The 71,457-nt window shown below is 40.6% G+C and overlaps 5 protein-coding genes across 10 annotated transcripts; 3 read left to right on the plus strand and 2 right to left on the minus strand.

The window, feature by feature from the left end:
- Positions 1-1,821: 1,821 nt before the first annotated feature.
- zgc:91944 (uncharacterized protein LOC436941 homolog) lies at positions 1,822-13,715 on the minus strand. 5 transcript variants are annotated; one of them, XM_054606101.1, is made up of 10 exons: positions 13,405-13,715; positions 11,275-11,701; positions 10,884-10,969; positions 9,518-9,628; positions 8,163-8,375; positions 7,348-7,504; positions 4,367-4,449; positions 3,699-3,794; positions 3,426-3,520; positions 1,822-2,483 (listed from the first exon to the last, which is right to left on the minus strand). In XM_054606101.1, the coding sequence occupies exons 1-10, from the start codon at positions 13,484-13,486 to the stop codon at positions 2,340-2,342; spliced, it is 1,494 nt and encodes a 497-aa protein (XP_054462076.1). In that variant the 5' UTR covers positions 13,487-13,715; the 3' UTR covers positions 1,822-2,339. The 5 variants fall into 5 exon arrangements, with proteins under 5 accessions (XP_054462076.1, XP_054462075.1, XP_054462080.1 ...); XM_054606100.1 differs by having other exon boundaries at positions 3,402-3,520; XM_054606103.1 differs by having other exon boundaries at positions 2,381-2,483; positions 3,461-3,520.
- Positions 13,716-19,043: 5,328 nt separating this feature from the next.
- LOC129097319 (gap junction beta-4 protein-like) lies at positions 19,044-19,957 on the plus strand. Its single transcript, XM_054606138.1, has 2 exons — positions 19,044-19,579; positions 19,663-19,957. Exons 1-2 carry the CDS (start codon positions 19,044-19,046, stop codon positions 19,955-19,957), a joined length of 831 nt encoding a protein of 276 aa, XP_054462113.1.
- A 3,104-nt stretch (positions 19,958-23,061) lies between these two features.
- LOC129097777 (gap junction beta-3 protein-like) lies at positions 23,062-31,964 on the plus strand. The gene is made up of 2 exons (XM_054606690.1): positions 23,062-23,697; positions 31,110-31,964. The coding sequence occupies exons 1-2, from the start codon at positions 23,062-23,064 to the stop codon at positions 31,197-31,199; spliced, it is 726 nt and encodes a 241-aa protein (XP_054462665.1). The 3' UTR covers positions 31,200-31,964.
- On the plus strand, positions 24,941-33,668 carry LOC129097776 (uncharacterized). The gene is made up of 6 exons (XM_054606689.1): positions 24,941-25,017; positions 26,490-26,686; positions 27,366-27,425; positions 29,614-29,805; positions 31,872-32,018; positions 32,148-33,668. Exons 1-6 carry the CDS (start codon positions 25,005-25,007, stop codon positions 32,646-32,648), a joined length of 1,110 nt encoding a protein of 369 aa, XP_054462664.1. The 5' UTR covers positions 24,941-25,004; the 3' UTR covers positions 32,649-33,668.
- A 150-nt stretch (positions 33,669-33,818) lies between these two features.
- On the minus strand, positions 33,819-48,501 carry hpca (hippocalcin). Of its 2 annotated transcripts, none has more exons than XM_054606691.1 (5): positions 48,414-48,501; positions 44,098-44,266; positions 41,619-41,900; positions 38,356-38,461; positions 33,819-36,930 (listed from the first exon to the last, which is right to left on the minus strand). In XM_054606691.1, exons 2-5 carry the CDS (start codon positions 44,191-44,193, stop codon positions 36,833-36,835), a joined length of 582 nt encoding a protein of 193 aa, XP_054462666.1. In that variant the 5' UTR covers positions 44,194-44,266; positions 48,414-48,501; the 3' UTR covers positions 33,819-36,832. The 2 variants fall into 2 exon arrangements, with proteins under 2 accessions (XP_054462666.1, XP_054462667.1); XM_054606692.1 differs by lacking the exon at positions 48,414-48,501 and adding an exon at positions 48,212-48,263.
- Positions 48,502-71,457: the final 22,956 nt, after the last annotated feature.

Raw genomic sequence — 71,457 nt, forward strand, 5'->3', positions numbered from 1 at the left:
CATTTTTATAACTGAATTATTTTTTCTTTCATTTCTCAATTTTGAGACTTTTTTTCTCCAAGGAACTGTAACAGGATGTAACAATAGCTGAATGCTTTGTCAGCTCCAATTTATATCCAGGAATTTAGTCAACATGTATTAAAAAAAAAAGGACATTTTGGTGGCATGTATGAGCTGAAACTCTCCCACACCTTGAAGGTTTTTTTTTGTTTGCTTTTGCTCACCTGTGTTATCAAGCATCATCTTCAGTGACCCCAAGCGTCTGGTCTTTCAGATACGTTTTACACAACGCTGGAACTTTTTTCTGAGAGGAAAACTGATTGCATTAAAAAAATATATATATTAAAGTAATTTCCTCGAGCAGTAATGCGACTCGACTTGTTTCAGGAAGTGCTTAAATCCAGTTTCATCACCTCGACAACACCTGAATGTTCCAATAGCAACCCTTCAAAAAAAATAAAAAATCACGACACATCACAGTCATTGTTTACAATTTTATTGTCGTTAACGTTTTTTTTGTTTTTTTTTCTGGTTGTCAGATAAAAGCAGAGAGAGAGAGAGAGAGAGAGAAGCATAATAATCAGCTTTGGGGGGGGGTTCCCCGTCCAAAGCCGGAGCAGAGAACTGTCTGAGGTTGAGTTTACATCATAAATGCTACATAACACTGTCCATATCTTTAAAACAGTCACAACGGTGGCTGCCGTCAGCCTGGAACACATTCGTGACACGGAGATATTCTGAGGTAAGCTAGAGTTGGCTAGTGTTGTACTGAGCAAATAAACATCTATGTAGTGTGTGTGTGTGTGTGTGTGTGTGTGTGTGTGTGTATGACTGTGTCACTTCCTGTCTGCTCGTCTCTACCTTGGCATAGCTTTGGCATTAGGAGGTAACATGTTCGACAACAAGCGTCTTAGAGTCCATTTCATGAACGTTGAGGGAGCAGCTCCCCGAGGCCTTGGGCCAGTAAATACAGGGCGACTAAGGTCTGCAGAGTTAAAGTCAGCTATTCAAGTTTGACAGATAACAGCTTCTATATAACGTCGTTTTAAAAGGAAAGCACCCTTATGGTTATGTACATGTCTAGGCCCGGTCAGTCAACGCCTCCCTCTTTCCGTTATAGTGAGATCCACTTCCAAGTGCAGCTTTGCAGCGCTACAAACGTACAGGAGCTTAAGCTTTAGCTTATTCCGATAGAGGAGAAGGTGCTTGTAGCGTGTAGGCTGACGCGATTCATTTTTGATCACATTTGTTTTAGCGCTTTCTTTCAAAACGTAAAATAAGAGAGAGAAATAAAAAAAATAAAAACTCTGAGTAGACTTGTGTTTCTAGTCTAGCTTCACTGGCTGAGTTGAGGTTTGAGACATGAACTTTGAAATGAGGAGATACTACAAAAAATGACAAAAACAGCAGCATTGAGTATAACAAAGAAGACGAGATACTGCGATATACATATATATATATATATATTGCCCTAGGCTTGTTTTTGCTAATATCAAAAGGTATAAATAACACGTCCTGTTTTGGTTAAACACCGTCGAGATGGAAGAAAAGGAAGATGAAGAAAGTAAAGCACGTGTTGAGACAATCCATCGCCGTCCTTATCCACCGTTTTTTGGGGTTTACCTGAGATTCCAGTTGTCCCTCAGGGCGTTTTTTTTTTTTTTTTTTTTTTTTTTTTTTTTTTTTTAACCGATTCCATAGCAACAGCACTTGTTGATTGATTGATCGACCGATTGAATCAATCGACTGATTGAGGTTAAGAGTCTTACGGAGCCGATGGGGGGGTCGAAGACGTCCGAGCAGGTAGAGGTCGTTCACGACTCTACATCCTCGAAACACCACCAGTTCACACCCCCCCCCACACCCACTCCCACACCCAAACACACCTGACCTGCAGGCTCAGCACGCTCACGTCACCACAGTCCATCAAACAAACGCTCTCTAAAAAAAGGCAAACAGAAGGCATGTAGAGAAGAAACAAAGAAAAGGCTTAGCTTAAAACGGGCGAGGTATCCGTTACATAATCCTCCCTCTAAGGAATTTAGGCTTCTTAATACCATCTTGGAATGCACTATATATTGATATATATATATATATATACTGTATATTGCCGTTAATATAAGCAGGATTACTGTTGATAAATACAGTGGCCTCCTTACTATCAGAGGCACCTCAGCGAGCTTCAGCACCCTTCTCCCTTTTGAATTTCTGGGTACGATTTGCCCCAAAAAGGCTCTACATGGGTGGAGGAGGAGGTGGAGGAGGAGGAGACACTTTTTTTTTTTTCCCTATTTCATCTCGTTAAAATTCAAACATGATCCAAACTCCACCAGCTTTGGTCACTCTTCATCCACAGTCTCCCTTTTTGAATCCTCCTCCTTGCGATCCAGGACCTGAGGGGGGCTCGGCAGGGCCGCGGCCTCCGTGGACGCCAACGAGGACGGGTCTTGTTGGTCAACAATCCTGTGGGAAGAGGTCTCTTCCTGTGGAGGAGGAGGGAGGCGTGTGTGAGGAAAACATCTGGATTCACACTCTGCATTACCTGATTAGATGAAAACAACTGTGTGCACGCAGAAAGACCGGAATGTGCGTACGCGTTGCTTTTCGTCAGATTTATAAAAGCTGCACACATTGCCTCATTGCCACTCCCACAGTTTGCCATGAATGGATGTAGAAAACATCCTTAAATATCAGTTTGCGTATCGATAACCTGTGCACGCTCCACCGCTCATTAGACCTGACGATGAGAAATACGGCGACATGTCGGGGCGAAGTTCTCCAGAGCAGCTGTCATTACAGCTGTCATTACCACACACTGGATATAAGAAGTGGCTGTAGGCACTATGATGTCACCCGTTGGTATGTTAGATGGCTTTTTGAAGCCACGAGTTCAGCAATTTAGCCGTTGCCTTCTTGTTTTGTTTTTTTTGCAACCCGAAGTACTACAAGAGGGTGCAGCTGAATAAAGAATTGTTAGGTGACCAAAATGTCTCTTTTAACTTCCATGGAGTGAAAACGCACGGTGAAAGGGTTAAAGTTCTAAGACAATAACGCAGTAGCAACCTGTCAATCAATGTGTAGCCCCACCCCTAAAGCATACCCTGCTTTATGGTCTGTTTGACTCTAAATGGAGCATCATTTACTAAATGAACATCATGCTGTATTGAAGAAGACTTGAAACTAGAGATTGAGACCATAAACTCATGTTTACAATGTTTACTGAGGGAATAAATCAAGAGAGAAGTAGAGTCATTTTCTCATAGACTTCTATACAACCAGAGGAGTCGCCCCCTGGTGGACAGTAGAGAGAATGCAGCTTTAAGGCTGGCAGACACTTTTCAGCTCCAACTATCACATCCAACCAGTCCTCCTACTAGTTTAGTGGCACCAAGTGGACACACCTGCTCTGAGAATCGATGATTCACCTGGTCGGCGAACTCGTGCATCTCTCCCTCCTCACCGTTTGAGTGGCAGCTTGGACTTGGCACCTCGATTCCATGGCTTTCCAAAATGGCAGCTTCTGGTTGTGTTAAGACAGGGAGGCGGAGGTAAGAGATGGAAACACGGGAGATGTAAATGTGCGTGTACGTTATCCAGAGACAAACACGGCTTCTACAGTTATTCTTCAGATCACAAAGTGAAGGATGATTTAAGAGCACATGGGGGGTTCACATGTCATGAGGTTCTGAGGTCCTCACCGATATTCGCTCTTCTCTTCATCTCCTTCCGACGGTTGGCAAACCAGTTGTAGACCTTCAGCGCCGTCACACGCTCAAACTCAGACAGCTTACAGCCTGGGTGATAAAAAACACAACATCACACCTTTAAAATAACCTTTTGTATATAACCTTTTGTAAACGTTTAATTTGAAACTGATTTTTTGATACTGTTTTGTGTTCCCCAATTTACTTCTTTTCATCAAGATTTTTTTCCTTTGATTCTCCGTTCTCAACTAATGCTGAGGGCATATGGTTGGACAAAAATCTTAATGACGTGTACCTGACGTGCAATTGGCTGCGTTCCTGTACTGGTTTTTATCTGGTTCAATAAAAAGGTCAAATTTAAAATAATAAAAAATTAAAAAATAAAAAAAAGATGGTATAAATACTTCTGTTGTGACATTTCCAGTAAATAAAAAAAATTAAATAAATAAATTTAAAACACATTTTTTCTGTGTGACTATTTAAACAAACAAAACATTTTTTGTAATGAAATAACGTTATAAAAAATAACATGCAATGAATTATTCTTATTATCAATCACTAATCACCTACGCAGAATGTTTCTTACAGACTTTATCTGTCCTCAGGCACTTCATCAGCTGCCTGAGGACCTTTCTGACATGAACAGGCCTCATTACACTTACCAGGTTTCTGAATGACGGAGTTACAGGCGTTGGCAATCTCCTCTCGCTTGGCCTCGTCCGGGTACTGGTTCTCCATGAAGAAACTGAGAGAGACAAACATCCACAGTATTGGAAACAGTTAAATCTCACTGCAGAACGGCAACGCTCCAGTTTAAGGACGTCTCGTCGTGCACGGCCAAAAAAAAATAAAATTAATAAATAAATAAATAGGATCAAGAAGGATGAAACCGAATTTTGGGAGAGTAATAATAAATAAAACAAATTGTACATGTATTATTAATAATAACCAAAATCACTTTTGAGGTATTATTTATGTTAAAAGGTCATTTTAAAAGATTTAAACTAATAATTTGAGACGGTCGACGTTCATTTCAGGACGGTTTAAGTTGTATATTTCGGAAAAGTTCCGGGGGGGGGGGGTGAAAAAGTTAGTTGAGATGCTACACATTTATTGTGAGAGGGCACAACAGTGTTAGGTACAGCCTCATTTACACCTCATTTCCTTTCAGTCTTTGTATTGAGCAACAGGAAAGAAAGAACAATATTTATACACTGTAAAGGAATAATGGATGCATTAAGTGGATTCATTTCTGCTATTCAAGCTTTACATCCTTAAATCTCTTCCTAGGCCTCGAGATTCTCTGATAAAAAACTGAAATTTATACAGTACCAGTCAAAAGTTTGGACACACCTTCTCATTCAATGGTTTTTCTTTATTTTTATTTTTTTCTACATTGTAGATTAATATTGAAGACATCCAAACTATGAAGGAACACATATGGAATTATGTGGTAAACAAACAAATGCTCAACAAACCAGAATATGTTTTATATTTTACATTCTTCAAAGTAGCTGAATGAGAAGGTGTGTCCAAACGTTTGACTGCTACTGTACGTCCAGGTAAAGATCAAAGCAACCTTCTTCCCTCTCTCACGTCTAGTTTCTTTATATCCTGAAGGATGAAAAAGAATCATTAGCTCGCATTACAAAACACACAGGGATCAATTTCCTTCCAGCCCTCTCTCTCTCTTCCTCTCATCATCTGAGGTGCCCTATCCTGTCCACTCTGTCTCACACACACACACACAGACACACACACACACACACAGACAGACACGCACACACACCACATCATCTTCACCTCTACTGTATCGTCCTTGGGTGTAAACCAGCTCATGGGGATCAGCACTGCAGTAGGATTGCGTAATCCGGGGGCAGTGCTGGTGAGTGCTGTCTGAGGGCCGGTGTGGTCTTATTACTGAGAGTGCCCAGACTGCACCCTATACTTACAGCAAGCATGTAATAGAGAAATCAATTGAACGCAGCGGGTTGGACTGCCTCCCCCTCCTCCTCTTTCCCTGCATCCTCCTGACTCACTTACTTACTGAGAGGAGTCTGGGACAAATATAATACAGAGAAGAGGAGACAGAATACATCTAATTAAAAAAAACAAAAACTAAAACACTTTCCACCCTGAGAAGGTTACTAATGTTACCTCAAGCAATGCTGCATTCCTATCATATGTGAGAAACAATCCATGGCGTGGTGGTTGACGACGTGTTCAAACTCATCTGAATCAGGGTTTCTTTTGCAGACCTCAGATGCTTTTGATCAGCTTTTTTTTTTTTTTTTTTTTGAATAGTTCAATGCAAAACACAAACTCAGTGTAAGTGAGACACTGAAATGTAAACAAAGAATCAGTTCATCTACAGCAGTGGTTCTCAACCTTTTTTCAGTGATGTACCCCCTGTGAAATACTTTTTTAGCCAAGTACCCCCTAACCAGCGCAAAGCATTTTAGGTTGAAAAAAAGATGTAATACTAAGCGCTCTGCCATCAGTGTCTGATTTATTAAACTGTCAACACTGACGATTGCATTGTTGCATTGAATTCAGTTTATGAACTTACACTTATATTTTATTGAATATTTATTAAATAACTATTTTTAAAGGATTTTTGAATGGATGTTAATTTTAAATATATTTTTTTAAATCTCACGTACCCCCTGGAGTGCCTACACGTACCCCCAGGGGTACACGTACCCCCATTTGAGAACCACTGATCTAAAGACCTGAAATGATAAGTTGATCCACGGAAAAAATGAATCTATTTTGATTACTTGAAAAGAAAAAAAGAACTTAAACTCATGTTTGAAAATGTTCCGCCTTTTTGACAACAACATAAAAAACAATTTGTGTATTTTTTATTTCGCACTGGCTTTTAGGAAATTGTGACACTGAAGATTTGTGATTTTTTATTACATTATATACTAAAAGATTACATGATAAATTGAGTCAGAAGAATCCATAATGAAAATAATCATTATTTGCAGCCCTAGTTCAGTTTATATAAAGTCAAATCTGCTTTACTTGACTTAACGCTAGAATGAAGGTCAGTTTAATTAGGGTGCAAGTCGATTGTTCTTCTCTTTACAGTTGATGAAATACTAAAGATTAATGACATAAATGTAACACATACACATAATAATTCTAATAGAGAGCTGAAGTCATCACTTCACATCAGGACTAGCCTCTGTAACTTAATTAAATCTCTGAGTCAGTATTTATTTCATCGGTCTTTGTGAAAACAATTAAGCATGTTCCTATCTAGTATGACGGAAAAAAGATTAAGTATGTCCCAATAAACAGCATCTCATTTCAGTATGCCAAAAATACCAGGATGTCCTACTGCATCCGGTTGCATTTTGCAGGATTCAAGCCAGAATGCGTTTGAGCTATTCTGACCCACAATCCTCTGCACAGCGGGAAACACATCACATCGACTGAGCCGCCGAGACAGATGATATCGACAGATATTTGACAGATATCACATATATCTGACATGTGAACAAGAGGGTCAAAGTTCAGGGCGCAATATTATAAAGAAGTATGTTCTGATTGTATGCACACCACATGCAACAGTACGACATTCTAAGGGCAGCTCCAATATGTACTAAAAGTAAAAAGTGGAAGCCTTGCTCACCTCTCCATGATTGATTGGCACTCCTTCCTCCAGGTGAACCTGCTTCCTCTGCGCAGCCTCAGGGGACCGCCCACCAGCGCTGCTCTGTCGCCGGCCATGATCCCCGTCCTCCAATCAGGCTCCTCCTTCACCAGAGACCGCATCGACAAGGTGGCCCCTGAAGGAAGAGAGCGCATGCAACAATGTTAGCCGTTGAGAGTTCATGTGAACAGAGAGAAGTGAGCGTGTTCAGGCTGCAGCTTCCTGTTGCTCCAGCTGAACAAAAGGAAACGTGAACTGCTACACTGCGACTAGTTAAGTTTCCATTAAAAACTCACCACATTGTTCAGTTCAATTCAAAACACTATCGCAGTCAGTGACGTTTTACGTTAAATACGCAGTTACAATTTAACATGAATGCAAGCGAGAGAAAAATATATTCTTTTTAATTCCTGAAGCCTGTTTTTTGAGGAAACTAAATTCCCTGCTTGTTAATACCTGTAGATGCACTGTTGTTTATACTTGTCAGGTTTCCTACACTATGTTCAAACTAATTGACATTTTCAACTTACACACAGCCGGTGCGACAGCCTGCTGCTATGGCAAAGTAAAGAGGATTTCAATAGCATGGAGACGCTACATTTTTTAGCCTCCATAGCTCAATCCTCTGAGTTCATCTCCGACATTTGAGTCTGTTTAAAAGCATCCCCGAGCTGACGTAGACGCTACAGGGCGAATGCCATGCAGGCGTATTGTTGTGGCGAGCTGCTCGTGGGCCAGGGGTGGGGTAGGATGGGGTGGGAGGGGCAGGGAGGGTGGGCGGGGGGGGGGTTTACCTGGCTGGGCCTGGGCGGCGGCGGCGGCGGCAGTGTACCACGGCAGCAAGTGCATCAGCAGCTCTCTCTGCCTGCTCCACACGGGGTTGGGGTTGAGGTTGGTGTTGGGGTTGGGGAGGCAGCCGCTCGCCCCCGCCACCGTCCCGTCTCTGTCCCCGCCCCTGGCCCTGGGCACGGGACTCACGCTGTGCTGGCTTTCACTCCACCTCAGCCCTTCAGTCGGGACAAAACCAACGGTCAGGCGGGCCACGGATTAGATCACGGACACCAGTTTAAGCTAGCGTGATTGGAAATTGAGGGTTATTTGGGTCACGTGACAACAAATGCCTGCTTCAAAATGTATTCCATTGTATCCACCAATTAGTAGTTAATTTGATTTTCGATGGGCAGGTTAATAGGAGTGTATATGTCGGATTCAAAGCATTTTGGCCAATGAGGAAATTAGTTCTTGTTAGTATCGCTGTTAATAACCAGTTTGTTAGCCATGTAGGAATGAAAACCAGCACCAGAGTACCTCCAGCATCGGGGCTGAGAACTACAGAGGAGCTACAGCAAAGCTTGGGAGGGTTTGGGGGGGGAATAAAACATATAAAGGTTTAAGGTGAGGGGGAGACAGCAGGGTCGGCAGATGGTCCATCGGCGGCTTTGTTTGTTTGTTCCACAGAACTCGTAATGTTAAAGAAAAGAAAATATCTGATTTACTGTGAAAGCACGCTGCCTGACGCAAACCAATAAAAGCTCGGAGCGTCTTTAGCAGCTGTTTAAACCCGTACCAGTGCTTTAGGTGTCCGAGGACATGGAGAGGTCAACACCTAGCCAAGCTGTTACTCTAGACACAACCGCATTCAACCCGCTACGGTTTCATTTACAAAACCAGAAGCCTTAATATTATCGATCAGCGTCTCCTGTGACAGAACTACCTTTATCATTTGTCTTTCCTCTGGAATTATAGATTTGTCTGGTGTGTCCGTCCTTGACCTCGCAGCACCCGGTGGATGGAGTGTTAGCGTGAGGCGTTGTTAGAGGTGTGTGGGTTTAACCATGCAGGAGGACAGATGGGGGGGGGAGGATAGCAAGCAGTGGTCCACATTCACATAAGATCCCTTTTTCTTCAAGCCTTCCTCCCTTCATTATCTGATCCATCATCATTAACCTGACATTTGACCTTGAGGCGCTGCTCTGCACTTTCTCATCATCACTCTTCCTGTACCGGACATCCATCATCGTCGTAATGATCTAGAATCCCACTCCGCTGCTCCGTAACAGTCAAACTCTGAAACATGTTCCTGTCCGACCTCCTCCGACCCCCCCGTCCGACCCCCATCCGGCCTCCTCCACCTGCCCGGGCGGCTCACCTGGGTTATTCCTCTCCAGCAGGTACCAGCGGTAGAAGGCGCGGCGTTTGGAGTCGCTCATCTCCAGGCCCTGCTGCAGCAACCACTGCGAGATGTAGCTCTGGCTGATGCCTGCGTGCGTGCGTGCGGGGGTGGGGAAAGAGTTGAGACATGTCATCTTCACACATTCAAAAAAATAAAAAAAGACATTGATTGATTTCAGGGGGCACCAGTAGCATCTGTACTGTAGAGATGGGCGGTGAGCCAGCTCCTGTTGCTGCTAATGAAGCCTTCCCAATATCAATACCTTGATTAAGGACACGTGATTTGGTGCAGTACTTTGTGGACATGCTGCTTCTTGTAGTTCAGAATTTATTGCTCAGAGGCGGAGCCTTGGCCGTGGACGCCACAAGCCCTTTTTCTAACGACCTATTAGAAGCTATTGCATTGTTCTTCATCTGTTAATATATTCAATAACCTATTTAAAAAAAAGAGCATTAACAGGCTCTGCCATGTATAGTTTTATCTCTGCTAAAGAAAACATGAATTAAAAGGGTTGTTGACTTAAGCTGATTCCTATTATTATTGTTTTACCTGTCAGTTATATTGTGATGAATTGATTAATCTTAAGACATTCAATTTCAGATAAACAAATAAAAAACTAAATGCATATCACAGTTTCACAGAACCCAATATGACTTTTTGTCATTTAAAAAGGATATAAAAACAGAGAAAGGCATCAAATTGAGAAACTGGAACCAGCAAATGTTTGGATGGGGATGATTTTTGTTTAAAGGTGGACTTAAACTATATATCATTTATCAAAATGGTTTACCAATAATCTTCTGTTTCTGGGTTTCTGTGGTACAAGCCCAGCAGCAGAGTGCATTACCCATTATTTAATATTAGTGAGAAAACAAATGACTGATTTTTCGCCCCCTAAATCCAAAAACACATAGATCAACTTCTAGAATCTAGTGTTGTTGGTCAGTAAATGACACTTTCATTATTTTCAGATGTGCAGAAGACAACAGAACAAAATATTCAAATGAAGCTGTGTCTTCCCACACACTTTTTTATGTTTTTCTTTTGTGTTTTATATTGTGTCGGATTGTGACCTTAATCGTAACCAGTTAGTTTAGCAGCAAGTTAAGTTTCATATTGCAATTTAGTGGATTAAAAACACAGTGAACTGGAGTAAAAACCTGGAAAAAGTTCCTGTTTTCTGCTAATTGAAATAAGACAATCAGAACACATTAAAATGAATCATGAGATTGTCAGAGATTCCCACTACACCGTTTCAGCACGATTATTTTTCTGCCCACTAGTGATATGTTACATGCGTCCTTGCAGCCGTTTGTCAAGCTTTACAGACGAAGCTCAGTACCTGTTACTTGGCCTACGATTGCCTGAGAGATCCTGCGGTTGTTGAGGAACGTTTTGATCTCCTCCTTCACCAGGTTGCTGTCTCTCCTGCAACAGAAACAACAAGCCGTCGTGGCATCAGAACTGCTACGCGGTGGTTAAAGCAGCAGCCTTTGCTCCGACTAACCTTATTCACTGATGCTTCTCTTTTTCCAGCGTTCCCTAAACACCTGACCTGAATTAACTCCACAAAAATTCTGGAGAATAAGCCTTCACCCCGGGGGACGCTAGCTGTCATTATCTGATGTTATAATAGTCTCTCTCTCTCTCTCTGTCTGTCGCTACCTTCTTTTTCCACGCTCTCTGATAACAGTAAGCTCCACCAACGTCCTCCTTCTTTCCCCCCTGCTCACCTCATGTACTCCTCCACCTTCTCCTCCAGGTCCCACTCCTCGTCTCCCATCATGTCGTAGCTGAACGTCCGCTGAACCGCCACACTGGGAGGGTAGAGGGGCGGAGGGGAGGCCTCGTAGCTGTTGCTGGGGGAGAGCGCGGCGCCGTCCAGGCCGGAGGTCTGCGTGGTGGCAGAGGCTAGGGAGAGCGAGGAGGAGGAGGACGAAGAGGAGGACGGGGCAGGAGCGGCCGCGCTGGGGGTGGCGTTGGACGGGGCGGGTTGAGAGTCACAGTGGGGAGGGCGGTGGTCCGGGTCCAGCCTCTCCAGGGACTCCAAGGCGTGGATGATCTGAGGTTTGGTCATGCCGGAGAGACGCAGGCGCTGCAGGAGGTCGATCTGCTCGATGGTGTAGCGCGGCTCCACCTCGCAGCACTCCATCCTGGCATCTGCAGGCATTTTTAAATGAAACAAAAGACCAACTTTGTAAGAGAATATGAACCAACTGTAGCCCTATTAATACCCCCAAAGAACTGCACGCTTCGGTGGATTCATCACCAGATAAACAGCACCCAACCACGTCACAAAGTGTTACCAAGACATATGCAAACGCTATATTTAGCTCTACCTCTGATAGATCTTAAATTTAGATAATATGTCGCAAACTTTTTTTTTTTTTTTTTTTTTTTTAACGGAACCTGCAGACAAACTGATAAAAAAGATGAAAGGATTATTAATAGATGAAAACACCAAAATAAAAAAACCCCAAGACGTTTAAAAGTCGAATTCAAACACGACACTTCCTTTTGTTGAGGCGCGTGGGTGTGGGGGGGGGGTTATTTATCTTGAGTACAACACTTTAAATGCAAATTAGATTCAATGATTTCAGTTACGCCGATATCCAAAGAACTTTGAGTAAATACAAGACCGGTTTGTAAAACTAAAAAAATTAAGGAGGAGGGAGACAAAAAAAGAAAAAGAAAAGAAGAATAAAACTGCATTCTCCTCTGAAGAACCCTTGGGTCATTCAAAATGTTGGCACCCTTTCAAACACTTGGCACAGACACTTGGGGCTAACCTTGCTCCATTTGTCCGGGGTGGAATTAAAGTAAGATCACTGTGGCATACATAACCTAACATCAGGTCCAGTCACATCAATCCACCCACCTCTCCATGTCCTACACCTGCCTGTCACGTGCAGGGTCAGAGGTCATGCTTTATCCATCAATGACACAGACTACACAGTGTGAAGAGATCAGATTAAACATATTTTAAAAAAAAAAAGAAAAAAAAGAATAGAAATTTGACATGACCTTGCATACTTGAAAAGGTAAGATATTTGGGATTGCATAACTTTATGTTTTACCCATCTGGTGGACCCACTATGAACTCAGAGTAGGTGTGATTTTGTGACCCCAAAAACAAGGTGTTAAGTTTCAAAAAAGAAGAGGAAAGTTGATTTTGTTAAAATGCATGTAAGCCAAATCCACCAGAAAGACCTGCACATGTCAAAGATGTGTCAAGTCCAATATTGTCACATATGTACATACTGTACATTTTTATTCCTGTTCTATTTTTTATTTTGTTGTATAGTATGTGTATTTGTTGTCTGTGTCTGTGTAGTTGAGCTGCTGCAACACTTAAGGAATATAATAAATTAATTACAAGCAGGAAAAAAGTTAAACTACCACACATAGAGAGTAGGTTTGGAACTGTGAGTGTTTACATCACAGACTTCTTCTGTTATTCTTTCTTTAAGTGCAAAAAAAAAAAAGAATAGAAATTTGACATGACCTTGCATGCAAAAGGTAAGATATTTGGGATTGCATAACTTTATGCTTTACCCATCTGGTGGACCCACTATGAACTCAGAGTAGGTGACCCCAAAAAACAAGGTGTTAAGTTTAAAAAAATAAGATTGTTAAAATGCATGTTAGCCGAATCAAGTCCAATATTGTCACATATGTACATTTAATTACAAGCAAGAAAAAGTTAAACTACCACACATAGAGAGTAGGTTTGGAACTGTGAGTGTTTACATCACAGACTTCTTCTGTTATTGTTTCTTTAAGTGCAGCAAAAAAAAACAAAAAAAAACTATGCATGCTTTTTTTTTTTTGCTTCAAAAGTTAGGTCCCCCTTTCTCTCCTACCTGGCGGAGGGGGCGACACAGACAGGCGCCCCGGGAGTGGTTCGGTTCGAGGGGTCGCAGCGGGGACGCACCACTGTCGCATGGCTCCGCGGAGTTCAGCTCGGCCGGACCTCTTGCCGAGTCGGAGGAGAGGAGAGGAGAGGAGAGGGGACTTGCTGCAAGTGTGTGTGTGTGGGTTATGAGGCCCCTGGTTGCATGCTGCAGCGGAGGACTCTCTGGCCGGGTTAGGGTGGCTAAGCTAAGGCAGGCAACTCCGGCTGGCTCCCCTGAGCACCAGCCTGCTCGATGCCCGGGTGTGTGTGAAGCCTGCAAGTGCATGAAAGCGGAAGTAAGGCAGTGTGACCGTCAGAATAAAAGCATTGGTGGCAGGCTTTGTACTGGGGGTTTTGATTGTTTTATAATAATAATAATAATAGTAATAATAATAATAATAACAGAAATAATAATAATAACAGTAATAATAATAATAAATAATAATAATAATAGTAATAATAATAATAACAGAAATAATAATAACAATAATAATAACAGTAATAATAACAGTAATAATAATAATAATAACAGTAATAATAATAATAACAGTAATAATAATTTTTGCATTCAGTTCTGATGAATGAAACCTAAATTAAAAGCATGCAGAAGCATTTACCTGCAGTATCATTTAGATTAAAAATAAACTTTTTGCATTGTTTAATAAAAATGCAGAAATTTAATAACAACACTTTTTAATGTTTAATAATAATAATAATAATAATAATAATAATAATAATAAATAAGCCCTTTTTGCATTCAGTTCTGATGAATGAAACCTAAATTAAAAGCATGCATAAGCATTTTTTTGGCTGTTTAATAATAATAATAATAATAACAGTAATAATAATAAGCCATTTTTGCAGGTTATATTCAGTTCTGATGAATGGAACCTAAATTAAAAGCATGCAGAAGCATTTACCTGCAGTATAATTTAGATTAAAATAAACTTTTTTGGCAATGTTTGACTGTTTAATAATAATAATAATAATAATAACAGTAATAATAATAAGCCCTTTTTGCAACAGGTTATATATAAGAAAATTTAAAATTGAAAAGCATGCATAAGCATTTACCTGCAGTATAATTCAGATTAAAAATAAATTATAATAATATAATAATAAGGTTAATAACAGTAATAATAATAATAACAGTAAATAATAATAAGCCCTTTTTGCATTCAGTTCTAAGTTAAAATAAGCCAGTATAATTTAGATTTAAACTTTTTTTGTTTAATAATAATAATAACAATAATAATAACAGTTCTGATGAATGATACCTAAATTAAAAGCATGCAGAAGCATTTACCTGCAGTATCATTTAGCTTAAAAATAAACCTGTAGATACTTTGCCCATTATGGCACATTAAAAAGCACCTAACTTAAACCAAAAATAAATAATTGTATTACAATAAGTTAAAGCCACCACCTACAGTTACTTACATAGATGGTAGGGGTAGATTTGGCTGAAAGTTATGCTCTACTATATACTTTACATTATAAACAATGAATCAACTCACTGTTTCAGTCCTAACGCAAAGCTTTGCAAGAGTTATATGTGAAATATTTGGAGAGACAAAACACTAAGGTTTCTCTAATATTAATAATAATAACAACAATAATAATAATGACCCCCTTTTTGCCACAGGTTATATATAACAGTTCTGATGAATGAAACCTAAATTAAAAGCATGCAGAAGCATTTACCTGCAGTATCATTTAGATTAAAAATAAACCTTTTTGGCCAATGAGGTTTGACTGTTTAATAATAATAATAATAACAATAATCATAACAGTAATAATAATAAGCCATTTTTGCAACAGGTTATATATAACAGTTCTGATGAACGAAACCTAAATTAAAAGCATGCAGAAGCATTTACCTGCAGTATCATTACACCTTAAACTCTGTCTGCACTGCCAAAACAAATGTTTACACTGCACTGTTTGCACACATTTTTCATTTTAAATACTCCCCTGCTGTACGTAGTAAAGTTTTCATTCCTTTTGTGTATTTTTATCTGTATATTGTTGTTATAGTGTTTGTTGTTCGCTGCTGCTGGCTGGCTGAGGGCTACCAAACGGAATTTCGTTCTATCACTACAATGACAATAAAAACCTCTTTATCATTATCTTTATCTTAAAAATAAACCTTTTTGGCCAATGAGGTTTGACTGTTTAATAACAATTATAACAATCATACAATAATAATAATAATAATAATAAGCCCTTTTTGCAACAGGTTATATATGAAAGTTCTGATGAATGAAACCTAAAAGCATTTACCTGCAGTATCATTTAGCTAAAAATAAACCATTATGGCAAATTAAAAAGCACCTAACTTAAACCATAAATAAATAATTGTATTAACAATAAGTGAGCGAGCAGTTAAAGTCACAACCACACAGTTACTTACATAGATGATAGTGGTAAATTTGGCTGAAAGTTATGCTCTACCATATACTTTATATACATAATAATGACCCCCTATTTGCAACATATTACATATAACAGTTCTGATGACCGAAACCTCACTTAAAATCCTGCATGAGTATTTACTTTACGTTTATCTGATGAATAAACCTGTAGAAATTGTGTACTTCATGGCACATTAAGAAGAACCCTGATTTAAAACCATAAAAATATGTTAATTTATAATGAATAAGATAGCGGATAAAGCCACAAACACACAGTAACTTACTTAGATTATAGTCTTAAATTTGGCTGAAAGTCACATTATAAACAATTAATTAACTTTCAGTTCTAATGCAAAGCTTTGCAAGAGTTATATATGTGAAATATTTGGAGACAAAACACTAATGTTTCTCTAATATTAGTAATAATAATAATGACCCCCTATTTGCAACATATTATATATAACAGTTCTGATGACCGAAACCTCACTTAAAATCCTGCACGAGTATTTACAAGAGTTATATGCAAGAGTTATATGTTATATGTGAAATATTTTTGAGAGACACAACTATTTAAATGCAACTATATAACAAGATGCAACAAACTATATAAGCTTTCACTTCTGTAGCTTTTGTTTTTATGCAAAACCAGTGCACAGTTGAGCTTTTATTTTGAAGGACCCATGAAACATATGATACTGAGTCTGGTTAAATTGACACTTTAGCACTTATTAGCTCCACAGCTAAGCTGAGTTATCTGCTGTCCCACCTCTGTCTTACCTCCCTGTGGCTGTGGAGAGGCAGCAGCTGCAGCCGGCCGGAGAGAGAGGATGCACCAGCCCAGACAGCACCGGAGCAAGGGACCGTTCAGGGTGACCTGTGCAGGGTCATGCTGTCTCTGCAGAGGGGAACCAGTGCATGCAAATGTGTCTCAATTTATGACCCGGTGCCACTGTCAAGTTAGAGAGAATTATAAATAAGATTTCCGGTTGTACTGTACATGCAAAAACATACAGTAGCTCAATTTAAACACAGCAATCTGCCAAAATAAAAGCAAAATAAAATATGATAAAATGACATCTCTATTTTTTTTTTATGTACTCAATCACTTCTATGTATATACAATTTTTAAATGTAATATGTTTTTCTGTTTTATTGATATGCTGACATTTCCTCTGTACAAACTTGTTATTCTGTTTTTATTTATTTATCTTATCTATTTTTATCTTTTACTTTTACTTTTTTTCAAATGTACAGCACTTTGAGCTCGGTCCCTCCATCTTTAAACACTCAACCACTCATTATGTTATAAAGTCACTTTTGTTGGTTTTACTGCGAGAGGAAAGAAAAGAGATGTTTTGAAGTGTGACCATCTTTGCAAACCCCTGTAATTCATTAGACAACATCGATTAGCTTTTTGACTTACTCACAATGTAAAGTTGTCTGAGGGAAAACACTTTACTGTTAGCAAACTGTTGTGGAAGTCAGTTTTGTAACTTTTTCTTGCTCTCATCAGATTGTCAGAACGTCTGTATGACATGTGCTATATAAATAAAGATTATTATTATTATTATTATTATTATTATTACTTAATGATATCACTGATATTTTTTTTTCTATAACTATAATTGTTTACATATTTATTCAAGCAGCCTTGCACTTTTATCTACAGTTCATTGTGTTTTTTTGTGTTTTTATGTTTGTATTATACACTCTTGCATTTTATATTTCTGTGTACAAAATAGTTAACGTTTGTCCTTTTTTATTTGTTGTTTATTTGTCTGTTTCTCTGTACCAGTGAGCGTGAGTGACCAGAGTCAAATTCAATGAAGCTGGTTCTGATTTTGATAACCTGATCCATTTGCATGTATGATCTCCTGATTTTGTATGCTTATTATTTCATTTTTTTGTCATATTTTGTATTGTTTAATTATTGTTATTTTAGATTTTTTGTTAAATGTTTTGTCTAATTGTGCTTGATGACCCCCTTGAAAACAAAATGGCACATCTCAAGGGTTATTCCTTAAGATAATTAGTCCCACAGCGTGGACATTTGGAGGATTACAGCAACAGAGTGGATAGTGCAAACAAACAAACAAGAGACATAAGTAGAAAAACAAGATCAAAGCAACTATGATAAATAAGTAACGGTAAAATAAAAAGGTAAAAAACTTAAAAAATACAACAAAAACTACATATAATTGTACCCTTCCCATTCGTACCTCTAAAGTGCATCTGTGTGCCCCCAAATGACAAACGTGTGCCTTTATGATGCCAACAGCAGCCTAATTGTGCTTTCATACACCACTGACCGAGCTACACAGACCTTATTGCCATGTGGAGGACCCTGAATAATACGACACTTATTCAACAATGTAAAAAAATATATATTATGGATCATCTGAAAAATCTAATATGTGCTATGTGGGGGTCCAGCTGTGGCGATGACTTCATCAAGGTAGTTGTTTTTCGGTGTTTATGTTAAGAAAATGATATATATATATATATATATATATATATATATATACGTAATTATTATACAGTGCATTACTATATAACAGTTGTAATGTAATGTTAATTTTGTGTTAATATTCATATTATTGTGATTTTTTTCTTTTTTTATTATGATGCTTTGGCATTGTTGTGGGTTTTTTTAAACGTTCATTCCAATAAAGCCACATTAAATTGAAAAGAAAATTGAATTGAATTATCTGGCAAAAAAAAGTTAATCTGCCCACAGGTGAGAGGCAGATTTATTTAGGTATCAATCTTTTCATCAAACTCTTAACAAAAAAGTCTAATGAGGGTTTTTTTCAAAATGTCAAACTATCTATTAAATTGTCTTATATTTAACTTACAGGAACTTGCAGCACCCTGAACAGCAGTGGTGCCCGTGAGTTAATTATAGAAATCTCCCTGCCTCTCTCTTTCTCCCTCCTGTTAATCAAGGTGTTTGCTATCAACCAGCTCCACCAGTGACTCCAGCTGAAGAATGAGTCTATGTTTGCTCTCTTCGATATTCCTCCCTCCCCCTTCAACCCGTGCCAAGAAGGCAGCAGTAATAAGTGCCATATTAAAGAGCCTTTGTGGGAGGCTGAGTTCAGTTTGTGTCCAAGCCCTCTGTGCTTGCACAACGCATTTTAGTGCTTATTTTATTCTTCAAGGTGGTGCAAAAAGAAACATCTGAAACACCACCATGAACTGGGCCTTCCTGGAGGGCCTCCTCAGTGGGGTGAACAAATACTCCACGGCGTTCGGCCGCGTCTGGCTCGCCATCGTCTTCATCTTCAGGCTCTTGGTCTTCCTGGTGGCCTGCGAGAAGGTGTGGGGAGACGAGCAGAAAGACTTTGACTGCAACACCCGGCAGCCCGGTTGCCACAACGTCTGCTACGACCACTACTTCCCCATCTCCTACACCCGCCTCTGGGCCCTGCAGCTGATCTTCGTCACCTGCCCGTCCCTTCTGGTGACGCTCCACGTGTCCTACCGGGACGAGCGGGAGCGCAAACACCGACTGAAGTACGGGGAGGACTGCACCCCTCTGTACGACGACACGGGGAAGAAGCGTGGAGGTCTCTGGTGGACCTACTTCTTCAGCCTGATGTTTAAGATACTGGTGGACGGGGTGTTTGTCTTCCTGCTGTTCTACATCTACGAGGCCACGTTCTTCCCGCCGTTGGTGAAATGCAACGAGGAGCCGTGTCCCAATGTGGTGGACTGCTACATCGCCAGGTAAGTTTAACTCCAAGGTTCATAATAGTTAAAAATCCTGGAATCTTAATAGCTGAAGTGGAAATATTGATCTTGTTCCTCAGGCCCACGGAGAAGAAGATATTCACCATCTTCATGGTGGTGACCAGCTTCGTGTGCATCCTCCTCACGTTCATCGAGGTCCTCTACCTGTGCGGGAAGAGGTTCTGGGAGTGCTGCAGAGAAGGACGTCGCTCGGGGAGGGAGAACTCCTTCAAGATGGTCAGGACTCCTCTGACGGGGAAGGAGAACTCGGCGTTCAAGGAGCCGCTCCCGGAGAAGGCAAAGATGGCGGACAACGGCGGCGGAGAAGCCGACAGAAAGAATTCAGCTCTAGCGTACAGCATAGCGGTCTCCTGAGAGAGACATGTTTATGAGTTTGACTTGAGAAGATATAACTATGTTAGGTAGCTTTTGTACTGTTGGCGACATTTATCTGAAAAAATGACAGTGGTTTTAAAGGAAATGTTGTTTTACAAAGGTCATGTCCAATTTTGTTAAATTGGACATGACCTTCTTACAGTTAAAAATGCTTTTAACTGTGAGATTTAGGAGAGTGGATTGAGGTTGCATAGCTGTCAAAGAACTGGTTTAATAGAAAAAGAGAAAGACTATGTTATGTATGCAGTTTATTTGGAACAGATTAAAGACTATTTAGCTAAATTAATGTTGATTTTATGGTTTTGTTTTTGTATTTTAAAGTGACTGTTCACCCCACATTCAAAAATACCCATTTTCCGTTTTACCTGTAGTGCAATTTATTAATCTAGATTGTTTTGTGATTTGCCCAGTTTGGGAGATATTGACTGTAGACTCGGCTTCTGGTGCTCAAAGTTCCAGAAAAATACATTTGAAAAACTCGTCAGCAATGTACTCAAGATAATCCACAGACCTTGATGTGAGCAGATTCATGTATAGGACCTCTTTTCTTTCATCCATAGTTGATGAAACTTGAAACGGTTTACAAAAATGTCTGTGGATTATCTTGAGTAACCTCGTCATTATTTCAGATTCTTCAGTTTTTCAAATTTAGTTTTTGGGATCTTTGAGCACCTCAAGCTTAGTGGAGAGAAGACAGACTTATCTACGGCCAATATCTGTCCTTTTTGATAATGTTTTTTGTCCCCATAATATTGTTGGCTTTTTAAAGGCTTCTGATCTCAAATGACTGATTTACATTAAAGGTGATTAACTGTACTTTGACTCTTTATAAGAATATTTGTAACATGAGATTATTTTGTTGTCTGTAAAACTGCTTTACTTATTCTGAGATGTGACAGCTGCAGTGTGTGGACTTTTACTGAAAAACTGACTCACTTGAACCACAAAAATGAAGATGATGTTTTTTTTAAATAAACAACTATTCTATAAAATCTTGCATTGAAACATGTTCCTTTTTTTATCCCTGCACGGAAATCTTACGTTTTATTCTGATTACATGTGTATTGTTGAGGTCATTTTTCTGAATAAGAGCTTCGTCAAAGGTGTGTTCGTCTCTTTAAAGAACCTACAACATGCAGGGCAGAAACAAATGGGTGCAGCAGTGTGGAGTAAATTGAACCAATAGAGATCTAGATGGTGGATTACAACATGTTCAAAAATAATCAGAGAAAAAGCACACAACGTGACGTTTCCAAATGGGTACAAAACCATCAACGCACGGTTACAGATGGGAGGAACATTATTGACAAAAGTCGATAAAATCACCACTCCTACAAGTCCCACCTCCATGACCATCCTCCACATTCTGCATTCCTTCAGAACAGCAGACGGAGAGTAGATTAAGACTGAGTGTACTAATTGTACCCGAGAAAAATGAACAAGCAAACTCTTGTTTGTTGTATCTGATTTATGCGATAGTGGCGCTCCGTATCTCAGGTGTATTTAGGTGCTAATGGTTCCAGAGTATTTGCACAAAGAAATGTTAGGTGGAGGCCCTGTTTAATCCTGATTTATCAAATAATACAAAGGAGCATATCTCTGCATCACGGCTGCCTAATGGAGCCGATACCGAGTCACCTGTTAAGAAACATGGGGATCGGAGTAGACAACCACGCCTTAATGTGTCCCCAGTAAAGTCCACTTATTCGTTATCGCCTTTATCCATTTACACAAAGTATCACTGCAACCAAACTGAGATAAAACCATATCATATTAAAAGTAAAGGTCACAAAACACTTGACACAGTAAAAGTGACTAAGATAAATGAATGCTGACAGGTAGCAGTTGGAGATTTAAATGTGCATTTTGGGTGGATACCAAAAGGTGGCCACACCTCCTGATTATGTCCAAGAGTGGTTTCTTGTGGACAGTTAATATCTGAAACCCACTTCAGGAGAGAGGTCGAGCGTATTCCCATAGACTGAACACGATGGACTGAGGGGTTTTCTGAAGGTAAGCTGAGAAATTGAAGTATTCAAGAGTCATATTCAGTTTAAACAAAGACTCCCTGCAAAGTTAAGAACATTGAATTAAAGGGCAGAAGTGGACGAGTCGATTCGGAGGCAGAAAGAGAGTCAACATTTGACAAACTCTTCATCTTCATCTTAAACTTTCCTTAAAGTGTACGAAGCTGAAGCCAAGTGTTGAAGGATTTATATGTTCAACACGTGTTTTAATCAATTATCAAAGGCATCTTCCTTAAAAGTGCCAAACTTTTTTAAACAAGTGAAAATTATTTTAACTCTGAGATTTAGGAGAGTGGATTTAGATTACATAGCTGTCAAAGAACGGGTTTAATAGGAAAAGAGGAAGACTATGTTAGGTTTACAGTGAATTAACTGAATTATTTGGAACAGATTACAGAATATTTAACTAAATCAATGCTGAGTTTATATATTTTTGGGGTATTTTAAAGGGACCGTTCACCCCACATTCAAACATACATATTCCCCCTCTTACCTGTAGCGCTGTCTACAATCTAGATTGTTTTGTGATTTGCCCAGTTTGGGAGACATTGGCTGTAGACTCAGCTTCTGGTGCTCGAAATGCCAAAGTAATGTCTCTTTCCAGAAATCATGAAAAATAATCCACAGACCTTGTGAGAAGTATTATGTATAAGAAATGTTTTCTTTCAGCCATAGTTGATGAAACTTGAAACTGCTCACAAAAAGGTCTGTGGATTATCTTGAGTATCCTCGTCATAATTTCATTTTTGTCAGTTTTTCAAATATAGTTTTTGGGATATTTGAGCACCACAAGCCGAATGCCATGTAGTTCCATTATATTGGAGACAAGGCAGACTTATCTACGGCCGATACCTCCAACACTTGGCGATATGTATTTTTGATTTTGTGGTAAATTTCCCCTTTTTAAACCTTGTATTTCTCTGACTAACTGCCTAACTCTGTCTTTGTCTCTTTCTTGTGTTCTAGCTCTCCACTCTTTTTTAAATCTACTTCCTGCGTTTGAAGACAGACCTCTAAAGAGTCACAGCTCTAAAGGAGCCGACCGAAGCTGAACTCATGGATTGGAAATTCCTCCAGGGTCTTCTCAGCGGAGTCAACAAGTACTCCACGGCCTTCGGACGCATCTGGCTGTCGGTGGTCTTCGTCTTCCGGGTTCTGGTCTTCGTTGTGGCCGCCGAGCGGGTCTGGAGCGACGACCAGGGTCAGTTCGACTGCAACACCCGCCAGCCGGGGTGCACCAATCTCTGCTACGACCACTTCTTCCCCATCTCCCACATCCGCCTCTGGGCTCTGCAGCTCATCTTCGTCACCTGCCCGTCCTTCATGGTGGTGCTGCACGTGGCCTACCGGGACGAGCGGGAGCGCAAGTACCGGGCCAAGCACGGCGCCGACACCCAGCTGTACGAAAACACGGGCCAGAAGCACGGCGGCCTGTGGTGGACTTACCTGATGAGCCTCTTCATCAAGACCTTCTGTGAGATCACGTTCCTCTACCTGCTGCACTACGTCTACGACAGTTTCAAGCTGCCCCGGAAGGTGCAGTGTGACGTCAGTCCCTGCCCCAACCTGGTGGATTGCTACATAGCCCGGCCCACCGAGAAGACCGTGTTCACCTACTTCATGGTGGGCGCGTCCGTCCTGTGCGTGGTGCTCAACATCTCTGAGATCTTCTACCTGGTCACTCTCCGGCTGGTGACCCTCAAACAGAGAGGCACCGTCCACACCTTGTCTAGGAAGGTCCACCCGGACATGGACTGCGATGGCTGCAAGCCGTCTGTCATATCTTAATAGGCAATCATTTGTTCTCTACTTGCCTCTAATTGACTTACAATTGAGGGTATTTTCATTTAAAAAGTAATTTTATGTATAACTTTTATATAAATATATTGGGTTTTTTTTGTAAGAAACAATCCTATGCTCTGTAATGATATTAGAAGTGTATTAAATATTTCAGCACCAAAAGAAAACTGAATGATTTGAACTAATTGATTTAACGATTGCTCATATTTGTGATCATGACAACAACCAAAAAACTGACATTATTTGTTTCTTGTATTCTGAAAATATGTTTTGAACTATTTAATAAAAACCACGGCATGGATAAGATCTGCCTTCTCCTCCTTTAATGGCGCCGTTTCTCCACCTGGTGGCAGTACAGCCTCACTACACTGTCATGTGGAGGATGTGAAAGTCTGCAGAAAACTTGGCAGTGATCCCTCCCAGAGTTCAGCTGTTGTGTGATTGTGCATCATGTGTGCACTGCTTAGGCAATTCTGCATACCTGAAACATTACTAACCTATATCTTCCTTCTTTTTTATCTGGTTATAAAAAAGTAGCACTGCTGTCTGTAATGGTTTTTTTTTCCAGGTTTTGATTCAGGTGTTGACACTGGAACTAGTAAAACAGGTTGATTCCCTAAAGTAAAAACATAACAATTATGAATAGAGGCAGATCACTGTATTTGTTGTGCAACACAAAAGAGTTTACCTGTGTGAAGGTTGCCAAATTGCAACAGACAATGCGTTTTCAAAATAAAAGCATTTAATATTTAAAAATTGAACTGACCGAATAGAGCATTATGGGGAATGAAATACAAAATTTGAAGTATTAATTTATCGCAGATAATTAGTCAAACATAATCTGAATAAAGTATTTATTTTTTTCCGTAAACGTTGAAACAATGCACTGTTTGCTTATTCTGGTCCATATAGCCTTCTGCACTTTATATCTCGAGGTAATCTAGTTACTGATATTTTAAAACTCTTAATTAAAAGGTACAGAACAGTGGTTATCACATTTATGCTGTGCAAGTTTACACTGATACACTCTTAGATATGAAGGGATTTTATTTTGAAAAATGCAAGATGTTGTCACCTTGTGTCTGTCCTGGTTGAGTGACTGAGAGCAGTGAGGCGCTCATCATTTATGAGAGAAGAGAGAGGACAGACTCCACGCACCAGACTGGCTGTCCATTGAACTGGATGGTGACCTAACAGAGATGGCCGGTGCAGGTAAAAGGATGCATGTGTATGGAAACTTTATTTAAAAATATTTAAAACTGCAGACATTTGTGTGTTTCAAACTTTTGAATTGTTTGCTCGGATGTGGCACACCTGTATGGAGATGGACTAAGACATGAGCTTTAATTGCATTAGTAATTTAATACTTATTTTTTGTTGCCATTGTGGTTACATCCCTTCATCAAACGTTCAACTTGTTTCATAGAAAGAACCAAAAACAGGGCCCTGATCAAAGTCCTGATATTCCACGTTAATTAGAATAAATGAAAGTACTTCTGATCTACTTTCTTTTGATCCACATGGTGAAAGTATCTGAGGCTGATCAGTAGTGTGAATGCTGATGTTAAAAGCAAAATGTCCTGCATGTGTTTTTGTCTCTGTGAATGCAGGAATGTGTGAGTGAGAGATATTCAGCTGTGAGGATGGAAGCAGTGATCATGTTACATAAACAAACACATTCACAATTACAGAGTTGAAGGTTTATATTAATCGTCATACATCACCAGATGTAGCATCTCATTTTATTAGGGGTTGGATTATAAATTAAGCCGAGACACATGTTTGTCCTAAATGTATCTTTTTAAATTTGATACTTCTCAGAATACATTTGGTTTCTGTGTTATGTGAAAGGTTCAAGGTTTCATTTGAGACGTTCAATGTCATGGTAGAAGACAGTATTGAGCTGGGCGATAATTCAATATGATCATTTATTGTCTTTCATATGGAATCATATGGTGATGAAATCAGATATTGTGACACATAATTATGTCGTTTAAATTGATAATGACAACCTCACACTAACTCAAACTTTCTCACAAAAAATATTTCTGCTTGTGGTATTACTTCTAAATCAAACTTTTGTCTTAATCGAATTACTCTGTATTTGTGTGCATGCATGTAGACATAGAAGTATGCATACTTTTTTTCTCCGTAGTTTAATTCATTTTGCACTATAGTTCTTAATTTAATGAGAAAATACTCAGTACTTTTTATGTGTCAAGTATTGGATTCACACAGGAGTAAAGAAAAATAGGTTTTGCCATGTGGTTATTTCATATAGAATATTTATTTATTTATTGAATGACCAGAAAACATGCTCTATCATGAAGTGTATCTTTATTGAGATATGCAATATCGCCTAGCACAACCAGAAGGTTTCACCATTCTACATAATGATCTGTTTAATTCATAGCATGCAGAAAATGTTAATTTATTATAATATCATTTAAATTTAATGACAAATGCAGAAAAAAAAGATACTTGTTCAGGACGGTTCCAGTCTGAACTGCCTGTACTGTATTATGTGTTTAGCAGCTAATCATTAATACAGGTGACATCTCCTCCGTGCGTTTGACCTCGCCCATGTGACTCTGATCAATACAACATGGATGATGTCACATCACCAGAATTCACTCCTCTCTATTGTGATCATGTGTGTGTTTTTTTCTCTCCCCGTCCTTCAGGTTTGTGTTGTGCCAGCCTGGAGGAGCCCAAAAACCTGATGAAGATGGGTCTGAGCATGCTCCTCATCGGCCACGTTAACTTCCTGTTAGGGGCGCTGGTGCACGGCGTGGTGCTCCGACACATCAACCTCCACAAGCAGGCCCGGGCCATGGAGTACGCCATCTCCAACGTGGTCGCCCTCACCTCCGGCCTCGTAGTGAGTGCACAGACGCATGAGGGTCACTAAGTGATACTAGTGGATACGAGAACTCATCCTACACATTATTATTAACTAGATTTAGAAAGTAACGGAGAGATAAAAAAAAAAAATCTATTTTCTCTGCTCAGACTTTATGATGGCGATGGCAAATTGTGGGGTTTTCCATCAGAGCTGAGGCTTCACCCTGCAGACCACAAATGCATCGCAAAATGTACTTTGATCATAAAAGTACTGCAGAAAACTTTCTTCATACAAAAATCAATAGTGCAGGATTATTTGGGCTTCTTGTGAAACCACTTTTCCTGAACAAAGAGCCCTTGAAGAAACCTCTTTTTTTATGTTCATAGGAAATACATTTTATTCAGATTTATACAATTGCCCTTTTAAAAAATGCAGAAAATGATTGTTTGAACCAGTCAAAGATTTAGCTGATAATCTCAAATTGATCATTTTCAATCGCTAATGTGAATGAGATGTAAATTTAAAGTGTTTTGTTTTTCTTTTGGCTTTGCAAAAACAACATTCAAAGCACTCAGACATACTTAAAGACATATTTGAAATGCTGTGTTGGACTAAACTATAAGAGAAGGATGTTAATTTAATTCTCTGCTAATTCTATGGTTGAAAATGGAGCAACATGAATATTCTTTAAATCTCATCTATCTCGTCTCTGCAGGGAATTGTTGTCGGCATTCTGGCAATCGTCCTGTCTAAAAACAAGAAGAGTAGAAGCCTGGTTAGTATGACTTCATGTTTTTTTTTTCTTCCTATAAACATAGCTGCTGTCAGTCATTTCCCCTGCTGTTTTCACTTCCTCTCTTTGATCCGTCTATCTGCACCGCACCAACACTTGCTTTGTCTTTTGATATTTTCAGGCTTTATTCTCAGCTTCTGCCTCTAGTCTATCTAGTCAAGGGGAGTGGACAACAACAAAAAAAAAAAATCTCCTTTGAGCTCCAGCGTGTCGCCTCAGGTTGTCTGATTCCGCCTCCTGCAGAGCTGGAATACGTTTCTGTTCTTTCTCTCTTCTGCCTCTGGTCGTGCAGAACGGCCTCTCCTCTCTGTTTACTCAGTCAGCTGTTGGGTTGCCCAGACGGGACTGACGAGGTAGCGAGCTGAATGAGTAATACCCGGGCGGGCAAAGCCTGCCGGGATAAACCACTCCCCGTTCTCTTTGTCAGCGACAGCCAACGTAAACTGGGCAAACTCCTCATCAGCCTTGTTATCTTATGCAGTCATCCAGCATGGATAACAAGTAATCCCAACACTCCCTTTTTCATATTAACACACATCCTTTATTTGGCTAATGCAACTTCTAATCTCTCCAATTGCATCCTTTCTTTTTTTTCTTATCCAGTTTCGACTCAACGACTCACAAAGTGACTTTAAAATGCTCTCTGTGCCTGAATGTCTCACCCTCTGTAAACTTATTAAAGGATAGGTTCACTTTATCATTTATTATTGCTCATAGCTGATAGCTTTAGTCTCTAATGCTGCAGCTTCTTATTGGGAGTTTGGATCAACGAGTCCCATTAAAGGAACAAACCACCTCTCAATGCTTCTACACATCCCTATATGGTATTCTTGTGGTGTTTTAGTAATCAAACCCAGGTGGTTATCTGTGTACTGGTTTCCTCGACATAAATCCAATGGGATTATTGAATTGGATTTTGGATATTGCAGAAAATAAACTCTGTGAAAAACACATGTTTATGATAAACTTGCAGGTTTTTGTTCAGCAAGATAATCTCCACAAATAAACACCACTTTTATGATTTTTGAAGCATAAATGCATCACCAGAGGTAACAAGCTAATGTTATAAAAGCTATAAAGGAACTACCACCTTCACATGAAGGCGGTCTTGTTGGTGTGATGATGTTTTGTAGTCCCATTAAGCCACTTGTTATCCGCTATCTTTTTTAAGAAACTTAAAAGCTTCAAAATTCACGAGAGGAATATTTACTGACGTATTTTGTATTGTAGAATAAAACATTTAAATATCTTAAACCTTTTTTTCAGGCTTCTAACTAAAAAGCTCTTTGAGACGAGGGAACCGAAGCACAAAAATGCTGACTCATCTCCGTGGTTTAGGACTCATTACTGCAGCACTCTGTTCTGTCTGTGGACTGTTTGTTCCGACTGAAGATGTAAATTGAATTAGAATACAGAATACTGACTCAGAATAATCCACAGTGTCACCCAGTGCAACAATGTGGCTCATCAAAGTGTTTTTCGACAATAATGGAATACGTTTTTTGGATACTCACGCAATACATGTTAGTAAGAAACCTTTGTTTCATTATCAATTAAGCTGCTGCTTAACTTTTTTTTTCAATTTATTGATTAATTGTTTTGTCTTTGAAATGTCAAACAGTGAGAAAATACCCATCACAACTTTGCAGATTTAAAGGTGATGCCTCCAAACATCTCAATCAGTCGGTTTTCATAAAAAGTTGCTGATTATTTTCTTATCAATCAACAAATTGGCAAAAGGATAAATTAATTGTTGGTTTTGTTTTTCTCGTGGGATTTGGTGACCATGAGAAACCTAGCTACCTTTCTGGCCATTAAAAAAAGTCTATTTAGAAATGAGAAGCTCAAAGTAAATTACATTGTTTTAATGTTTTACCAAAAGTGGTCTCGAAGCATACCTTTTTTTTTTTTGCTATAATTTTGCATTAATTCATGCATTAAGTTGGGGAGCTATCTTAGCAAATGAAAAAACCTTTTACTTCCATATCTACTTTTGCAATGCTGATTAAAATCTACCGTATTTGCTCCGTCTGTACTAATACTGCTTATTCTCTGCTGTCCTTTCATCTATTTACTTTTGCCTCAGTTTCCCAACAAGCAGCGTTGAAGCCATCAACTTTTTTCATCCCTGATTGTGTTCCTTCTCTCTCCCTCTCTCTTCCTCCCGCAGACGTGGTCACTTTTCACGGTCGGCCTTGCTGCAGCGCTCATGGCGGCGGCCTCGGCCATCGGCCTCTCCGTTTCCGTGGTGATGGCTGTCGTTCACGGTGGGCGGAGCCTCTTGACTCACTGCCGCTTCCCTGATGCCATCGGCTACTCCAGCATCACCAACGAGTGCCCTTTTGACCCCACGCGCATCTACGTGAGTGCTTTCGTGGTTGGAGACAGACGCTGAGATCAAGGCGTGAACTGTGTGACCCTTTTGCCGCAGCAGACATGACGGAGTGGTTTGGCTGCACATCATGGAGGCTGAGTGTGTGTGTGTGTGTGTGTGGGGTCCGAGGCTGGGTGTCTTTTCTGTCACTCAGTCCGTCACGTTGTGCAGACTGTGGACCGGGTGGCAGGAATGCTGACCTGACCCCGTCTGTCCACTTCAGGCTCTGTCCTGTTCCAGTGTGCATCAGACGGACTGTCAGGCCCGCTCAGCCTCACAGCTGCAGCCGCACATCAGCACGACTTTGGCATTTTAGCACTGCTAGTAGTCGACAATTTGTCACTTAGGTTTGTCTTAAGCTGGATTTATAGTCGAGGTAGGCGTTAATGCCAGTCCGGCTGTAAATACATGCAGCCTAGCCTTCGGGTTAAAGTTAAGTATCGGATTGCAGCCATTAATAGCTCAAACACAGCATTAGATGGATGTACAACCCCGGACAGCAGTTGTTTTATTCACTTAGTGACGCAGAGAGAGTGTGGGGGAGTTTGACTTTATCATTATTTAATAGCAGGCTGCTGTCATGCCGAGGTTTCAGCACATTCTGTCACCCCAAGAACCTTAAAGTAACAAAGAAATGCATTAAAGTGCACATAGCAAAGGTGAGGTGTGCTGCAGTTCACAGCCATTGACCTGACAATCATTTAACTAACCAAATAGTCCTGAAGCTAATTGAGAAAAGCAGTTATGCGTCAGCCTTGTGCAGCTACGATGAGCTGTCCCGACATTAAAGTCTCAGTGAAAGGTAACTGAGAGCGTCTTTAGCTTTTGTATAAAATGACGTTTTCCTAGTGAAACAGAATATTTGACGTGTAGTTACAAGACAGATTTAAATAGAATCCATTGCATTTGATTGGACAGTTAAAAAGTAGGCGGGCTTAGAATGTAGCGCGATTCGCTAAAAGTTGCAGATTGATGGATGTTATGATATTATTGGTTGAAAACTGTTAGTACTAGCTGACATAAGCCAATATCATATTTTGTTTTACATTTTTTTTTTTTACATACATTGGTTTACATTATTGATAAAAAAAATACGAAGACATTTTCTTTTTATTTATTTCTAAGTTTTTGTTTAATAGGTGCACAATTGAAAAGGCATTTTCATTTCATCTTGAACTTGGGCTTTGTTTTGTGGTTTTGGCAACCATTCCTATCAATACTATCAACACCTTACTCACTGCCACTGAGTTAATAACTGAGATCACAACTACACAATAAAAAGAGGTGAAAAGTGTCACAAAAGGTCAAAAGAGGAAGTGAGAAGATCAGACCCCCACCACACTTATCTGGAAGATAAATTAAGATCTGTTCAGTTTTCATGAAATGAAGGATTATTTGTATCATTTTGAGTGTGCTCATTTTTGGTTTTACTTCAGATTTTATTTTTTTAAATGAATAATAATAATAATAAACCAAACTTCTCTTTTTAGTCTGAAACTCTGAGTCCATACAGACGTAACTAACTTAGTTGTAGTCTACTGAGACTGCAGACCATGCTGTTCTCCCAGACTTGGCCTATTAGCAAGGGACCTTCCAATATGGCTGCCAGAGGGCCCATTATGCTACCTGAAAGTGTGTTTTGGGCTTCTGGTTCTGATCTGCTGCCTAGAGGCACTAATGATGGTTATGTAAGGTTTTGTTTTTTTTGTGCTACCTGAATATTTCATCATGAATTCCAAAGAAAAGCTCCAAACTTCCAACTATTAACGTTCATTCTCTTTGTAGTCTGTGAGTCAGCATGCCCAATAAACAGCACTTCTCCTCTGAATTCCCCTCTGTGCGTTTCTACTTTGATATATTCTTCTCTGCATATTTTATTCACATTGCTAGCTCTCCTGTGCAAACGGAATGTCCTAGAACTGCTGCTGTGTCTTTGCTCCATCTGAGAAAAACAAGGTTCTGTGATCACATCATTACCCTCACTGTTACCTTGCTGTTCTTTCTGATCCAGCTGGTGGTTTGCAGCTAACTCATCTCCTCCATCCCTCCCCCAGAGCACCACTCTGATCCTTTGGGTGCCTCTGATCGTGACCTGTGTCGTCCAGATGGTGTTTTCTTCCAGGTGCTCCGCTGTCTGCGTTTCATTCCTCGGTCTACCTTGCTGCCCCCGCAGGAAGAGAACCAGGGACTTTGGCAGATCGGTAAGATTTCCACTCAAACACTGTGCTGCTTTTAGAAATTTTCACTTTTGGATGGTGCATAAGACAGCTTTTCAATTGAGACATATTTTAAAAACTGGACTGAACTGTTAATAATTTATGTTTGTGTAGATCAATGCGGTGAGGCCGATGGTGGAAGCTGCTCCCTCTCACTACACTGAACCTCTAACACGCTACACTGAACCCCCAAGAAGCTACTCTGAACCCCCAAGAAGCTACTCTGAACCTCCACGAAGCCAACCCGACCCTCCAAAACGCTACTCTGAACCTCCAAGAAGCCAACCCGACCCTCCAACACGCTACTCTGAACCTCCAAGAAGCTCCACTGAACCTCCAACACGCTACTCTGAACCTCCAAGAAGCCACCGAGAACCTCCGAGACGGAATACTGAACCTCCAAGACAGCAGCGCAGACCTCCTCCCCTTCCACAGCATCTCCCCCCTCAGCACCGGAGTCTCCCTCCCTCGGAGAGGCGGCCCCTTCGCCAGCCGTACAGAGAAAGGTCAGACAGAGAACGGCAAGAAACTCGTGTTGGCAGCCAGCAAAGGGCAGCGGAGCAGCACCAACTGCTGGAGAGGGATACACTGGAAAGGTCCAGCTTCTGGATTTAGACACATTTGACATGCGAGAGCTTCTTGAAGACCAAAGTTCTGTGAGAGAGTGTGCTGTAGTGCAAGCTACCATACTTGGATTGCAACATTATACTCACAACCCCATTGTCCTGACAGAACTTCTACACTATGAACTCATAGCTGGAGATGTTTTATTTAGCAGCGGTTTAGGCTGTTTGCACAGTGTGCAAGTTATGCCGGTTATGCAAGAGTGTGTGTTCTTGTATTTCTGCACTAATGAGGGTCATATTATTCCTATTGGGATAGACGGACGAGGCAAATCCTTCAATCCGATTCAATTGGAGTTAAAAGAATAGTTTTGGGAAATGTAACTTGTTGCTTTTCTTGCAGAGAGTTAGATTAGGAGATTGATTGCACTCTCACAATGTCTGTGGTTATGTACTTAGCTGGAGTTAGGACCTGTTTAATTTAGCTTAGCATAAAGACTGGAAGCAGGGTTGAAAAAGCTGTTCTCCGGGTCTATTTGTTTAATATATCATGAGCTAATGTGAGAACGTGTCAAAGGGAAGCTTGAAGTTGAACAAAGGGCCCGAGGAAAAGTAGTCCCTGACAACATAAAAAGTTTACTTTGGGAACTCTGGGAACATAGAACCTTTGGAAAGTAGGACTCAGAACATGTGACCTTGGAAACATCAGACCCTGTTAACATGGGATTCCTTTTTTTTTTTAGCACACAGACATTTCGATCTTCTTGTTTAACCATCGGTAAGAGAGTGAAAATGTGTATTTCCCACAATGTGGAACTATTCTTTCAATGTTTGAGTTTACACACATAATGGAGGCAGGTACTGTATAAATAAGGAAATTTAGTGAAGAGATGCAGTGTGTGTGCCTGCAAGATTTTTATCTGTTTTTATTGAGGATGGAGCCTCTGGTCTGCCTGTTTGAGTAAATGAGAATCAATCAATTTGTTCCTGCTTTTAAGGTCAAGAGAAACTAGTGCTGCAAGTTTTTGTATTTATTTCGACGAAAGTCAAGTCGACACGTAAATAAAGTTTTTATTCAAAGTTTTGCATCTATCCTGTGTGAATTGTAGGTGAACTCTGTAACTGAAAACATTTTTTAAGTTTAATGTTGTAATGGCAGCACAGAGTGACCTGACAGGAATGACTGGTTCTGACATGTAGACACCCAGTTGGTGCAAACACATTCCCCCACGTCAGGGAGTCTTGACAGGGTGCGACACTCAAATGCATGACAGCAATATTCAGCCGTTAGACCAGACATTAGTCTTATCCGAGGTGAAATGCTCTCCACCTTAATGCATTCCTTATATATCTCATATAACCAGAAATTAGAAAAACAGTCCACACGTGCAGCTTTGAAACACATAGGTATATTTCAATTTTCAGGTCCAACGGAACAAACATGACATCCTCACGTGAGGTTTTCATGCAACAGAAAAGTAGGAAGCAAGGAAAGGGAAGTTAGGAAGGAAGAAATAAAGAAGGTGGTGTATGTATCCAACACAAGGTACCAGTTCATCAGAGGCAGTGAGAATAGAAAAGGGTTAAATGGTAGTGGATCAGGGGTCAGGGGTCAGAAGGGGGCGTTCCTTATCCTGCCAGCAGAAAAAGCAGTGACACTATAGGATCCCTTAAAGCAGAGGTAAGGCTGATTAGGAAGCTCCTGTGCAAATGTTTGGTACAGGTTAATCCTAGGTCAGGCCTGATGTCATGTGGATGCAGCTGCACCAGCACAGCTCTCATTGGTCACTTTGCCACCGCTGCACACGCAGTAATTCAGTTTGTGAGGTAGTGAAATGTTGGGCGACACACATGATTGGGCTGATAGAAATCATGTTTGTCCGTTAAATCTGGTATAACGGGGGCTTTTTTGCTAACTAGCTAAATAGATGTAACTCACTGAGGTATTTTTAGCTCACATGGCAGACAGAGAAATCATCTGGTGACAGGGTTTTATTCCCCACTGTGTAAAATGTGTAAAAGTGAAGCCTGTCTAAACTCCTGAAATAACTGCATCAGTCTGGTTTTCAATGAAGCCATGTCAAAAGGAATTTTTAAACATAATAATTAAACTATGCAATAAACACTGAACCTTAAAGTTGGAGCTAATTCAAACAGTTTTATATACTTTGGAGCAGTTTAATCTAATCTATAACAATGCGATATGTTTTATGAACCGATATGTTTGAGTGTAACATTTTAATCTTAAAAGTAACTAGTAACTATAGTTGTCAGGTTAATGTAGTGCAGTTAAATAACCCTAACCCTAACCCAATAACACAAATATGAAATAGCGTAAAATAATATTACTCCAGCAAATTCAAGCAAATGCATTTAATTACATTCCACCACTTATAAACACCATAACACTTATACATTATACCAGCCTATAAAAGTGAAGAACCTGAAGGCCCCTTCCTGAAAGAATGATGTATGAGTATATAAGTATCTGAAATATGCAGATTAACTTCTTTTTCCCCAGTCTGCCCAATGCTTAGCTTCGTCACAAACAGAATTAGTTTTGTGTTTAACCTAAAAAAAAACAAAAAACTCAAGATGGCAATAGTGACCTGACAATGAGGGCGTTCCATTATGGGAGTTGTGCTGGTATTCCTGCAACCAGTGGGTGTGTTTACATGTGCACGGTGTGTTGTTCTGAGGCTGCGATTTAAAGTCGTGCATTTCCTTTTCATTTGATTGACATGTTCCACTTCCTTGTTGCTCCAAATATTCATGAAATGAAATCTACGTAGTCTAACGTGCTTATGTAAACACAGCCACTGATCTTGCTATGTACGGACACCCTGAAAAACTCGAATCAGAACAAGTATCTCCTATCTCCTAAAAACAAGTCCCTTCATCTAACTGCTCCGCAAGCAGACTAATCCAGGAGGTTATAAAAGCAATCAGCTAGAGAGTGATGAACGAGCCCTTAGTGAGTTCTCTGTCTGTCAGAGGAAGAGGGGGAGAGGTTGGGGGGAGAGGAGGGAGGGATGTCCCAAAAGCAAGACAAATACTCCATCATTTCTGCCCGGTACAATGCTGAGGAGGCTGCAGAGCTACAAAAAGATGCCGATGTGCGTTCAACCGTTTCTGTGGCTGTTGTCAGTTGGTGGGATCATGCAGTATAGTGACAGGTTACGACTATCTTATACGTTTACTGCTCGCTGTTAGAGAACTTCAAAATACTTACAAATTAAGAAAAACAACACAACATTATAATAATACTGTAAAAGTTAGCCTCGAGCACACGGTGCATATTCACATGCACAGCCGTACTTTATGAACACATGGCGGCTCAAACGGATATGTGCTACTGGTGTCAATCGATCAAAAAGCATTATGGGATGTCCTTATGTCACAATAGAGTCTCGTAATCTTTCACTTTCACAAATCCACAACCGCCAAAGAGATCAGTCTCCTCTCACATTTTCCTCTCTCTCTCTGTCACTGTAAACTGGAATACGGTCAACCTTAACAACATATCAAAATAAAAGCACAATAATAAGAATAAAAATGAATAAATTAAAGAGCATGAGGGAGGAAAACAATATGTACAAATTAAAGAAAAAAAACAAACGTTTAAAATTCTTAAAAATCAACAACATGCCAGAAGATATCAATAAAAAGCTAATGGGATATTAGGCCTTCTTTTTCTCAGCGAAAGATCATACAGCAGTAAAATCCCAATAATCCCACCAGGAAGCTGCGCTACATAATACTGCCTTTTCAATGCCAGAGAGTGTGCACCATACATGAAGACAAACTTCATCTTGTGATATACATAGACATACAGTATATACATGATGTACAATGTGTGTTGGAGGACAAACTGAGCGATTCCCAAACTCTGCAAATAAAATCCACACTTTGTCACAAGCTCCCTGGAAATCCGTCGTTCCAGAGAGAGAGAGAGAGAGAGAGAGATTCGGGAACATTCACGCCTGATCGTTAAATGTACGCATGTCCCTTCAGTTTTTCCAAGTATATGTTTAAAAAAAAATGAAAGTAAAATGATAGTGATGGCTTTTCTTATCCTCCTTTAAAATCCCTCCTCCATTCTTGCACACAACAACGAACAAAAAAGAGATGATATGAAGAGAGACCAGAACCATCATGCATTGATTTTTTGAGTGACTGTTTCAATAGCAACAGAGAGGGTGAGGGGGGGAGAGGGTTCGTAGCAGGGCGAGGGGTTCAGAACTGGGAGGCCGAGCTGGGGTCGCACTGGAGTAGCCGGACGATGGAGGGGTCGCTTTTGGCACCTTTGATGAACTCCTCCAGGGACAATTTGCCTGCATGGTGGAAGGAGAAAGAGAGATCGAGGGGAAAAAGTTATTATTTTGGACAAATACGACCCTTGTTACATGCAGCAAACAAAAATGCCTACTTAAATTAAGCCAATATGGTGTCAAAACACTTTGAGGAAATCTTCTACTATCCATAGCACTTTGCAGTTTAATGTTGTATAACATAAGCTGAACATTGATTTGTATAAATATCTTGGCCTCTATACTGATGAATACATGAATCTTATATGTTAATGCTTCTGCCTAATCAGACGCAAGAAGTTTAGGAGTTATCATTATTACTCTTAATACTGTTACTTACTACTGAGTATTATGAATTTTTGTTATGTTTTAAAGTGTACTTGTTAACATCTCAATGATATAAGATGAGTCCCATTTTAATTTTTCTAATGTCTTTTTTACTGGGAACTACCCAATATATATTTTTTATATAAAAAAAGTAATTGATTTTTGTGTTTGCATGATGCAGATATACTTAGATGACCGTTCATCTAAGTATATCATACTTAGATGACATGTTTTCCACATAAATATCTTGTATGAAAGTATATATGGATATATATATATATATATATATATATATATATGGATATATATATATAACAATGTTATATAACAATGTTGTAACTGGGGAACTTTTTTCACAGTTGCTATTGGAGGTTTTATATTGTATCATATAAAAAAATACAAAAATCTTGTTTCCACTCTCAGAAATGAGGGTTCCAAACGGGTTTTTCCTGAAGGTCTGAGGTTCTACTCCAAACCATTTGCTTCTGAGGAACCCTTTTTCGATGAAAGGGTTATTCAAGGGTTCTTTGTGAGACCAAGGCTTCCATTAAGAACCCTTTTCATCCACATAACCTTTTTTTGGAAGAAAGAGACCCCATCCCCCAAAAACTGTAATTGGGAACTGTGATTGTTGTGTGTTTCGTGCCCTTGGAATATAAAAAAGGGTTCTCTGTAGAACCTCCTTGTTGATTTCTAGATAAAATCAATGAAATACAAAAGGGTTGTCTGTACAAGAGACGGTTTCTAGGTAAAACCATAGTAATATACAATGGTTCTCGGTAGAACACCCGGCTGGTTTCTTGTTAGCACCCTTAAAGGTGGAAAGGTTCTGGTTTGAACCTCCACAGACTTTCACTTTTCACTTATGGTTCTAGGTATTACTCTTTATGTTGGGTTTTTGGGAGAACCCCTTTGAATGTGTTTCAGCTAGAAACCTTTATAAAATGTTCTACCAGGAACCAAAAGGGTTTTACTATGAAGACAAGCGGAAAAACAGGCAGTAAAATGAGCACATTTCAAAGATTATCGTCAATAAACTGTCACCTCCTTCACCCATCACTCCCTCCCCTCTACCTCCCCTCAGCAGATCCACCCCTCCTTGTTTCCATTTCCTCCTCTCACCATCGTTATTGAGGTCCATTTGTCTGAAGATCTTATCCGTCCTCTTCTCCGGCGTGGACTCATCCTCTGGCATCTTCATCACAGATGACACCATCTTGTAGATGGCCTGATAGACGAAGCGACAGAAAAGAGGAGGGAGATAGAGGGTTCAGAGAACAGAAAGATATGTGAATTCAAACCAGCAGGGATCCATTAAAGAGACTCAGCAGGAGAGAACTAAACACAAAACGAAACTTAAAAAATAAAGCGACCACAGCTTTCTAGACGCTGATAAACACGCTCTCTAAAGTCCACATGATTCACTGCCATTTGTTACTCCTGATGCCAAGAGCTGCTCCCAGACCAGCCTGTCCACAAATACCCACGCAGGGTCTGTATGGCTATAAAACCACGCCATCATACCACAGTGACATGCCAGCAGTGTGTGTGTGTGTGTGTGTGTGTGTGTGTGTGTGTGTGTGTGGGGGGGTGCTTAATAGCGGAGCTTCCAGTATTGATCTTATACATCTTTATCTGTTGACCGTTACGAGCGCCTCGCCTCCCCTGACAGCATTAAATTAACCTCTGCAAGTGAGCAGAGAGAAGCACCGAGTAGCTGGCCTCAGACGCAGATCTACAATCAGCTTACGTGCCCATTAAATCAAATCGTCTCCACTGGGAGCAGAGGGAGTAAAACTGACTCTAGATCGGTGTCACAGCTGCATCGTAAGAAGAGAAGGCTTGCACAAAATAAGCCCTCTGTGCTTTTTGGTACCAGCTGTAAAACTTTATCTCTTGGGCTATGAAACAAGTTCTTATCTTCCTCTGGAGAAAAAAAATGAATAGCGGTGTGTGTATCGAATAATAAGAGACATTTTATACTAAAGGACAATGAGGCTGCCTATCACGATTATTAGCCATATATTCTTTTTTGTTGTTGTTTGATTTGGATGAACAATGAAATTGACTTGTATCAAAATATTATTCATATCTAACAGGGCAATAAAGACAGCAATTCATAAAATATTTCACAACTGCAACATCAATCTACTCTACTCTCTCTACTCTACTAAAATGTTGAGGTGTTTGTTTGAAACTCCATTTGCAAACTCCATTTGGTGAAGAAGCCCGATAGATGCAATTAAAAGCATTGTAATAAGCTAGTAAGTGGGCCTTATGTAACAGATTTAAATTACGTGTTGACTGCAGACGACTCTGAACATGGCAATGGCTGAGCCGGCAGCTTGCAGCTAACAGTGCTAAAAGAGCTAACAGTGCAAACAATGGCAAGCTTCCTCGCGATGCTGTGGCTGAGTACGGATGCTATATTAATGCTCTGAAAATATAATGTAAAAGCCTATAAGTATCTAACGAAGGATTTACATGTATATCTGATAGTTCCATTGGTTTTGCAGACTCCTTTTTATATGTATTGAAGTTGTTTGGAGTAATATAGCAACCTTGTTTTATACTTCTTTTGTTTTTTGGGGGAAATATACTCTTTCCATATTCAAAATTGTATAGAATGATTTTATACATTAGTCAGTAATTATGGCATACATTTCCTTCTCCCTACACTATTTTCATTCAATTTTAAGACAGACCATTATGCCAAAATAACATTACCAAAAAGTTGTCCATGTTTTGTTGAACATGTCTTATGATTAGGGTGTCGTGAAGATGTGGCTTGTTATCCCATGATGTGATGTAAAACAAATCTGACTTCCTCTATCAGGACAAACTCTCTCTCTCCGTGCACAATGTCACAATGGGCCTCTCCTCTCTCATCTAATAGTACGTAACCTCATTGAGGTTGTAGATAATCCCAATATTCTGCACACTCAGGGATAAACTCGGGTTAAATTTAACCCGCTAATCTATGAGAACCCAAGAACACACACACACACACACACACACACACACACACACACACACATACATACATAAACACAACATACAGCGAGATCCTCTGGGAAATATCTCGACAAGTCTTTATTTCTTCTCTTCAAGAGTGACAGGATTACATAAGTACTAATGTAGTACTGTACTTAACGGCCTCCATGCACTGTTGCCTGTGCCAATATTGCAGTCAGCACATTAAGTTAAGTATGTCTTTTAAAGTCTTTGCACATCGAATGCATTGACGGGTATGATTAAAGTGAGCATTTAGCATAAGGGCTCTCTCCGTCTTCTCCTGTAAATGCAGAAGTCTATGGATTGTTTTTGGTTAACGAAAGCAAAGCTAAGTTTGGTAACTAATATATTTATGACATAATTTGGGGTCATGACACACGTTATAGCTCCCTGTGTGACAATTTTTGATCTTCTTGTACTTGATTTGTGCCTCATTCATTGATCTTAAAAGAACTCCAATGATTTATACTTAAAGTTCAATTGATATATATATTGTAGTATGTATGACTCAGCATGTGAGACGTTCCTCTGTGACTCTGGAGGAGTCTCCTGAAATCAGAGAAAATAACTCTGATAATGTCATCTTGGTTGTATCGCCTAGGGCTTGGAAACTAAATAAAACTAAATGAAACCATAATATGAATAGAACCATAATGCCCTCCTGTTGACTCTTTGGCGAGAAGATGAACAGCTACTACGCTTTTAGAAATTAGGGTTTCAAATGGGTTCTTCCTGAACGTCTGACTGTCTTCCCAGAACCATTTGCTTCCAAAGTACCCTTTTTTTTCACAAAAAAATTCAAAGGTTCTCTGTGGGTTCAAGTAAGAACATTTTTCATCCAAAGACCTTCTTGGGAGGAAAGAGTTCTTCAAGGATTGTATTTAAAGGGAAATCCCACAATCCACCAGAACCCCCCCTAAAAAAACTGTGATTGTCAACCATGATTGTTACGGGTTGCGCTGCACCACATCACCCCTTTAGGGTTCTAGATAAAACTCTTGAAATACAAAAAGACTTAGAACCCCCTGGATGGGTTCAAGACGAAACCCTTAGATCGGTAGGACCCCGTGGGAGGATCTTTGATAGCGCTCTAAAGGTTCTTGATTGAACCTCAAGTTACAACAACAGTTTCTAGGTACAACCCATTTTGTTGGGTACTGTGTAGAACTCTCTGAAAATGTTCCAGGTCAAACCTTTACAAAGGGTTCTACCAGGAACCAGCTCAACAACCCTATACTGTTCATGTTGGCACCATTATTTCTCAGAGTGTACAAACAAATCTTTTCACGGATGCAAAATACTCCACACCTTTTCAAATCACCCTTTTTTGCCCCCAAACCAAACATCATTACCCAGAGTCCCTTGCTCACCTGTACAATCTCCAGCATCTCATCGCGGCTGATGTACCCGTTTCCGTCCAGGTCGTACATGCTGAAGGCCCACTTCAGCTTCTGCTCCAGCTTGCCCCGTGACGTCACGCTCAGGGCGATGATGAACTCCCGGAAGTCTATCGTCCCGTCGGCGTTGGTGTCGAACGTTCGGAAGACGTGTTCTGCGAACTTGGAGGCGTCGCCGTAGGGGAAGAAATTGGCGTAGATTTTCTTGAACTCCTCCACATTCAGGGTACCACTGGGACAATCCTTCAAGAAACCCTGGGGAGAAGACGGCATGAGGCGATACAAGCGTTAAAACAAGTGGATCATGGACAATATAATACATCTCTGTGACAGAAGAAGTTTTACATCAGCAGATCCAAATAAAACCACTTTAAAGCCAGTTGGAAATGTCAGGAATAAAATGTATGTCACAAAACTTCATCCAGTAAATGTTTCTTTCATGTAACGCTTCATTCTGAACAGATTGAAGGAGTGCCTTTTGAAAAGGAGCTTAGTCTCGGATAGTTGAAAGCAGTTCCATCTTCTTTTCAAGGAGTCATTAATAAAAGCCGCATTGTGCCCGAGAAGAAAAAGTCATGTCAGCCTCTGCTATTGTTCGGCAGAAATAAAGCTCTTTTCTTACAAAAAGGTCTTTACGATAGAGGCAGAGAGGTGACAAAGTCATTGTCCCGATTTCAAGGCTGGAATTACTTTTAGATCGTCTTATCATATATTCTCATGAGCGGAGGTGGGGAAGTCAACACAGTTCTGTACTTAATAAAACATTTTTTTTCATTAGTCTTTGACATTTTCTGAAGAGCGTCACAACCTTTCTCGGATCTATTAAATATATAAATATAAATAGATTCTCCACAGAAGACAAGCTGAATAACTTCTCAGTGATCTCATGGCACCTACACAACCAAAGGAATATACTATGCTGTTCATATGACATCTCCATCATCCCGGAACTGTTAATCTGAAGAGAGCGATCGCCATCAGTGTGAAGAGACCCTGGGGTCAGTAGGGCTTAAGTCACATGTACAGCTCCTATCCAGGACAGCTCCCACAGCTGTTCCATAGGTTTAATCCATGCATAAAGCCGTACAGCCATTACACAAACAAACTGTCCCTGCACACAAGATGAGGTAACTCTTGCGGTTGGGTCACTGTGGCACCTCTTAGCCAAGGCTTAACAGACTGTGAGCGGGTGGTGCTCTGCCTTACACAGAGACAAACATTGTCGCATTCAAGGCTGCAGTCAGTGTTGTAGATTATTGTCGAAAAGCAAGCGTACAGACCAAGAAAAGTCACAATAACTGAGTGTCCTGTCCTGTGAATAAGCACTGCAACCCATCCCACATACAGTATCATCCGACTCTGCAGTTCCCTTTAACTCTATAGAGCTTTTCAGCGTATTTTAGCTAATTCTTTTGTTTTTATGGTTCTTAAAAGTGAAGCAAATGCGGAAGTGCCTTAAACGTGCATTCTCTCTACTGTCCATCAGGGGGCGACTCCTCTGGTTGTATAGAAGTCTATGAGAAAATGACTCTACTTCTCTCTTGATTTATTCCCTCAGTAAACATTGTAAACATGAGTTTATGGTCTCAATCTCTAGTTTCAAGTCTTCTTCAATACAGCATGATGTTCATTTAGTAAATTATGCTCCATTTAGAGTCAAACAGACCATAAAGCAGGGTATGCTTAAGGGCGGGGCTACCTTGTGATTGACAGGTCGCAAACAAGGCGTTATCCGGTCTGGGAGTTGTCCATGTTTTTACTTTACAACTTTAACCCTTTCACATGGTGTTTTCATTTCATGAAAGTTAATTGTAACATTGTGGTAGATTAAAATATCTTATTCAGCGTGCAGTTGCTCTTAGCTCCACCCTCTTCTGTCACTTGTTGCAAAATACCAAGACGGATATGGCCGAAAACAAAGATGGTGATGGCCAAAATGCCAAATTCCATAGTAAACAAACCAATAGTCGCAAACTAATTGGTGACGTCACGGTAACTAATTCCACTCATATAAATACCACATTGTTTCAAACCAAAAAATCCTGAATTCAAAAATTTGCAAGAGTAAAAGAATCCAAGTACTACCAGCTAAATTTACTTATCAAAAGGTAAGGTACTTATGCAGTAAAGCCCTCTCAGTGTTCAATATATTTCATCATTAAAGAAAATTATTGTTGCTTTAATGTGTACTGTTGGGTAGTTCAATTTTATTATAAAGAAACAATCACATACAGCAACATTTTATAACATCTCCCTCTGAATTGTAGTGGTATAGAAGTAAAAAAAGTATCATACAATGGAAATACTCAAGTAATGTACAAGTACTTCTGGTACAGCTCATGAGCAAACGTAATAAGTTACTTTTTAGCAGCAGTCGTGGTAGTACTACCTGTACTATGACTTTGTACCACGAATACTGCCCACTTTCTGTGTACAACGTGTGTCATTGTACCTTGTACCACTCCTGCAGCTCGTGGTCGGAGAACTCCGTATTCTCCCGGAGGTCCTGCAGCATCTCTGGCCGCAGCTTGCTGTTCTGTTTCCCCATGGCAACGGGACAGGACTCTTGGTTTCCTTGACAACAACAGTGACTACAGCACTAGCCAGGCCGCTTTCCCCACCTGTCAATCAGAGACAAAGAAACAGGAAGTCAGCAACAACTATCTCAGAGAGACGGATGACCTCCTGAGGCAAATGTGAAGCGAAATACAAATTGGTCAGCAGACAGCGGGATGTCACTGGAGTCACTGCAGAAATGAAAAAAGTACGAGGGATAAGAGAGGATTCTTCAAGCAAGAGATAATGAAAGAAAAGAAAAACACTATAAAACCAAGATTGTTAGAAAAAATGTTTTGTCTTACTAACAATCTGCAATACAGAGAAGTTGAGTTTATGAAATCGCCAATCAAATTATGCATTTCCATACAAGAAGTTTAACAAAATGACCAACAAAAATATATATAATCTGTTTTTTTTTTCTTAATGAAAGCAAGGCTAGTCACATAGTATTGTGTCCGAATCCCCTTGAAACAGAATGTTATGTAACGGCCACCAGTCTTTAAAATGCTGCATCACATTCACAAAACATTAAATAATCCTGAACGCACCCATGTGACGTCCAGCGCCAGCCCTCTGATCACATTTACGGGTTTATCTGGACAGCTGTGTGTTTGTGTGTCAAATCAGCTGTGCAGTGTGTGTGTGTGTGTGTGTGTGTGTGTGTGTGTGTGTGTGTGTGTGTGTGTGTGTGTGTGTGTGTGTGTGTGTGTGAGGCTACATCTAATCTTCATGTCAGCTCTGAGCTCCCTGCCTGGCAAAACAGGATTGTGGAGATTCAGCTACGTTATGACACCATGACTTTGACACTACTATTACCTTAAAATTTAATGCAATACATGACCATTTTTTAATGGATTATATGCATGCTTGAAGGGGTTAAAATGTGTTAAAACAACCCACAATTGAAAATCATGAAAACAATTCCTTCATCTTGATCCAAAAACTGCCTTAATTGGTTTAATTCAAAGTTCTTTTTACATCTTTAATGTCCGAAGACTCCTTTAAAATAGCGTATGCAACTGAATTAAAATATTAAGGTATTTCTACATTTAAGATTAAGGGTTTCATATAATGTAAATGTTACGGTATTTTTAAAATGTGCATATAATTAATATGAAAAACCTTCATGCCCAATGTGCTGTATTAAGGAACATTAAAATGTGAAGTAGAATATAGAAAAACACAAAGAGAACATACAAATGAAAACAAAAAACAGCAACGTACGAACACAGAATTATAGACATGATAACAGAATGAAGGATTAGGTACCGATCTATAGGTTTTATTTATCTTTATTTATTTAATTTATCTTATAGAATGTGTTACTTGTTTATCATACGAATATAGTGTCACTTTCAGGCATGCATACCTGAATACAGCTTTGTAAAATGTCAGTATTTTTTTCACTTGAAAACATTTCAGAACTTCATGTGAACAATTAAAGTGTTTGGTGTGTTTTCACGGGTTAATTAGGGACAAATACATGGCATTTTAAGGGATCATAGCGCAAGAGATAAATAGAGTAAAAGAGCAACAAACAACTTGTGCTCGTTAACTTTGCTCCTCTGTACCAGACAGCTAATTAAACTAAACTGTGTTTCACCATTAAAGCAGTTGCTTCAGTGTGTGTGTGTGTGTGTGTGTGTGTGTGTGTGTGTGTGTGTGTGTGTGTGTGTGTGTGTGTGTGTGTGTGTGTGTGTGTGTGTGTGTGTGTGTGTGTGTGTGTGTGTGTGAAAGGGGATTTAAATTACAGTATCAGTGGGCTCGGACACCTCTGATGAGGCTCGGCCGACCTCTTTGACCTTCCAGTCTCTCCTCAGTCATGCTCGGTAATTACACCAACAACTTTGTGTGCACAGGCCAGTTTGTATTCATATGAACTTCACAAAGTCAAACAGGCACACGAGGTGCACGCAGTGGGTGTCGGAGGTCTTGATTGCTGCATGGCGAGATCTACGCGGAAACAGAACCCACACGCCCGACCGTCTCGTTGCTCCAGTTAATAAAATCAGACTCATATTAAGTCCCTCGTCCTGAATGTGTTACATTAGATGATCGCACACTGACAGTAATGCTTGTAGCCAATTCCCAGGCTACTGAAGCGATAACTGTAGCCATCAATTATGATTCTCTCCTTTCTGTTTGGGGACCGGCTGCACACTCTTAAGGATTAGGAAACAATATAATGAGATTTCGCCATGTGGCATAAAAATGCAGCTTGTATCCAGACTGTGTGGAGGTATGATCGTTAAAAAAACAAAACTCAAATGTCAAAAGTTTCTTCCCCTGAAACACACAGAAAAATCATTACATCACTGACTCATTCAATTTGCTTGGGCTATTTTACAAAAGACAGATGTGTCTTTTATTTTTCTCTTTTTTTTTTCTGTCTTTAGCCCCATACACGATCTAAACACAAAGGCTGACACAAATTAATTTCTCCTCGAGGAGTAATTGAGTGGCGTCCGCGGCACTTAAAGCTATATGGGAAATGAGCGCTTCTCGATATAAAACAGTAATTTGTGTGTTTTAGTCGAGCACAGGCCGAGTGTCTCAGATGAGTGTTTGGAAAACACATACACTCGTCATACACGCATTGACGCAAATGCTTTTTAGTTTACTGTAGAGATTAATAATAGCCGCCCACGCAGTCCAGTTGACGTTTGGAGAACACAGTCACGAGGCAGTCTGTTGTGTGTGTGTGTGTGTGTGTGTGTGAGAATGAGAGGTGAACAAGAAGAAAAGCTTCGGAGAGAGGATGAGATTTAATTGGCGAGATAAAGATTGGCTAATTAAAGCAGCAAATGCTTCATGATGACACACAGGCATACACGGCACACCATCAGCCTAATTGGCTTGTAGCAAAAGTGAATAAAAAGAAACAAGAAAGTAGAAAGTAGAAAGTAGAGGTTGAGCGGAGCTGAACTTGGAAAGCTGATGCGATTGCTCAGGGTTATGACTGAAACGATAAGGCCAAGAAAAAGCAACGGCGTGAGGAAATAACTTCCTTTTTGCACAAAACAGAGCTGCCGAAGAACTCCTAACTGTTACTGTGGCTGCAGCAACAGTCTGGTGAGGAGCGAGAGAGGAGCCGGGGTTAAAGTACTGCAGAGTGACGAGCTTGATGGAAGGCAGGGACGGATAATCATGGATGACTGGAAGTCAGGAGGGAGAACAGGAGGGGAGGAGCGCCATGCCCACACAGACACAGGGGGGAGGAGGGGGACAAACCCAGGGACCAACCGGGAGTCACGACTGACATTGTGACGGTATTTAGAAAAATACGGTTCGCGTGACACCAAAGCTACTACTGCAGGGATGACGGCAAAACAGATGGATTCATCTCAATAACGACTGACTGAACGCCATGAAAGTATCTGACCACATTTAATGACACAATACCTCTTGTTTTTAAGAACAGGTTTTTTTTTTAGATTTCCTGAAAAGTAACAGTTTTGAGAATACCAGGTTACCATCTGACAGTGATAACATTCTGTAGGTTCTTTTTCCACCCAGATGTCGTTTACCTGTGTTCATTACAACAAATGCCCGTGCAGGCCGTCTGCATTTTGGTTCACTCCCTGCAGTTGGGTCAGATTATGTCCTCACTGCAATCAAACCACATTAGGGTTCGCTAGAAACAAAACAAACGGTCCAAAACCACTTGAAAGGGGTAATCATTGACCGGGTCGCAGCTTCCCAAAAGAACTGCACCAGAGTTTGATCAAAACAGACTAAAGGTTGGCTTGTAAAAGCTCACTGAGATACAAAATCAAGAACATACAGTTAAAAAAGGCTCTTAAATCATAACAGACCGTTCAGTGTTCTTTCTAGGTTGATTAGAAACACAATAAGCTTCTATTGGACCTTTAATATGGCTCCGAGAGGACACGATGACTCATCTGAGAGCCCTCGGAGACCAAATCCCATAAAGTGACAGAGTGTAGCCTGACAGACTGTCCGTACTCTCTACAACCACACAACAAATCCTTTTCTAACACACTGACCTTTTCACTGCACTCACTCTCTCGCCCTCCCTCTCCCCTCGTTCTTTTTTTTCTTTATTTAACCAAGCTGTTACACGTGCTTTCCTGTAAGTCTGTGAATCACAGAATAGTACAAATTATTCTGTCCTCACTGTGTTGTAATCCCCCCCCCCCCCCCCCCATGTCCCCGAAAACCCAAACCATACTTTCAATCTCTTCGTACCACATCTATCGTTCATCCCTCCATCGTGAGGCCCAAATCACTAATCCATCTCTCCAGTCTGAGAGCCCAGTGCCTGTTCTGTTAGTTGCTGTTGTCCAACCCCTGCCCGAAAGTCGGCACACACGCACACGCTTAACACGCACATGCACAGACTCTGCCCCTTGAACATCTGTTCCAGAGCTACTAAGCGGGTCACCAACCTCTGGGCTGATGATCCCTTCACAGAGGAGAGAGAGAGGGCAAGACAGAGGACGGAGAGAGAGAGAGAGAGAGAGAGAGAGAGAGAGAGAGAGAGCCAAAGACATGAAGGCCATCGATGCAACACAAAGATGGTACAGAAAAAAGGAAGCGAAGGATGAGAGGTGCCTCAAGAGAAAAAGATCTCATTTATCATCATCAAATTTGAGTCACAGACTTAGGCTACTGTAAGAAATAATTTATTATAATAGAAAAATGATTGAACACCTGTCAAAAACCAAGAAGGTCACTTCACAACACTTACTGCATAGAGTTTTTTGCAATAACAAATAGTTCAAATAAGGTATTTCCTTGGAGCAGTGTTGTAATCTTAGTAATAGCATTTTTTAAGAAACCCAATATTGTTGGGAAATGAGACATAATGTATTTTTTTTGTGCATGAAAAAAATGCATCTCAAATCAAAGCTAACATGACAATAACAATATTTGAGGTTGAGCTTTAAGAGTTTAGATGAGTTATTGATTACATTTTTTTTAAGTAACCCAATATTGTTGGGAAATGAGACATAATGTATTTTTTTTGTGCATGAAAAAAATGCATCTCAAATCAAAGCTAACATGCAAATTGAGCTATATGTCATTTTAAGCTGTGCCACCATGTTTGGACTAGAGAAGGAAAAGTGATGTAATTATTTTTATTGTGCAGAAAATGTAATTTTTGTTTTTCATTTCACTCTATGGGGGTTTTTAATGACCAAAAATAAATCTCAGGGAACTTAAAACTGCTTTGTTTGTTAAACTTTTGAAATATCAACAGGGACCACAATGGAATCACTAGACTGTGTCGAGTTATCCCCTGGCAATGTCTTAGACACTTTTACTACTGTGTTTGTAATTTTGACAAACAAACTAAACTCTTTCAGAAAACAGATGCTTGGGTCTGTGACTAGTAACGCTTAAAATGAAGGCACAAACTGGAAGAATCTACAACTTAAATAAAACCTTAGTGGGCTGATTCTGAATTTATTTCTCATTTTTGCAGCCAGAAGCCAGATCTCTTGTGCCAACATTATAATTGGATTTTTTTATAAGGCCATTTTATTGCCCTAAAACCGTTCAGCACCATATAGCCCATCAGTGGACACTAAAAGTAATTGAATTCTTTGACTTGGGTTAGCTGCTCCTTTAGGAGGACTGAAGCAAGTTTCACTGCAGATTTTTACAGACCGATGAGTGAAATCCTCCCACAACAAGCCCGGAATGATTTTCTGGGCAGCCATGTGAAATAAAACATATCCCCAAAAAAACATATTGACTATCTCTGGTCAGGGAGGTAGATGGCACTGGCTCGCCAATATCAGGTTTTTAATAAAAGTTCTGTTTCAGTGTATCAGCCCAACTTTAGCTGCAATAAATTGAAGGAGAAAGAAAGCGGAGGAAAACAGACTGAGATGGAGAGAGGGAAGATGGTAAATGGGCAGGAAGAATGAGAAAAAGAAGAAAGTCAGAGAGAGTTAGAGAAGAGATAAGTCGAAAGTCCAATTTAACATTTTAGAGAGCCAGTCTCCCCCCCCCACCGCTGTTTTAATGTGCTTATAAGACAAGAAAATGCCGCCTTCATTTCGCCTGCCAACAGCTCAGTCATTAGGGATGAAGAACGATGGAGAGAGGGGAAGAAGGCGAGAGGACGGGAGAGTAAGGAGGATACAACGACAGGGAGGGGTTGAAGTAGAATGCGGCACTAGAATGAAGCAGACAGCGCCGATGCCATGTGGGAAAGCAACACAGATCAAAGAAATGACAAGCACCATTGATTTTCTTTTTCTTCACTTGAGTGTTTTCAGCCTCCCGTCGCGGCTTCTCAAAGTGCAGCAATTCTGAAAGGCCACCTGAGGCGCCGGGAAGCTTATACCTTTCATCCATATTTCTTTTCTTTCTTTTCTTTTTTTCTTTTCCCCTCCAGCTCTTTGTGTTTTTATCACTCCTCGCAATTTCCCCATAATTCCTGCTTTACAATATGCCCTTCTCCTCCTGTAACTCCCATCCTCTTGACCTGTAGCTTCTCTCTCTGTAACGCTGCAGAGCTCTGCATTGTCTGCCTTCTGTCTGTCTGATTGTTCTCACTGAAGGTTTTTCAGGTTATGCTTATAATGATGATGGTGACTCTACTATAATGTGTAGGTGAAAGGAATGCGGTATCGACGTTCCGAGAAGTGGCGTTTTTTTTTAAATGTTCTTTGTTGGTGCATTCAGGATCAAGCAGGAAACTCTGACATCGGTAGCTTTAGAGTTGTCAGAAGAACAGCAGATTTCTTTAGGGCTCCTCGTTTGGTCCTCTCCTGTCCCCATGGCGCCTTGAAAAATACTTTTTGTCCCCTCACTTTTAAGGGTAATGGTAATAACATCTTAAGCCCTATTCGCAAAGAACTAGTATACCTGGAGACCTGGAGGGAAGTTCGTCTGTGATCTTAATCACGTACAAGTCTGTCTCTCCACCTGTTTTTGTTGTTTCTCCGTGCGTATTTTTGCCTCTTTCCCAGTCAAGAAGTATTGAAACTGTGTTGGAAATTATAAATCACAAAGTTTTGTCAGCATTATGGGTGCAAATTCAATTCGCTACACAGCACGGAGACTTAATGCTGTATCAAATGTCATTTTTTCAAACACTCTGAGCTTCCACTGAGGTTTTCAAAGGAAGTTTTGAATGTCTCTCATCATATTTTATAACATTATCCCTCTAAAAAAATGTGGAAAATGTGATTTTGTGTTATTGTGGACACAAAAATGTAATTAATGGTGCTATTAGATTGCTGCTAGACCACCCAGTTATTTTCGCTGCATGCGGGAGAGTAAACAGTTCTTGACAGCAGCTTAACGCCAACAAATACAGATTGAAGCACAATATTTGTTATATATTTTTTGCAGTGAGGAACTTTTAATGAAAATAAAAGTCATTTTTAGCATTGTAATGGTATTATTAAGTACTTATATTGGTTATCCGCATATACAAGTACCCAAATGTACTGTCCTGCTACTTCATACCCTTGTGGAAAGCCCTGTTCATCGCAGTGGAGTATACAATGTTGTTTCCTCTCTCTTAATCTTTCTTGTTTCCCTCTTACTGATTACACTACTTCGGGGAGTGGCACGGTTAGTAGGCCTGTACCTTGGGGAGTGCGAGGATGGGCTGTGTGTGATCGATTGTCGTGGTCGGGCCAAAAGGCAGATTTTCTGTAAGAATCCAGCCCTGCTTCTGTTAGACTATCAACCCTGTTCAACAATTCCCTACTCGCTACATATTGTGCCCTTACTGCCACTGCTAGTCTGGTAGAAGCTGCAGATCAATACAAATGAATTAATCAACTCTCAAAATGCATGTTTCCATCTTAAGAGGAGAAAGAAAAAGAAAGAAAAAGGAAGAAGAGGGAGAAAGATTGATGAAGATGGAGAGAGTTATTGAAGGAAAAGACATTTAGCGAGTGGTTAAAAATAAGAATGAGGGCTGGTCCTCAGTGTGGAGCTCTCTCTCTCTCTCTCTCTCTCTCCCTCTCTCTGCTGCACTCAGTTTTTCAGAGCATGTCAAAATCCTGATAATAACTCTCAAAGACGGAGTACATGCGCACACACCTCGCAGTGCTCTGCGATCTCCCTTGTTCCATTATTCAACACAGAGCCGCTGATGATTTGGCAAAGGACTGACAACGAGGAGAGGAGATGAGATTGTGATGAAGTAACATTTAAGGTCACATAAGTACAGAAGCGAAGGCTTTAAAGGCTTATGTGGTATTGACTTCAGAGGGAGAGGGTGAGAGATGGACAGAAAACCAGACGGACAGAGAGGACAGATCAGGGATGTCTTTCTTTGGAGCGAATAACTACTAATGGAAAAAATCATACTCCAGAGATTATCATAATCAAATTCAGAGAAGTGCAAAATGATTTACTTTTACCTACTCGCCTAATGATTCCTCTTATGAACATGTTGAATGTCGGATACCCACTTGATGAAGTGATTAATTGTCATGACTATAAAAAGAATAAGGGAGATTACTTCATTATTCTACTGCTACCATTTAGCAGATTTGCTTTGGTAACTAGTGGAACTATCCCACTCAATTTACAGACTGAGCAAGATTTGTACGAAGCAGTGCCAGAGATATATATTTTGTATATTCTAAATAAATAAAATAAATACATAGATACATACAAATACATTCGTATGAGCAAACATTCTCAATCCAACTCGTAAACATGTAAACTAAGTTAAAAAAAACAATAATGAAAACCTGAAAAAATCTAATCTTGGTTTTGGTTCATTGAAAGATTTTTATGGAGTGAAAATAAGGAACACGATCAAATCTGTCTCCCAAGCAGAAGTTAGCACCCAAGAAAACTGGACTCATCGCTTTTGACAGAAGGTCGTCAGCACTTCCACCCACCAGCCAGACATCAAGCTTCCAAAATTTCACCTTATATGACAGGTGACAGAGGGAGTTAACTTACGCCATCTGCTGGGAGCATTTCCAATAACAGATGCGAAGAGAACTTTTTAAACGTTACAAAAATTACTAATAATATGACAATTTCCAACATTGTGTATGAGCCCCTCGATGGTACCATCAGATTGTCTGATTAAGTTTTAACCCACACTTGCCTCTGGCCCTGCAGGACAACCGCGGCAGACCTCTTTTCAGGATCTCAGACCTCCATCTGGGAGGAGGCTGACCTCATTTATAACACGTCCATCAGAGGGCAATACTATTTCCGTCCGAGTCACAATGACAAGAAATAATGTCCTTCATCCAGAAGTAACAATCTGGTTTTTCGTGACTGAAAAACTTCCAGTAAGCTGAGTGCCTCCAGGTATCCATTACTTTGGCTCCAAGCAAGAAAATACAGATCAATCCTCCGTTATGAAATCTGGGACTATTTACGGGCTCTTAAGTCGTGCAGGCCAACCTCTTCCCACAACATTACGGAGGAAAAGTAGATCCGTGATAATAGCTTTCTTGGCACTGGATAGTCTCATTTTCACAAAAAAATGTATTCTTCCTTGTTCCTGTTTAATAAGAAACCATGTTTTTCCTTTTTTGTTCAACCGGTAGCGAATATATAGGAACACCGTATCACTGCTTTCCAATCATCCAAAGCATACAACCATTTTCCCAAGTGCCTTCCTCTTCTTATATCCTTCACCACAAAATCCTCTCCTGCTGCTTAATATTTAATCAGAAAGAAGAAAAAAAACACACACAAACATGTCAGCATACAGGAATGTATTCACACACATGTTCTTTCCTTTTTCCTTGCAGCGTAGAGATATACACAAGCTAATACCAACAAGGAAAGAGAAGATATTCATTTATATAATATTTATATAATATTATTCAAGCCTCCTCGCTGCCACTCCTCATGAAATATTTACACTAGAAAGCTCATCTTCACAGTCGGTAACACAAAATTCACTGTGTAGCCTTGCACGCTTTTTATTGACCAGTTCTGCCGAGAAGCTGCTTCAGTGTTCCCTCTTTACATGTATGAGGCATTACTGCACATAAATGCAATATTTGACTGAACATTTGCATATAATAATAGCACATCGTGAACTCGTATGTTGATGAAATGTGTCCTGCTGACTGAAAGACAAAAGCAATTGACCCTCTGCTAAGCCCCAACCACCCACTGCTACTCCGTCAAGCAGTCAGAGCTACCATGGAGCCACACTGTCACTAACTGCACTCCCTAAAGAACCATGATCTAGATTTGAGGAAAACAGAAAAGCAATGTAAGAGAGAATGAGACGGGTCTTTGAAGGATACATCAAGAAAGTCAAACTGATTCAGCAGTGAAATCAGGTTAAAAAGATAAAGCCAGAAGCTAAATCCTACAGATCAACAGTGTTACAGTGAACCACCAGGTCACCTGGAGCTCCAGACAGAAGACATGAAACAATATTCCTGTAAAGCGAGGTGGTTCTTTGTTCACTGTTACAATCATTAAAAGGATAAGCAGCATATGTATACCTTCAGTAGCTAGCATAGCATAGAAGTGCTCACGCTAGTTAATGATGTACTAACATACTCTGCTATTGTAAGCTCCACAGGTTATTTTGTACAAACGCTTGAAAAACTTTCCAAACACTATTACACAATGTTAAACCAAGACTAGCTCGAAATAAACAAAAGCAGCCTGAAAATGAAGAAGAATATGAAAGGTTTGCATTAGAGTCTATGGAGCAGAGCCACAGTGTTTCCGGATCAGTCCAAATCACAACCTTGCCGGAAACCCATACCGTAAAAACCATAACATGCACAGTAGAAAACTCATCATAAGCTCACAAAGCTTTAAATCAGGATCGAATAGGTGAACAAAAGTCAATGTTAATGATGTCATCAAGGTAGCCTAAGTATGGTCCTCTGTTAGGTCTAGCGAAGATTGAATACAACTCATGTCAATTAAATATTTATGAATTTATGAGTCACTAAAATGAGGGAGTGGTAACAACGAAATTTTGTATCTGTGATCGTAAAATGAAAGCTTGTTTTGTAATATTGTTTTCACAATATGTTTTAAAACCCCACCAGATGCAGCAGCCCAAATTTCATTAACAAAGCCCACCTTTTTTTTCTCAGGGCAACTTAATCAAAATCCAAGCCTGGCCAATTAAACACTATGATTGGCTAGTCTGCTTTTAAGGGGCGGGACTTAGCAAAGGGTCGACTGCCCAATTCAAATTTCATGACCTTTTGAGAGTCAAACACAAAACATTCACACAATCATTTAAATGCATTTTTCCCCTGAATACACCAGCAATTCCACTCATGCAGAAAGGTGCTCAAATATAGAGCGAAGCAACGATCACAAAGAAAAAAAGTGTGGGCAGCTATAATTGCAGCCATAGTTTACTGTTTACTTTGGAAAAATTGCAAAGACACCCCGGCTTTAGAAGATACAACAGAAAATAAGGCATTTAGTCCGGTGCTGTGAGCTCTCAAAGCTGTTGCTCAAAGCTTATTTCCAGCAGCATACGGCTCAGGTCAGCGCTGCATCTGCCCCTTCATTCACAGCGGCAGCAGGGAAGAGAGCTGGAGAGTTAGCTTTACTGACTGGAGCGCGAACCGCCTGTTTTGTGTGGGACGACGAGCCGAGTGTCTGCACAATTGGTGCATCAAAGGGAGTCAAGCTGTAACACTTGTTGATTACACAATAGCGGATTCTAAGAGAGAATATGGGTGGGAAAATGGACGGAAAGAAGAAAAAGAAAGGGAGCAGATAAAAAAAAAGGTATTAAAGAAAAACAAGAGGAACACTGAAGGGTAATTAGCAACACTTTCTCTCTCCCCCCCAACGTCTGTTTTCGTCTCCGTGCAGCAGCTTTGACCTTTAGCGAGAGTGTAATTCTATCACAGGGACCCGAGCATAATAATATATGAAAATCCATAGTGTCTGCAACGCACAGCGGGAACACAAGACAGGAGGCTCGGCTGCTGACAGGCCGAGTCGTGGCCAATCCACCCAGACGGCTTATTATATCCAACGTCAGCCGCCCGATCCCATGGGGGGGGGGGGAGATGCAGCCGCAAGTTAGCTCGTCCTCCTCTCGGAGACAACTTGACCTCGGCAGATGAGGTAGTCACCGTTCAGGAGCCAGGTTCCAAGTTCCTGCAGAGCACGATGATATTTTTAGAGGCACATGCTCCTGTACAACTAATTAAAAAATCCATGTACTCATAAAGAAGTGCAACGATTTCTGAGCTGATTCGAAGGCCTTAAACAGAATCAAAAAGTGCACATTGGACTGCACTGAGGAAATAGAGTGAAAAAAAGAACAAAGTGAAAATGTTGCACTTTAATAATTTGCTTTCATTCAACAAAGAAATGAAAACATGTCCAATAATTACCACCATAGCACCCATAGAGCTATCAGGGTAATCCTGTGGATGAACTAAGGATTATAAACAGATTATTGGAGCAGTTCCTACCAACAGCATTCACGAGCACATACTGTACATGATGTAGAGATGGAAATTATGAATCTATTTGCAGATTGGATCAGGTTTATTCAGTTCAAACTCACTGACCTTAATGTTCATTCATTTTCCCGCCATCATTAACAACTGTTTGTAAATTCAGCTTGTTCATATAGTTTAGGCATATATAGGCACTGTTTATGAGACAATTTACAATTTTAATCCAAGTTTTCAGGGATAGTAGAAGAAGAAATAAGAAGAAATCTCCATTTCGGCCCAACAATGGTTTCAAATAAAGTCAATGGGGACATTTGTTGGTTTGAGAAATAAGCATTTAGTCTATCCTCAGACCAAAATTATATATCAAGTTTCCCATCGATGATTTAAGTGACATTGCCAAACTGACCCCTAAACAAATCCATAGCAGCCACGGATTCCCCTGACGGGTCACAAGTTCTATTCCTGCCTCTGAGGTGAAGGAGAATCCTGATATACTTCTACTCTTAGCTGCAATCGATCTGCTGACATACAACACCCTTCTTCCACACCCTCTCTTTTAGCCTTCCCCACTTTTGAATTTCCTCCCTCCTCCATCCATCTTCCCTTCTTCCCCTCCCAAAGAAACCTTGCCAATGTCAGTTTTGTCGTTTTTTTAACAGTCCCTGATCTTCGCTAAATGCCTTGGGCCTAGCTTGCTGCTGCTTTAGCTCCCCTGGTATCGCTGCTCTAGATCTTTTCCGTCCTGCTCCTGCCAACGCAAACTGGACCCGCAAGAACCCGACCCTTGGGCCATTGTCACTAAACTTTCCCAAAAGTGGGTTCGTCGTGTTGTCCTGGTTTAGTTTTCTGGTCAAAACACAGGAGACGTAATGGAAGATAACATCAGTCGTTCACTAATCCATGTACATCTGACATGTACGTGCTCAGGTTAAATGAGGTTCTATCGTGTGTGCATATAAACTACAACACAAACTGTTCAAAAAAAAAAGTGGACGTGAGTACGAACCTGCATGCATCGGGAAAGAACGTCCGTTTAGCAGCTCGTCTGAGAAGCTTGCGGTCAGGTTTAGTTGTAGCTCGGGTGTAAATGATATCTTAAGGGCGAGTTAAATAGGACACTGAATCAAACCTCTCTCCTTTCAACCTGCCAACGGTGTCACATTGCCTCAGAGGTGAGTTGTCCCACATGGAACTGAGAGTGTTTAAAGGGTTACTGCGCCCGTTTTTTTTCAAGCTCTCCACGGGCTCTAAAAAAGAGGACATCCCTCACCGAGAGAGGCCTCCAGGGTCAAGGTTCTTCAAGGCACCGGAGTGTATTTTAGCTCACATCCTGCAGCAAAGACACACTCACGGCCACGTGCGGAAGTCACAAAAAAACACACACTGCAGGAGCACACACTTCCCAGGATGATGATTGTAATTATTCTCTCAGCATCAACTTCCTTTCTTCGTAGCTAGAGGCAATTATCTGCTTATTCAGGTCAAGGGTGCTTCTATGATGAGAAATGAAATAAAAATAGACAGCATGCGCATCACTAGTGTTTTAGAAGGATGACACTTCTCAAGTTTGAATGTCATTTTAAATATTTCACCAGCAAATACCGGCTCTCCGTGAGTTCAATCCACGTACAGTGTTAAATGATTTATGAATCACTAAACACATACTGGTTGTGCCACACGAACACTAGCAAACGTTAGTAGCTCACTAACTAAGAATTGGATTTACGAATAGCTACTGCAACAGATCCAGGACCAGAGTCCCCCTCTGATGCAACATTTCTGATCTCATTCATTACTGATATTTCATCACACGGACCAGATCGTTTCCCTTGACACTTGGTCAGTGTAGCTGCATTCTGACAATTTCACAGTGAAAGTTATCATTTTAGCAGGAAAAGGAAAAGGGGAACGCTCTGATCATGCGGAGCTCCGGAGAGTCGGGGGTGTGAAAGGCAGATGGGGGAGGCAGGAGCGTCAGACCCTTCCATCTGCTCGCTGGCACTCGCACTGACGACGAGATCACGACCCCTCTGGCTCTCGTTTCTTTTTTTTTGTCTTCCCTTCGCTATCTTTCCACTTTATTTTCGACACCCCTCTTTCTCCTTATCACATCCCCCCTGCACTCTTCCTCTGTACTGTATGACCTTTTCTAATAACCCAGTGAGAAACACCATCACAGGCGGCTCTGGAGCTCAACCCCCCACACTCCCCCATTTGCTCCTTGGCTGACGTACCACCTCGCATCCAACACGCGGTTATCACACATCCTTCGGAAAACGTGTGACTCATGTAACGACCGTATTGAATGAAATCTATAAAACACTTTTGGCGGCGTTGTGCATAGTGAACTGTGGGTGTTTGGCATATTGCTTCATCCTAACACCGGCAACAAATAAGGATATTTACTATTCACAGCAAGCCTTCTGCTGCTCTTTTAACCCTCTGAATATGAAATCGTATTATCTTTTACATAAAGCCAACATGTCCTGGGAAGATCAACAAATCCCTTCCGTGTGTTATTATTGTGTGATTATGTCAGTTGGGGCTCTGACGTGGGGAATAAGTCGTGTGTGGCTAGAAAAACAGGAGTCGTGAAAGGCCACTGGCTCATCTCATTAATAAAAGGCAAAGGACATTGCTCTGAAACAATATTTAAATACAGAGGATTTGGCCTCCACTTTGCATTCTCACAACCATAATCTAACTCTTACTGCTATCTATTTCCGGAAGAAAGGAAACACAATGTCTTGAATGTACGTACGTGACCCAAAAGGCGCCTCAATATGCTTAGGAAACAACCTAAATCTCATGCTTTACCGAGAGGGGAGGGTGGACGAGAGCACCACAACGCCTGGCCGCATCATAGCTGCCTCGCTTTCATATTTCCTTTGCTGGTGATGACACAAAAAAAGAGAGAGAAAGTGTCTAAAAATACCAGCGCGAACGGAAACGGCCGACTCAGCGAGAATTTGCCCTTTGCAGGCGATCATGTGGCACAGATAGAGGCCCACGAGCTGCAAGATGGAGATATCCCACAATGCAGCGCCGTGACTTGTAAAGTACTCGCTCTGGACTTCGACGGTAAAGGTCACATGTTCAACTCCTCTGCATCCTCGATCCTCGTGTGACACATGTTCACACATAAGTCTGCTGAAGGCGGGAAAATAATCACATCCGGATTGGTTAGCGTCTTTCCCCACAGCCTCTCATGTTTTTTACGACAGAGCTGTAGATTACAAGTGTGACTTACTACACCTGAGAGATGAGAGATTCTGTCGCTCCCTACTTTAGCAGTGCATAATTAATGGTTCCACGTTTAATTTCTGGGGGAAATCCTTTCGAAAAGAGTATAAAATGATGCACTTGCAAAACATGTCCCATGAATCTATTAAACAAGGTGTGATTTAGTTTCATATTTCACTCAGGTAATCTTTATTTATGTGTTATTGTACATCATGAATAGTTATTTATTATTCATTTTAATGGATCCCCATTAGCTATCACCAGGGCTGAAGCTTCTCCTCCTAGGCTCCATGGGAGAATAACTCACTTAACGTCATTTAACTGAACACAAATACAAACAGTTGCTTATTTACACATCCAGCAGTTACGGAGCAACATTATCATCATTAGGAGTCGTGTCTCTGGCCACCTGGTGAATTAAAGACTGACTCTTAAGGGAAATATCTGTCTCTCTTTAGCTGTTAAATGCTCCACGATCGTCACCAGCTTGTCGCTAACTTGGTCTTTCTGTTGTTTGCCGTAACATGGCAGAATACATTTTATTTTTTATAGTTTTGTTTTTTCTTAAACAAATGAAAACAGCAATATGAGAGGGGTGAGAGTGAACCAAAACAGTGAAGATTTCAGGCCAGACAGGTAAACAATGAGCTGAAATTCACTATTGAGCCAATGGAGCTGCAGATTCAGGTGATAATTCATTACATTTGTAAAAAAAAAAATGAAAAATCAAACTTCCAGCTAAATGTCTACATTGCTGTAACAACACACGCCATAAGAACATAAATCAATAATCCTTATGTTACTATATTTTCCATACGTAGCTCTCAACAACTCTCTATCTCCTCCACTTTCTCCTTTTATCTCCACTTTCTCTTATTCTCCATCTGTTCCACCCTCCCCCCCCACTCTCTCTGGTTAATGTGTAAGCGTAAACACAGAAACATCTTGTGGATGCATCTCTCCACAACCCTGGTCAGCGACAGCCTAGTAAGCTTCAATGCGGTCCACGTCACTGCTTCCATTAAGACCCCATTTACTAAGTGTTCTGCTACAGATCCACCTTATGTAGAAGGACAGAGGTTGTTCTATTTACAGACATGGAGGGAAAAAGTGTTCCTGTGATGAATGGAGGACTCTGGCACATGCAAGCAATGTCCTCCCACGTCTGGAAGGATGATGAAACGGTTGCTTACTTCTTCAGCTAAACTATAACAGGAGCATTCTTATACTTTTATTATGGTTACACAGATAACAGGACCGTTAGTAAAATATTTTATAGTTGCATATAAGTAATTGAATCATGTCAACCATTCAAGGTCAATGCCTAACCTTAACCATTTTAGGTCTATGTCTAACGTTAACCATTGGAGGCCAATGTGTAACCTTAACCAGTCGAACCTTAACCAGGCCAATGAGTCAATGTATAACCTTAACCATTCGAACCTTAACCATATGAGGTAAATGCCTAACCTTAACCATTTTAATCTTAACCATTTTGTCAATGCCTAACCTTAACCATTTTATGTCAATGCCTAACCTTAACCATTCGAACCTTAACCATATGAGGTACATGCCTAACCTTAACCATTTTATGTCAATGCCTAACCTTAACCATTTGAATCTTAACCATTTTAGGTCAATGCCTAACCTTAACCATTTTATGTCAATGCCTAACCTTAACCATTCAACACCAATGCCTAACCTTAACCATTCAACACCAATGCCTAACCTTAACCATTTTATGTCAATGCCTAACCTTAACCATTCAACACCAATGCCTAACCTTAACCATTTTATGTCAATGCCTAACCTTAACCATTCGAATCTTAACCATTCGAGGTAAATACCTAACCTTCACCATACGAGGTCAATGCCTAAAGTTAACAATTCAAGGTGCAAAACCTCAAGAAAACCTTTTCCATATGTTAGACTTAAAGGATACAAACTGTGTGTTGGGTCAGCAACAACTTATACAGTACAACTATGTTTTGGTTTTTTTTTTACAAGAAAATGCCTTTGAGCAACATTTCAATGCACTATTGAGTAAAGTAAAGTCAAAGATTTAAGCACCTGATCCATCACTGCCATCCACCACCACAGATGCTAACTACTTGTTTCCAGTCATTAATTCTCATAAGGAAACCACAGCGGCACGTCTGGCCCTGTGAGACTACTACATCATTACTGATCACTGACATGAACACTGCTCAACAATGAGGGTGCCTTGAACACAGAAAAAATCTATAATTTCTGGCATGTTCTACCTGTCCAGCCAATAATCGAAAACTACAAAGGCTTATTTGGAGACTCCTCCAAATTCTTGACTCCACAACTGTCTGTCAGATGAGGAAAAAAGACACAAACAAAAGCATCATAGCAGTTCACATTATGAGAGTATCACTCGATGCCCTGAGAGGCCCACGGCACATTTAATTGAACCTGCTCTGCAGAATAATACTGCTCTTTTGCTCGCAACTCCACAGATAAAAGGTTGCAGTGTGATTGCACCAGCAGCTGGAGAAATGAGTCTGCAGTCATTACGGCTGCTTGTAAATGCATCCAAGCCAGCCGGCGCCACATCGATTTTTCTATTTCTGATTGGCCCTCTGTTATTGCCCAGAGAACCCTGCCAGAGGCTGGCGAAGGGGAAAACGCTGAGCTTAATTGATGCTGTCATGGTATGAAACAGGCTGTAATTTTTCACCCGGAACATTGTCTCTCACTTTGCTCACTGAGGCAATACTGCTCTACTGTCATATAAAAACCAACAAACAAAAAATACAGGCACAACAACCACTACTCTGTTTATATTTATGTGGCTGAGATAGAGACTCCGCTGGTGGTTGTTCTCCCATAAAATTCCTCACATTTTGCTCGGAGAGCCAAGCTTTTATGTGCAACAGGGGCAATTTGGCTTACAGACAGCAGTCAATAATGAAACGAAAGGAACAGAAAATCAAGCAATCAATAGAATACATACATACACAAGTCGCTGTTGTCATGTCACCAAAACCATTATAGAAAGCAGCAAAAGAAGAAAAAGCCAGAGACCATGAGGCACCACATTACATCCACAGCCAAATCACATTTTGTTTCAAAAAGCCAATAACTAATGGAATAAAATGTCATGTTTCTTTTTGTGTCACCTCTTGGGAGGTAAAACCTCCACCCTGATTGACTCAAATTAAATGTACTGTTTAGAAGCTGTGGGGAGTCCAGTATTTGTATCCGCATTGTGCAGAAGGCCGACTATTTATATTTGTATCTTTATATTTAGTCTATTCCTATTATCTCCATGTTCTCTGCTGTCCGCTAAAAATATCAGTGGCAGCACCTTCAATCATACTTTCCTTAAGCGCAAATAGTTTTTGGTGAAAGTACGTTTATAGTTTTTGTTTTCTCATCTTTGTGTGTGAGCTACAGAGAAACTTTAAACTAGATTATTTCACAAGCGTGCAAGATTTAAAACAACAGGATACAGGACTATTTGAACACTGAATGTACGAAGGTACAATGTGTTACTGAACGTCACTTCTAATTCTATTAGAAATGTGTTGTTTGTTTTAAATCTGTTTCCTGTCTCTTTTATGTGAAAGTGTTTGTGATTTTTGAGTGTGTAATTTGGGCTTTTATGTGATGTGTTATCCCCAGGATTTTCCCTCTTATTGATAAGACTGAGAGAATCACTCATTACAGCCTCTTCAGTGAGTCAGTGATCTTGGTTCTCAGGGAGTTCACCAGTAAAATCGTGTTCATCAAACCTCAAATAAAAAACTTAGATAACTCCTCTGCCAATTCAGTGTCAGAAATATCAGAACACACCTTACTCCTTTTTGTATTCTGCATTCCAACCATGGATGTCATTGCTCTACAGGCTGAACCATTTCTCCGTACCTTCCATGTTCTTTATAGGTCAGTTAAGTTAGTTTTCTCCATTTTGAGCGCTGTCTCCCTGATAAAGGGTTTCTTCTGATTCAATAGTTATTTAAAGGGCCAGTGCTTAGCATTTAGGGGGATCTATTGGCAGAAATGGAAAATAATGAGTGTGTTTTCTTTAGTGTATAATCACCTGAAAATAACAATCATAATGGTCCCATAAAAAAGACAGTCCAGCACCTCATCATGTCTCATAGGACAGGCAACATACTAAAGGAAATGACTAAGGGAGTTATCCATTGAGTAGCGATTAAAATCCCCCATAATAAGGTTTGGTGCATTAGAGGAGATGCTCTGCAAACGCTGCATCCCTCTAATGGTGACTAATGTTGCATTGTCCACGTTTAATTTGGAGTGAATATAATCAAAAGTGATAAATAATTGTGAAAATGTTCCTGGCAGTTCAAAGATTTCATGAACAACCACAGTCTTAGGTATACTCAGCTATTGTCTCTGTTATTTCAAGGGCAATCCTTCCTTCCTTTCCCTCTCTTGGTCGTGGTTCTGTTCGGGTAACTTCCAGGGCATTATGTCAAAATCACAGATGGTATAACAACGCCTGGTTGCATTGCAGCTAAGCAAGAATTACAGCCCTGAATGAGAAATTCTCATTTGTACTGGAGTCTGTGAGTCTGGTTGTAAACCTGCAGGCCATAGAGGGCTGTAAAAACAGACAGATATTGCAGGGAAACCTCCATGATGTCAACGGATCAGACGAACAAGACGAACAAAGCCCCATTGTCCACAAAGAAGTATCAAACAAACTCACAAAACACGAGGTGCACTCAGCAGTATCGTATCAAGTGTCTGCAACGACCACTGCTGTTTTGGGTGATTAAATCAATAAAACAAAAGATTGGCAAACCCACCGTCTTAAAAAACAAGCAGCGATGAATGCAGTCAGTCGGCTCCAAGTCATTGTTTACAATATTTCCTTCAATCTGCCAAAAAACTAAATTAAAAACATCAAGCATTCTGCCCGCATAGCAGCAGCAAAGTGGCAGCGGCGTACTCAACAGTGTGTGTACTGCTAGTTCAAGTTGTTTACTACATCATCATACACCAGCCAAAATAGTAAAAGTGAGCAAACTGTTTTCCCCCACTGCATCTCTAAGAGTGACTGGGGGTCAGCGATGCACTCAGATGTGTTATGAGAGTAGTGCGTGAAGATTCAGCAGGTAGACAATTACAGTATAAAGCAGGCGATAAAAAGTTTTTTTAGAACGTGTCAGTCAAAACAACCACGAGAGTTCCTTGAGCATGCAGCCATAACTGGCCACCCAACAGTTTTCTGCAGCAAAATGTGAGATTAGCCGTGGACAGACAAAGAGGTGCACACTCATTCACAGAAGCAAGCAAACAAGTGACCGATCACATGATATCCCTGTCGGAGATAGCAAAGAGAGCTGTTGCTGGTCGCCCCTGACTACAACTAAGTCTTGTTTGAAAAGTGTAAGGGAGGCATCTAAATCAAGAGAGAAACCACAGAGGAGAGTCAGGGGAGAGGCAGGAGAACAGAAAATATTCTTGTTATGACTTCTGTACAGCTTCTCTGTTTAAAGGATCTAATTAAACTCTTACTCCCTTTAAATTTTAGCCTTTTGAAATGGACAGAGAACTAAAAAAATGGCAAACTGATCAGGGATGAGATCTGATTGGGTGAGAAAAATGATCTCAAGAAGTGAGAGAAATAATCTTGCATCACCATAGTGATATTTGGAAGAAGAGGATGACAAGCAGATGCAAAGAGGACGAGGCTGCTTTAAAAGATACGATCTCCACAGAGGTATCGGTGGAGTGTATGTTCTCCGCTGCGCCTTATCAATTGAAGGCCGTTGACCCTTTTATGCCAAATAACACAGATACACACCGGTTCACACACTTTGTTTTCTTTCTCCCCGCTGACTTCATTAGCTAAACCACATGCCGAGCTCTGGGAGTAATTGGCTGCCCTTTCAGCCTCCTAATGGCCAGAGGAGAGGAGAGCACTGGAGGTGAAGCTGAAGAATGAAGAATTTCAAAAATCTCCACTTGAAACTTATTTTCTGTCACATTACTCCAGATGAGCGTCTTTTGATTGGATTCACTGGCGACAGTGCATCTAGACATCCCTACAACAGGGGATTTGTACAATTATGTTGCTTAAACTCCACATCTGGTTCATTTAAAAGCAAGCAGTTCAATCCAAAAAGGAGGAGCGGCGGCAACCAACATCCTCCAGGTTGGTTCATACAGTAAGGATGCTCTAACAAGGACCAAACCCACCACCCGCTGTGCTCTATGCCACATGGAGTGTCTCATTGGGATTGATCGGTAACATCTTTGGTTCAGGGCTGCGCTCCATCTCCATCAGAGCAGCTGCTCTCTCTCTGTCTTATCGAAGGCTTTATCAGACTGTGATGTGACAGGCAGGAGACGCCCCTCCTTGCATGATAAGGGCGGATTATGTGACTGGCACAGAAACCTCATGTCGACCCATGCAGGGCCACATGACCACTACCCCTACGTATGAAAACAGCCACATAGAGAGAGGGCCTAGAGAGCTTGGTTCTTCCTATCAAAGTAGATCTGATTCTATTCTGGTTCCCTGATGAAGATGTAATGTGCCACTATGTCCAAGGTACATGCATTATGGGTGCTGTAGTCCATTAAGGGGGCACTCCACCTATTTTACCCATGAAATTCAGTTAACTAGACATGAGGAGTTCTACTCTGTGAAAACAGATGTATATCATCTTCTGTGGCTCTAGAGGAGCTTTAGTTATAGCAGAGAAATAACCCTGATGACCCCATAATGATGTCATCAGGACTATTTTGCCTGAGGCTTGGAAATAGTGTATTTGACTTCTGGAGGGATACTGAACTACTTGATTCTGCTAGGATAGACTAAGTATATTGTTCTTGCTTTCTTAATTTGCTCTTAACTGTACCAAGCCTGCTTAAAAGTGTTAGTGTTTGATGCTGATTCGTAGTAATTTGTTCCTGCACTATACCTTTGCTCTGGTTTATGCTTTTAGATGCTTGTTTAAGAAAGGAGATGCACTTATGACTTCCGGTGACTAGTAGTTCTCTTGAATACCTATGTTGAATACACTTCCTGTAAGTCGCTTTGGATAAAAGCGTCTGCTAAATGACTGTAATGTAATGTAATGTAATGTAAATAGAGTTCTGCAGGGATGATGTATTTTGTAGGCCAACCCTGGAAGTTAGCATAGCACTGGTTCCATCGACAACAAGTCAATGGGATTATTCCGGAAGCTAAGCTATGTGATGAACAGAGGTTTCCTGATACTTTGAAGTCTCATTTGTAACAAGGTGATGTCACATTTAAAAATCTTATCCAACCGAACACATACAGTCGGGGTATAAAGATTTGTTTTTAAATATATGGAAAAAAAATAGATAAATGAGAATGTTTTTAAATAAACTTTAAAGTTATTTACTGTTTTAAATCAAATAAGTAAGATTTGAATGTTCATTGACTTAAAAACAACAAAAACAAAGTGTACCACAGTCTCTGCTGTCACACTTTCAGCAGTATAACAACATGAAGCTACTTTCACCACAACTAGAGCTGCCTCTTCTTAATCGACAAGTAGATTTTTTGACTTTTTCATGCTGAGTGACCCAATTAAAATACACTTATGAGCACATCTCTGCTAAATGCAAGATTTAAAGTGGTGCTTTTGTGTAATTCTTTGTGGAGAAACTCAGTTTTTACAGATCTATCAATAAAATCAACTAATCGATTAGTTGAAGAAATCTGTGGAGGACTTCATTCATAAAATATATGATATCATATCATAATGGTGATAATGGTTTTCTGGGAAACTGGTGGTACAAAAGACATTACATTACAGTCATTTAGCAGACGCTTTTATCCAAAGCGACTTACAGTCAGTAGTATATTACATATCATTCACCCATTCACACACTGATGACAGGCTACCATGCAAGGTGCCACCATCAGACTCTAACTAACATTCATCATCCAGTCCACACCGATGGCAAGCCTTCAGGAGCAACTTGGGGTTAAGTGTCTTGCCCAAGGACACATCGACTGCCGAAGCCGGGTATCGAACCACCGACCCTCTGATTGGAGAACTACCTTGCTCTCCACTACGCCACAGCCGCCCAAAGACAAGATGTAACATAACTCTCATGAAGATAAACAACAATTTCCTTTCCATTACTGTTACCACCAGACCACAGAGACATTTTATGTCCATTTCCTTGTTATTCTCTCAATGATTATGAATTATTTTTCATTCCTCCATAAAGCCCTCAGATAATTCCACTGGCCTTCCTCATGCTGCCAGAAGACCCAAAGCCTGGAGGCCTCTCCGGCTCCACCGAGGTCTCCGATCATCGGGAGCATTCAAAGGTTTTACTTGTCTCTCTGGAGGACAGAGGGCGAGCTCCGAGAGGCTGAGCCTGCATGTGTCTCTATCCCATGATCCACCAGTGACCTGTGCTCACGTGGCAAGACACAAACCTTAATTCAAAGTGACTTTCAGGCCGTGTGCTTATGAATTCCATGCAGACGTGCGGTCAGGGGCATCTTGCAAGAATTTGCTGGCGGCGATGTATAAAAGCAAGGTCATCTATATGAAGGAACACTAGACTATAATGCACTTCTTTCTATTGGCCCTTCAGTAAAAAAAAGAGCAGAGACGTGCATGAAAGAGCCACTGAGGAGAGGAAGAGATGAAAACAATAAAAAAACACCCGGCTCAATGAAACACACCTTTGCTCGGTGCTTAACGCCTCAGGGTTACATCTCTGCTGATGCTGTGTGTGTGTGTGTGTGTGTGTGTGTGTGTGTGTGTGTGTGTGTGTGTGTGTGTGTGTGTGTGTGTGTGTGTGTGTGTGTGTGTGTGTGTGTGCAGGCGAGAGAGAGTAGTGCTCCAGCACACATTTATCTTCTTATGTAACAACTAGCATTAGCACATGGAGGCTAAACGCTGCCTCCTCCAAACCAAAACATCAGCAGCAGCCCGAGCAAATTGAGTCCAGCAGGCTTCCTTAGGACATGATCGCTGAATATGAATACATTTTTTCGGGGCCGAACCGCCGCCGCCGTGCACCACATTCCCATTAACCCCGGGGTCACACCTCACCGCGGCCAAATCATACGGACCTCTCATCACTCTTTGCATCATTAGCCGCTCTAAATGACAACTATTGAACCACCGACTGCCACTCATGTGACTCCTCTGAATACTCCTGCAGGGGTGGGTCAGCTGACTTTCTGCACAAGACAGTAACCAGTGAAATCTGAAGGGGTCATGTGGAAGCAGCTGGGTACCATATAGGACAAGAAAAGAGGCAAATGTATCATATAAGCGTAGCAAAGAAGAGCCTGAAACTGCCATAAATAGGATATTCTCTAAGGAAAAGCAGAGAAGAGGTCGTAAACATCTATGTAACAGATGATTATTAAAGATGGCATGTTACTGACTCTTGTTGTATTGATTTAGTCCACATCACTGTCAATAACAAGCGATTTCCGATGTTCATACAATTCTAAATCACGTCTTACAGGACGCATGAGATGCAGAGATTGCAGATATAAGAGGATGTGGAGTAAAGGAGCAGAGCACAAGCTGCATGATAGCAACAGAGAACGTAACTTTTCCCCTCAGACCACTCAGCTCATATTATAGTAATCCTGCTCTTCTGTAGGGAAGGAATCAGCAGAGGTAGCTATGGCAGCTACTATGACATACAAGGAGGATATTTAATAGAAATATCTATGAATGTACTGCTTCAGCTTGTTTGGAATATTGTTCTAAAATGTTACTATATGAGAAAATACTATTATGTACTGCAACCAAGTCCATAACTACATTTGCTACACACATACTCTGCAGTCTCAGAAGGACAGGGTTAGTGTGGGTGAAAAAAGGAAGAAGAGGATGCAATTCATCTCTTTCTATTTCCCCCTTTTTCTTCCTGGCTGCCTCTGTCATGGAGATGAATGCACCTCATGGCTGTGGAGGATCCAGAGCAGCACCCTGCGCATCCATCCCGTGCTGAGATCATTCATAAAAAAAAAAATCGCTTTTTTTGGTCCTTTTATTTTAGCAATCCGAAGCTGATCAACCTGAGTGTTGGGTGCACAAAAGGGAACAAAACACATCTGTCTCAATGCAATCAGACCAACTGCAGGCTCACACTGACTATGCTGTAGTACTCGGCGGGTTCTTGTCACCACACACAGCCGAAATATCCACCGATTCCACGGGTGAACAAAAAAAAAAGCAAAGCAGAATGCATGATACCAGAGAAACAATCATCTTTAAGGAAACACCTGCAATGTGTGCACATCTCCTCCCTTACCCGATGAAGCCCTGGTAGTGTCTGCTGTGAGGGATGCTCGGCTCGGCTTCAGGTCGCCTTCTCCTCCGGCTCTCCTGACGCACAGCGCTGCAGGATCTCCGTCTGCTTACTGCTCCTCGCTGCTTCTGCTCCTCACTGCAGGCTCACACGCATCCACAGACCCGGGCAGAGTGACTCACTAAGTGGCCCCTTTTGGCTACTGCAGCCGAGCCCTGCAGACCATGTTACCGTGCAGGCTGGAGGCAGCAGCAGTGGCGGTGCTGCGGTGCGGTGCGGTGCGGTGCTGCGTGTTTTCCTCTCCTCCAGAGGTCGGGACGGTGTGTTTAGGTGGAGACTAGTGCTGGTGGAGTGGATTTAAACCAGGGGGGGGATGGTTTGGTCTGGATTACGTGGTGGGGTTTTAATTAGACAGCGCTGCGCCTATTGGCACCGACGTTGCGCACAGACCTCCTCCTTCTTTCCTCCCCCATCTCTCTCTCTCTCTCTCTCTCTCTCTCTCTCTCTCTCCCAGTAAAACAGACAGATGTGCGTGCTTGTGTGTCACAACATAAGACTGATGGACCACCATGCGGAGTGTGTTATTATATCATTTTCTGCGCCACATATTTGTTCTTTGTGATGGAGATGGAGATGGAGATGGAGATGGAGATGGAGATGGAGATGGAGATGGAGATGGAGATTGCATAGAGGTCACAAACAAACAATGCACTATGAAACATGACTGTAATGTAACTCTATTGACCCGGTGGAGAAAGTAATGTTTTTATTGTACAGTATTGCCTCTTTTATCACTATAATAGCGATCATTTCAGATATTATAAAGCATCGTATTCTACTATAGGACTAGTATGCTAGTATTTCATTATCTTTATCATTACAAAATGTCACAGAAATGAAATAATGTAGTATATATGAGTGTGTATTCTTGTGTGAAATGCAATGCAAACAAAAATATATATATAGCCAAGTTTCATCCAGCCCTGTGATAGGCTGGCGACCTGTCCAGGGTGAACCCTGCCTTCGCCCATTGACAGCTGGGATCGGCTCCAGCACCCCCGCGACCCTTAACTGGATAAGCGGTAACGGAAGATGGATGGAAGTTTCATCCAACTGTGGTGCAGGTTTTACTAGAGTTTACTAGAATTGGGCAAAAGAAAATTCAAGTAATTGTGTGTTTTGTCATTCACTAGGCTTCTACGAAACAAAACATTTGATTGAGCGAATTCTCCAGTTGGTTGCCATGAAAGCATTGCAGAAGAAGAGGGAGCAACAAGATTTGATTACAAAAGCATCAGTCAAACCACAGATGATGGAAAACAATGTGGAAAACACAGCTCCCAAACACATTTAGCTAA

Source organism: Anoplopoma fimbria, chromosome 10 (assembly GCF_027596085.1).
Source record: "Anoplopoma fimbria isolate UVic2021 breed Golden Eagle Sablefish chromosome 10, Afim_UVic_2022, whole genome shotgun sequence".
NCBI classification, from domain to species: Eukaryota; Metazoa; Chordata; class Actinopteri; order Perciformes; family Anoplopomatidae; genus Anoplopoma; species Anoplopoma fimbria.

Coding starts and splice junctions, on each gene's coding strand:
- LOC129097776 (XM_054606689.1), top strand. Junction 26,687..27,365: donor CCCTCACCTCCGGCCTCGTA/GTGAGTGCACAG, acceptor TCGTCTCTGCAG/GGAATTGTTGTCGGCATTCT. Junction 29,806..31,871: donor TTGACCCCACGCGCATCTAC/GTGAGTGCTTTC, acceptor TCCCTCCCCCAG/AGCACCACTCTGATCCTTTG.
- hpca (XM_054606691.1), bottom strand. CDS start 44,193: ATGGGGAAACAGAACAGCAAGCTGCGGCCAGAGATGCTGCAGGACCTC. Junction 38,462..41,618: donor AGATGCTGGAGATTGTACAG/GTGAGCAAGGGA, acceptor TTCGTCTATCAG/GCCATCTACAAGATGGTGTC. Junction 36,931..38,355: donor AATGGACCTCAATAACGATG/GTGAGAGGAGGA, acceptor TCCACCATGCAG/GCAAATTGTCCCTGGAGGAG.
- zgc:91944 (XM_054606100.1), bottom strand. CDS start 13,486: ATGCGACAGTGGTGCGTCCCCGCTGCGACCCCTCGAACCGAACCACTC. Junction 8,376..9,517: donor GCTGGAGAGGAATAACCCAG/GTGAGCCGCCCG, acceptor TCCCGACTGAAG/GGCTGAGGTGGAGTGAAAGC. Junction 3,521..3,698: donor GAAGAGAAGAGCGAATATCG/GTGAGGACCTCA, acceptor TAACACAACCAG/AAGCTGCCATTTTGGAAAGC.
- LOC129097777 (XM_054606690.1), top strand. CDS start 23,062: ATGGATTGGAAATTCCTCCAGGGTCTTCTCAGCGGAGTCAACAAGTAC. Junction 23,698..31,109: donor ACCTGGTCACTCTCCGGCTG/GTGACCCTCAAA, acceptor AGAGGTGAAAAG/TGTCACAAAAGGTCAAAAGA.
- LOC129097319 (XM_054606138.1), top strand. CDS start 19,044: ATGAACTGGGCCTTCCTGGAGGGCCTCCTCAGTGGGGTGAACAAATAC. Junction 19,580..19,662: donor GTGGACTGCTACATCGCCAG/GTAAGTTTAACT, acceptor CTTGTTCCTCAG/GCCCACGGAGAAGAAGATAT.